Raw genomic sequence first — 72,089 nt, 5'->3', positions numbered from 1 at the left:
TCGTAACTGATTGTGCATAGCAGTGAACAAGTATATTCTAGAAATATTATTTTCTGTAATGTTAAGCACAGGTTATTTTCTAGGAAACCATTGCACATATCTTGTCCTCCATGGGATACATTCTGAGGAAAAACATTTTTTTCTTAGGAAGTGTTAGAGGTGTTGTAGGTTAGCTGCCTAGAGCATCTAGAGAAGCTGAATCACTGTCTTTTTTCCTGAGAGGTGGTAGTTATGTGTTCACACCAGTTTGATTTGGTTTTTAAATTGTTTTGTTTATTAAAGCTGCCTTGATAGTCCCTTAAATGGGACTAAAAGTCAGCAAATAAGCATTTTAAATAAACAAATAAATATGTCACTTTTGATAGTGGCTGAGAGCCAAGATATAGTTGCATTGCCAGGCACCGATGGCACCCAGGGCCAGGTAATGAAACAGAGAAGCATGGTACCCCCATTCCTGCACCATCACTCCGCCTCCCCAGCACATGTGTAGCCCTTACCTCTGAAAATGGCTCCCTTTGGAGCCGTATGGAGTCAAGGGCATGTGGGAGGGCTGGGTGAGCACTGTCAGTGGAGACAGTGGAAAAGCACCACTCTGCCAGAGGGGATCTATTTACCCCCACAGCCCCACCTTAGCTACGCCATTACCAAGAGAGACTGGATTATTGGAAGGAGAAAACGAAAATACAGAAGTGCAACAACATTTTTAAAATCTGTCCTTATGACAGCGGATTCTTTTTTGAGAGTTTCCGAATAGGAGAAGATAATAATTTAATATACAAAGCACCCCACTTTGACCTTTTGTGAAGGTCCACTAAATATTTATTTGAATCTAAACCTTAAAGGGCTGCAAACACTTTACATCTTTATCCCTCTTGTTGCTCAACACACTTCAGAAGATGTTTGACCTTGAAGTCTATACGGATAAAGAGAGCAATTGTACAGCTGACAGGTTGCTACAGACAAGAAGAAATAAAATAGGCAGCCTGAAAAACACTTTCTTACAATCTTTAACTGAACATTACAGTCTGGGAAAGCAGATGATGTTGAGCAACTGACAACCAGCCCCAGAATGCTGACATTCTCATCACCGTATAGCAGACAGAATTCCAGGTACACAAAGCCTCTTGCTTACATGACGGAAAGGGGGAAAAGAAATTACACCTTGTACTGAAGAAACCAATGAAAGTAAACTGTTTCCCTGGAATCATGAACTACCAAAGTTAGTTACTTCTAGTTTTTTTTTTCTCATGACAACTTTAACTCTTTCACATTTTTGGATTAGAGAAAGGGTACAGACCACATAAAAATGATGTTCACAAATTTAAGATACTACAAAAACACGCTGCTCAGGGAACGGGGTTGGGATCTGGCATAACAGCCAGGTCCCAGCCCTGCCTCCCACTCCCTGCCCACCTGCCTCCACTCTGCAACCCCTACCTCCTGCCTCCTCCCCACCTTCCCCAGACCCTGCGTCGGCTGAGCTTGGCCAACGCAACGCAACCTACCTGCTGCAAGCCACTACAGATGCAGCCTCCGTGCTCCAGCGCACCTCCATGCGCTGGCATAGCTTGCTCCTTTATGGCATGTTTGCGACCCTCCTAGGCTGGTGCAAGGGATTTGTGCTAGCCTAACATGAGATTAGGATTGCTCTCTTAGTGTATTTTGAACATTTGCTCTCCAGTTCAAAAACATTAGTCACCTGGAGAGGGCTTGCTCTAGGTCAGGGATGGTATCAGAGCAAAATCAGGTGGAGAAATGGCCAAAGGTCCATGCTTATCAGATGGCCCATTTGGTCCAATGACCCCTGAACTCTCTATACCAATGGCAGTATTAGCAGCAGTTCCAACGCACCATCAAGAGCAGGGCGACTGACCAATTCCATTTCTATATTATATTTCTAGGCTGAAGAATGCAGCAATGTAGAACATTTGTTTGGTCAATGCAATTAATTGTAAGCTATTGAGTTTGGAATTTCAGGGGTTTTTAGGCAGAGATCCTACAGGTGAAACAGAAGCAACTTGCACTGATTGCTAAGGCAGCTCTTTCTCTTACAAAACATACCCATGTGAAGAGAACCCAGGACCTTGTAGTTTTAAGAAAAAAGGCTCTTTGATTTTTTTTCTTGCATTTAAAAAGAGTTACCTTGTTGTTTGCCTCTTTATAACCTGCATATATTTTTAGTATTTTACTCCCTTTGAATTTTATTTTATTTTAGGTGACAAGATTTCATCTCACTTTGTTAAAGAGAACCAGCTGTTTGCTTCAAAGGTAATTTTCTGGAGCTGTTGTTTGCCATAATTACATTGCAATTACACAGTAATATCCATAAAAGCAAATGAGGATTTCTGTGTGTCCTTCTAACTCATTAGAAGTCACAAAAATGATAGATGTGGGTTGTCAGAGCTCAACTGTTGCCCTCCGTTGGCAAGGTATCAAATCTTTAAAAAAAAAGGGGGGGGGAGGGGATGAAGATGTAACTTTTTCAAAAAGACACAGACAGACAGACAGACAGACAGAAAATGGGACCGAGATGTTTCTAGCTGTGGTTAAGAAGATGAGTTTTGGAAGTATGTCTCTCCTTTGTGAGGACAAATTTTGAATTCCCCAAATTAAGTTATCAAGCCAAACCTAGATCACATCAACACCACCCCTAGTTCTATTTAACTCCCATGGCTAATCGCCATTGATAGCGATCCACTATAAATTTGACTAGTCATCTTTTAAAGCAACAAAAGGTCAAATGAGATGCGATGCTAAATGTGTCATTAAGTGTCACACTTGGGATTCCCAGCACGTTTAACATCACATCTGGTCTGACCCTAACTTAGTGGTCATCACATTTGGTACCACCGAGTCTCATAAATTAAGGGTTACAGGAAGGATTTTCATTCATCTGTCCTGAATTCGTTTGTGTTCTAATTTAAGGCAGGTGTGCCAAGTAAGAACCATTGATAAATGGCTGGGCAGGTGGTTTGAGAGTAAAACACAGGATTTCAGAGAGAACTGAGCACCAGTGGGCCACGTTTTGTGGAAGAAGAAGTATAAGTGCATGAATTTACTGACCACATTATCCATTTAAACTAGAGTTGGGAACTACATTTTCAAAAATATTTATGCTGGCAGGACAAGCAGGAAATATGCTGGCTTTGTAGACAGCTGGAATACCAATGGATAAAGTGCCTCAATCAATTGACCAGCTCTCAGCATGAGAAACCCATATAAACAGTGAGGAGATTAAATAAAAATGTGGTTTTAGTTTCAGTGCCTGAATGAATAGAAGGCCTGTGCACCTGTTCTAATTTTCCGTGATAATCTACCCAATTGCCGCTTGGACTATGAAACATGTTCCTAAATTGTGGTAACATTTAATGCCCTCTTCTTAAGGGCTTGTTTACATATGGCAGCCACCACATGCAAGCAGGTTTAAATTTGTTCCACAGGGCAGCTGACTGATGTACTGTTTGTGTGCTATGGTTCACCACATGAATCTTCCACCATGTCCCTCTACATTGCCAAAGGAAGATTACCCTAACCCTTAGGGAGTCCATACAAGCATAAGAAACAGGCTTTCATGTTTTTTTATATCTTGTGTTTTGCCAAATTCCCAGTCCAAGCTTTGCCTAGAGAACCTGTGCCCCCTTTTAACTAATTAGCTCCACTGTGTTCCTCAACAATGGCTCTAGTTCTGCACTGCTGGTCCCCACCTCCAGGGTGGCTCATCTGTTCAACCTGCAGAGGTCCTCCTTCTTCCCCTCTTTTGCTAGCAGCTTCTTCAGCCACCACAGCAAAGACATGGTCCTCAGCAGGTCTTGCAAGTGGCAGCCACACACCAGTGTCTCCAGCAGTCTCTGTTCCAGCAATCCTCAGAAGTCCGTTCACCCACCTGTCCATTAGTCAGTTAGTTCATGGGTCAGTTGGCAGGTCCAGTAGAACATCAACCAGTCCATTAGTTCCTCAGTCCATTAATCCATCAGTTTATTTCTCTCTCCTCCAAACTCCTTCCTTCTGCTCTCTCAATCTCTCCATGCACCTTCCTTCTACACCCACCAAACTCTCCCTTCTCCAGGTGCTGCCTTTTTCCCCCTTAACAACCTGGTTGCCTCTAAGTGGCTGTAATTGTGCAGCATACCCACTGCTAGTTAGAGCCCTGGGGTTAACCCTATGCTTGCCTGCCAGAGGAAAGGGCCAATGTTGACATCACACCCTGTCTCCTTGAGGGATCTTGCGCATTTCCATTACCCCCTGTTCCTAACCGAAGAGGACAGATACAAACCCAAACACATTGTTCTGATTAATATTCTGATATTATTCTGTTCTGATATAATGTTGGGATAGTATCAGCTTCACTACCTGATCTGTGATTGGTTGAGATTGCCCATGTGAGTAATTGATGGAGAGACAAGGCTGTACTACGAAGAAAAAATGGTGGTGCTTGCAGCATATAGAAAAAGAAAAACAACAGAACTAAACATAATTTTTAAAATGTGAACATTTTTACAGTTTGGGAGAAATATTTTCAGCAACCTCAAAAACAATAGTGGTTGACCTCAGAATGAAGACTGAAGAAAATCTGACCCAGTCCTAGAATGAACACACGTTTCCTCTAATGTCGATTCTGTATTGATGGCTCTTTGGGTTTATTTTGTTTTATGTTATATAGAACAATTGCCAGCTTTGGCATAAAGGCTGAGCTCTTATACACACTTACCTGGGAGTAAACTTTTTTAAATACAATGGAACTCACTCCTAAGTATGCATAGGCTTGTGCTATAAGTCAACTGAAATCTCTTCATTAACCGTACATTTCTTGTAACTGAAAGGCTACCTATCTTTCAACTTTTAAAGAAAGCATAGTCCTTAATTAACTGGTTTAGGTCACAACAAATGTGTTTAAATCCCCATTTAGACCTGCTGAATCCTGGGAGAGAGATGCCTGAAAAATCATGAAAATCTTCTACTCTCATTTTCAAAGTGTATTTGGGAATTTTCACCACACAGCATCTGCTCTAGTGCTAATTGACAATCATAATTAACTATTTTTGGATTTTTTTTTCTAAAGCAGGCTTTAACAGAAATGGCAAATGTAATTCTGCTGCGAAAGCTGTTTCCTGGGATGAACACTTTATTTATTATGGGATGCGTTTTTTGTTATCTTAGCCTCGATCAACACATTAAAATCAAGACCAACACTGCCCACAGCCAATATTGATGTCCAAGCAAAAAAACTAATCTCGCTTCCCAGGTCTGTAGTTTGAGGACCGGAAAACAAGAGGGGATCTGTTTGCCAGCAAAACAATTAAAGTCTTTAGAGGTATTTCTTTAAGGGCAAGAGCCATATGCCATAAACAAGGTTTTTCTTGTTATTCTAGGTCAACTGCTTTTTAAGAATCTATATTAGAATAATTGCCCTGTTACGTCAATCTGCTGTCCAAGTCAATGCTATGACATTTTCCCTTAAACACTTGATTGCTTTCCCAAGCTGTCCAGCAAGTGCTCTGTGTTTACTTCGGTAGCTAAAGATGGAAACTAGTCATGTTGAGATTACTAAATCATCTAATCATTTTTTACTTTCCTTTTCTGCAACCATACCAAGTAAATCAAAAAAATTATTTTATTGTCTGAGTATTTACCTCTAAATTCCAAGTGGGTAACTCTGCATCATTTTATCTCTAAATGCAGCCATCTCTTATTAAAGGTTCCATGCTAGGATTTTCCCCCCCTTTTGTGTAAATAAAGGAGATAGGGTCCAGCATTGCAATAAACTTTAGGACCTTAATGATCCAATTTCGACATCTACATCTGTTCCATTTAGAAAATCTAGCCCTTGCTATATTTTATTTTTAGAGACATATTGCAGTGACTCATCTTCTTCAGAACCCATTTCAGGAAAGGTAATGGTGTAAAAGATGTTACAATGAGGATGGAGGTCAACTGTTAAACATTTGGCCAGCATAGAGAGTAAGAAAAAGAAGACTCAGGGTTTAAATATATAGGAATAATGACACGATAGGGCAATTGTGCCTTAACCACGACATTCACTTCTTATAGTTAGAATAATTGTTTTAACGACTTTTAAGAACATAAGAACAGCCCCACTGGATCAGGCCATAGGCCCATCTAGTCCAGCTTCCTATATCTCACAGCGGCCCCACCAAATGCCCCAAATGTGCTCCAAATTAGGGAGCACACCTAATAACAAGAGACCTGCATCCTGGTGCCCTCCCTTGCATCTGGCATTCTGACATAGCCCATTTCTAAAATCAGGAGGTTGCACATACACATCATGGCTTGTAACCCGTAATGGATTTTTCCTCCAGAAACTTGTCCAATTCCCTTTTAAAGGCATCCAGGCCAGATATCATTACCACATCCTGCGGCAAGGAGTTCCACAGACAGACCACACGCTAATGTGTATTTTCTTTTGTCTGTCCTAACCCTCCCAACACTCAATTTTAGTGGATGTCCCCTGGTTCTGGTGTTAAGTGAGAGTGTAAAGAGCATCTCTCTATCCACTTTATCCTTCCCATGCATAATTTTGTACGTATCAATCATGTCCCCCCTCAGGCGTCTCTTTTCTAGGCTGAAGAGGCCCAAAGGCCGCAGCCTTTCCTCATGTGCTTTTATTATTCCTCAAAAGGAATTATTATTCCGTATGATTCCTTACACACGGAATTTATTATTCCTCATAAGGAAGGTGCTCATAAGAAAGACTTTTATTAAATAGGTCTTCTGAAAGGTAAGTCAATGTGATCCATCCAGTGGATTTGGTCCATACAGGTGGGGCCTCAGTATCCATGGGGGATCTGTTTTCAGACTCCCCCCCCCCCCCCACAGATGCCGAAATTCATGGATAATCAAATTTGTGATTTTTGGCCCCATAAGCCCTCCGAAGCACATCTCTGATCCCCTCCAGAGGGCTTTCTGAAGCCCACAGAAACAGTGCATGTGGGCCTCAGGAGGCCCTCCAGAGGGGACTGGAACACAGCTTCGGTTGCCTCCAGAGGACTTAGGTTCTGGCTCAATGCAGGTCCAGGCTCGAGACTGGCTCAATGCAGGTCCAGGGAACCTGTGTTGAGCCTGATCTGCAGATGCAAAATCCACGGATATGGAGGCCCCACCTTTATGCAAAACTTCATGTACCTGAAGGTGTTTCAGTTGTCTAATAGACTGAAAATCACCCAAGTGTGCACCATTCAGAATCCCCATTTGTTTGTGGAATCTGTCCATGCATGCATAGAAGCACTTTCGATACAGAAAATGCTATCATTAGATTCTGGTCTATATTGCACATGACAGGCTGCTAGAGTTTCCACACTCATGTATTGTTTCGAAAAGAGCTGTGGCTCAGTGGTAGTACACCCGCATTCCTTTTAGGGTGTCCCAGGTTCAATCTCTGACATCTACAGGTAGGGCTGAGAAAAATTCCTGTCTAAATACCTAGAGAGTAAATTGCTAGTTTATATTGACAGTACTGATGTATGCGGACCAAGTATCCAATAAGGCCACTTCCTACAAATGGTCCAGAATTGGGATCACATGTATTCTCAACTCCAAGGGCAACCAGGTGAGATGGGAAATTTGAATCCAATGGGTTTTTATCAGATAGCAAATGCAACCACAAGGATGAGGTGGGATTTGGATCAGGATCATAGCACAGGGCCAGGGGTTCTGATCTGAATTGCCCTCCATAGTTCTTCTTGCAATTTAAAACCCATAGGAGATCCAGTCATGGATCTCCCATCATCTCATTTTGTGATGCCTTCGATTGCCACTCATTGACAATGGGAGAGTGTTGTGGTGCACATCTCTGAAGAAGGCACAGAGCCAGATTCTGAAAAGCATAGACCTCTGTTCTGGTCTGGAATGACCCAGCACATCGATTTCAGGGTATTCACAAGTATTCTTCTTCTTCAACTCTAGGAACAAAAATGCCATACTCTGAGATGACATTTCATCACAAAAGCGAACATCAATCTGACCTTCTGTTAAACACACATAACATTTACTTTTCTGTTTCAAGGTAGAGTATATTGTGAAGCATTCAAGGAAAAATAATTAAGGCCATTTGATGACTCATTGGTTCAAGAGAAGTATATTTTCTCTAAGTATATATAATGAGGGACCAAGTCACAAATCAGTTTGATTAATTTCCTAGAATACTCATTCTATGTTTGGTACTGAGGCGCTCTATCCATGGGAAAACAGTTTCTTTAATATTTCAATAATTTCAGTATACATAACCATGATGGAAACTATGTCACATTTTAGAAATTTAACCATATGAATATTTGTGTGCAACTAAAATACTTGGAAAAAAAGAACTGAATCCCATAAAGTGGTTACATGGTTAGGTCAATTCTTAAAATTACTTAAGGTTGGCCACACTTTTCAACCAGATGGATCAATTCAGAATGATCATCCAAGTTGGCTCACCTACTGTGCAATTAGGGACATGCACAAATATATCCTAATCTCCATCCCGGTGCACCTTACTGATTCTCTTAGAGCCCAATCCTATTCAACTTTCCAGAACTGATGCCACTGCAGTGAGAACCCAAGGTAAGGGAACAAACATTCCCTTACCTTGAGGAGGCCTCCACAATGGCCCACCACTGCAGAATGCTGCTTGTGCCCTGTTAATGTGGCTGCATCTTTCCAAAGTTGGATAGGATTGTGTTTTGTCAGATTCCCAGTCCAAGTTTCATTTAGATAATTATGCCCACAAAGCTAATTAGCACTGCAGGGCCCCACCACCAGCATAGCTCACCTGTTCAACCTGCAGAGGTCCTCCTTCCTCCCCTTTCCTGCCAGCAGCTTCTCCAGCCACTACAGCAACACCTTGGTCCTCAGCAGGTCTTAGGCATGGCAGCCACATACCAGTCTCCAGTTTCTCCAGCAGTCTCTGTTCCAGAAATCCCCATTCCAGCAATCCTCAGAAGTCCATTAGCCAGTCAACAGGTCTAGTAGTCCATCCGCTGGTCCATTAGTTCCTTGATCCATTAATCCAACAGTTTAGCTCTCTCACCTCCAAGCTCCTTCCTTTTGCACTGTCAGTCTCTCCAAGCTCCTTCCTTCTACACCCATCAAACTCTGTTCAGGTGCTGCTTTTATCCCTTAATGACCTGGTGGCCTTTAGTGGCCACAGCTGTGCAGCATACTCACTACTAGTTAGAGCCCTGGGGTTAACCCTATGCTTGCCTGCCATTGGAGCCACTGTTGACACCACACCCTATCTCCTTGAGGGATCTTGTGCATTTCCATTGCAGATCGGGCCCTTAATGGCATTTGGTTGGGTGCCAGCTGAACCTTCCCCTCAAATGTGACTTAAATTCTAGTATTAGATTGTGTGTGAGGTGGACATTCACATTATTGCCCCCACCACAGGATCAAAAGAACTGGGAACTCATGTCAGGAGGACAGGGGTATTTTTGTGCAAATTCCTAACCCTGAAGCCAGAGGCCAACTCAGATGGAATCATCCCAATGATTTAGTGATGGGCTAACTCCATCACCTCAATTTGCAACGCCATTAGCAATGACAAGAATCAGTGACAAACATTTTAACTGAAGAATATTTGAAGAATTTCAGAACATTTAATTCAATAAGACCATTTAATTTAGTTTTTCACTTTTTAAAAAATAATTCTAAATTGACTTGCAATGTTCACTACATCATATTATATTGCTTTAATGTTTCCACTCCTTCCCTCCTCCTCCCCTCCCCCCCCCCCAAGTTCAGGACATTCATCACCACTCAGACAGAATTGGGCAACCATCCTCTAAAGGGGATTTTTCAGGCTCCAGAGAACCTTGGGCAAGCCCAGGAAGTTGTGGAGGCTTGTGGGGAAAGGAAATATACAGTCCAAATGAACTAAGAGCCCAAACTTATGCATGTCTAAGGGCCCAATCCTATCCAATTTTCCAGGGCCGGTACAGCTGTACCAACGAGGCATGTACAGCATCTTGTGGTGTGGGGGGGGGGGGGCAGTCACAGAGACCTCCTCAAGGTATAGGTACACTTTTTCCCTTACCTCGGGGCTGCATTGTGGCTGCACTAGTGCTGGAAAGTTGGATAGGATTGGGCCCTAAGTTCCCAAACTGTCCATGAACCACTCGCTCCATCACCTTACCGAGGTTGGCGGAGCATGCAGGTGATTCTGGAGTGCACACAGAGCAGCTGGCCATTTCTGCCAATGGGTCTGACGCACACAACAGCAGCTCAGTGGTGATTTGCACCATCACAGTGCCATTTACAATGGATCAATAGATAACTGTGTCTAACTATTTATATGGTTTTAATTGTTTTTATTAATGTTTTAGCATTGTTTTATCGTGCTGAAATGTTTTGTAACCCGCCTGGAGGGCCCCTAAGTGGGGTGGAAAGGTGGGAAATAAAAACAAACAAACAAACAAAAACGGCCCATAGGATTGGACGGTCAGTTTCATTCTGCTTTCCTGGGGTTGCTTTTGTTGTCCTTTGGCAGTGTTTTTTTTTTTTTTTTAATCTGCTGCTTTTGTGGTTTGTCATGGCTTACATTGATACTGTTGTTTTAATTTTTATTATTTTATTTTTCGCAGTTTTATACTGCCCTTCCTGCAAGGTGCTCAAGATGGGGCACATGGTTCCATTAGTCATCACAACAATCTTGTGAGGTAGATGCGGCTGAGAGTTAATGACTAGCCCAATGTCACCCTGGAAGTTTCATGGTTGAGTGGAAATTGGAACCTGGGTCTAAGTCCAACTCTCAAACTACTCAACCATTGTGGCTCTTGTAACTTCCATTGGGAGAGGAAAGTTGGGGTAAAAATATTTTGAGTCAATCAGTGGGGGGATGTGGGTGTCCAGCAGAAGACAGGTCCCTGAAGTTGGTACCACCATAGAAAAGACCCTGCTGTTCAAAACTGACCAGTTTAAAAAAACAAAACCCTAATGTTATTTTCCCTTTATTGATTCATAATGTAGACCTGATGTATAATGTAAAACAGATCCTGTTTATTGAATTACTATTGTTGCACAACTCAAATTAATTGACATTAAAAAAAAAATTCCAAGCACTTTTTTTTTTGTGCTAAATAATCATTCCCAGTTATTCTGCTTGTTTGTTGGAGTTTTGTTTTTTTTAAAAAAAAATTCCCTCTGCAAGTTGATGTCCTCCTTGCTCCACTCCTCTTGACACTGCTGCCTCTTCTCATTCCACCACCATCCCATCTCATTTCCATTAAAAACAAATCCTCCCAAACCATTTTAAGTCAGAGTAAAAGAGGTGGAACCGACTTCTTTAGCAACCTATCTTTCTTAGACACTTTCTTTGACATTTTAAGGAAGTCGGATCCTTTGCCAACACGTAACATTATGGCCCATTCTGCCAAATACAACCTTTCTGGGGGAAGTTTGTTTCTGTAAGCTGATCAGCTATAAGAGCAACAGAGCTTTAACTCCCCAACAGGGTATTGCATGGTCCAGTCCCACACAAAAATCTACAGGTGCTCATCTCACCAATCGCCTTAAGGCAGCAGGTTGTTAATGCAAAAATGAATTAGATCCTGCTTCTCACAGAGAAAAAGAATTCTCTTCCAAGTTGAGTTGGCATCCTTCAGTCTCAAAAGACTATGGTATCGCGCTCTGAATAGTGTTCTGGAACAGAGTGTCCTCTCCAGTGCGCGAAGCCTGGGTAAAGTAGATATGGAGGATAGACTGTTACCCATGCAGCAAATCCCCCTCTCCACGTTGCTGAAATGGTCCAATGGAAAGGCAGAAGCCAATACGGTTGGTTCCAGCGACGTTGCAGGAGTTGCATGACCGTGACTGTGTTCAGCCATGAACTGCCTCAGGGACTCCGGCTCCGGATTTTGCCTCGAGGTTGACTCCTGAAGCCTTTTCCATAACTGGATGTAGCCACAAGGCAGTGGAGGTTTGGGATCAGAGTTTTCCTTCTCTCAGATGAGTGGCCTTCCCAGGCTGACAAGTCCCATCTACCCGGTGGCTGTTTAGTCGCCTCTTACGACAAGTACAGCCAAACTTGTCTTCCAAGTGCTGACTTGCAAATTGCCTTCCTCTGCTTAAATTGTATTTGGTCCACTGATTACCGGCTTTGCCTAATAAGAACTCGGATCACATTTTTTTCTTTTTGCCCTTGATTTCTAGACTGGCTAGTGATGGGAGAACGTAGGCAGCAGCACATTGCCTCAATAATCACATCATATCCCTGTTCATTGTGCATCATGAGTTCAATGTCTGAGCCCCGTACTGGCTGCTGAAATGTTAAGAGGGCATCAGTGGTCAGGTTACCTGCAATACAGTAGGGACTTGCTACCTGAAGTAGTTGACTGTTACAGGGACATGGAACATGGACTTCTCCTCCTGTGGGCTGATGTTTGTGTGGTCACAACAAAGTCTGTGTGGATTCCTGGCAGAGCTAGAAGTTGAAGGAGTGGGCAGCAGGACTTGATAATTTTAAGGGGATTAAGAAGCCAGCAATGGCGATACTAAGGATCCAACTACACATTAAATGTGCAGTTTGAGATACCCACACTTGTTTTTAAATGAAAAAAGCACATGCAGTAGGTCCAGTCCAGACAGGACCACAGCAGGCAGTAAGGGGAACTTTAACCCTTCCTGCTATAGTCCTAATCCAAATCGGGTCTCCATACATGTGCTATATGTGTGTGCGCTAATGAAAATGTGAGCAAATGAAAATTTGCTCCTGAGGTCACTACCATCCAGACCAGTAACAAGTGAAAATAGCCCTTCTACATAAGCAGCAATCCTTTGCTGTCAGTTTCATTCTTAAAAAACGAAATTCACATTTTACTTGGCATAATAAAGTGAAACTGAGTAGTGGCTGCCATATTTGGCAAGCCCCACAACAAGGTGGAGAATGAAGAAAGTTGGAGAAATGCAACTTGAGGCCTAAATATGTGGATGATGTTCCTGCCCATATTTATGAATAAATAAATAAATATGTACAGATCACATAAATATGTAGAGGTACAGGTCATTTGACTGATATTGAGCATTATATTACAGTCTGCACTTTAGAGGAAGTACTGCCACTTATTAAAATGTATTCTTTGGTGTAGTCATAGCTTAGGAGTTAATAGTGAATTAATCATCCGTGCACCAGGGGAGAGTGTTGTGATCAATACCAAAAATCTATCCTCACGAACACATTTGATGGTTACTCTTTGAATGATAACTGCTTTATCCATCAAGTACTTTCTTTCTTTCCTTCTTTCGCAAGCCAATAAACATTAGACTTTTATATGATATAAGAGTAGCTTTAGCAAAGACCTTCGCTGGGCTAACCAAAATGTGCCCACCTCTTCCATTCACAGCTATACACTGTGCACTAATACATTATTAACAGAGCACACAAATAATAATGGATATAGAATTAATTTTTCATGAGCAGTTTGTGGCTCTGGAATTGTACCTACCACAAAGAAACATCTTCATTTATGTAAATTGGTAAAGGGACAGGGAGAGGATTCGTTTAGTAAAGCACACTCAAATGGGATACAAAGCAAAGTAGCCTCCCAAAATGTTTAAATGTGGACACTTCTTCTGTGGAGTTCTTTTGGTCTTCTGTGATCACACTGAGCATTAGCTCAGTGATAGAGCATATGCAGAAGGTCCCAGGTGTGAACACTGGCATCTCCAGGTAGGGCTTGGAAGGGACAGTCATATTTGAAATATTGCCAGTGAATGTTCATAATGCTGTATTAGGGCTGCAATCGTATGCACACTTACCTGAGAGTAAATCCCAAGCAGGGTATGCAATGGAACTTATGTCTGAGTCCCACATATATTGTACGACTGAACTGTAGATCCAGGGGACTCAAGACAAGGCAGCTTCATGTGTCCATATTGCAGAGGCAATAAAAACAGTCCTCATCTAGTGGTACCACTGTTGGTGGTTAGCAACTCTGTCACACTACCAACATGTCTGTGTTGAGTAGAGTTGGCACTGATATTTTAGAACAGGGAAATTTGAAGCAAATTTAAGGGTTCCTCCCCAAAACAAACATCTGGAAATGTTCAAGGGAAGCCATACAAGTTTCTGTGAGACCAGTGGGATTTAACTAGGTTGTGGAAACTACAGTTTGTCTAAAATGGCTCGGTGATTACCAACTCCAAAAAACTTTTAGAAGTTCTAGAGAACCTATCATGTGGAAAACAATATAAATGAAGACTGAGCCTTTTATAAAGTAAGGACACCTGGAGGGCTACAGTGGTATACTGCATCGTGCCCTTAAGGAGTCAGGCCACTGAATGTCAGAGCCACAGAGCAGTAGCATTCCCAGAGGGGGGAACATTAAATTGTGAAGGTGCCTGAATGTGCCATGTAAGCAGCCCTCCCTCTTGCCTCTGAAGCCATTCCAAACAGTGAGACGTCTCCTCTATGTTGCTGTCAACACCTGGAATGGCTTTGGAGGCAAGGGGGAGGAGCCACTTTCACAGTGCATTGAGGTACCTGCACAGTTTACTGTTGTTGTCCCCCCTTCCAGGAATGCCATCGCCACAGAGCAGGTTTTATCCTCATCACAGACAAAAACGTAAAAGTGCCATACATTTAAATAGATCATTTGTTCATCCACACTGACTAGCAGCAAGGTTCAGGGTTTCAAACGCCAGTCTTTCCCAGCCCTACCAGAAGATTGCACCTGGAACCTTCTACACGCAAAGTCATGTTCTCCTCTAATGAGCTACAGCAACAATGATTCCGAAGTGCATTATTTGATTTTTTCCCAGAAGAGTGACAACCATTCATTTTTATAGGAGACAAGAAAGGGTTGTATTCAAGGATGTCATTCAGACTGGGGATAAAACCCTCTTCCCTGTACTATGTGTATAGTGTCTGATTTCATCCCCCTGAGAATGCAGTCCCAGATTGTCACCTGTTTGCTGTGCCTCAGAGAGCTTAATGAGGGCACTGGAACTTTGGCTAGAGGCTGCATGATGGAGTGGGATGCAAATCCCACCAAGTTGATGAATGGCAAAAGTGGCACCGAGCCTGATGTGTCATCCATCCATTTGTTTGAGGGCCTTTGTACAAATAATTAAGTGTTGTTTTGCCAAAAACTGGATCCAAATGAGGCAATAATTGTAAACTTGTGAATCTCCGATTGTCAGAATTCTGTCAAATGTACGGCTAAAAATGATAATTCATCTTAGAATTTCAAATGCTAAGTTATCATTTAAGATGATGTAAATTAGCTTAACTTGTTAGGAGCTGTCAGTGCTGATCAGGGCCTGCGAAGGATTCAGAAAAGCAGTAAAGTTACCCTGTCCTGCTCCACCATTTTTGACATGTGCATTTGATTTCCCCCCCCCCCCATTATTGCTGGCTGTGCATTCTCTAATCATGCAAAGTTAGCGCTGTGGTGCTCAGCTTGTTCCATTTAACAGGAAAGAAAATGACATGAATGGCAACTATGCTGCTTCCAGAAGACTATCTTCCATGGCTACAGAAAGTCTACCTCCCATTCCACTATAGGGAAATAGGCTATTATGTTACCAAAGTATTATGTTACTACTGCTAGTAGTAGTAGTAGTAGTAGTAGTAGTAGTAGTAGTAGTAACATAATTCTTCAGTAACATAATACTAGTTATGTATTACAGTATACAGTAACATAAATAATAATAATAATAATATACAGTATTTATATACCGCCTTTCTTGGTCTTTATTCAAGACTTTATTCAAGGCGGTTTACACAGGCAGGCTTATTAAATCCACGCAGGGATTTTTACAAATTGAAAGAAGGTTCTCTCTTTCAAGAACCACCACATTCAAGCTGTTACACTCCGATCTGGTTTAACATTCTGGCCTCCATCCTCCCACGCTCCGAGCAGATGGAACAGCTCAGCTGCAGCTTGCCAGCTGCTTCAAGGTCGCACGGTGCCGGTGGCCTCGAACTGGCGACCTTGTGGATGTTAATCTTCAGGCAAATGGAGGCTCTACCCTCTAGACCAGACCTCCTGCCCATAAATAACATAAAACTACTACTAGTAGTAGTAATCCAGGTAGATAAAGAATTGGAACACAACATACTACAAATAACTGTGGTTCTGAAGAAACAAGTAGTGCTTATTGATGTGGCCATTCTAGGAAATCATTGAATCAAAGAGAAACCACTAGCAAAGATTTCAAAAAAAAAAAAGACCTGAAAATAAAAAAACAGTGCCTTTAAGGGGGAAAAAAACACAACTACCCCTATTGTCATTGGTGCACTTGGTACAATCCCCAGAAGTCTTAAGAAATATCTAGCCAGCAGAGGTATAGACAAGGTAACAGTCGAACAACAAGATGATTGTTTTTCTTACTTTTTCTGATCAGTTTGCAGATGCTACTGCAGTTGTGGTTACGGACCATTCTAAACCCCTACTTGTGTTAATAACAGGTTGAGGGCCCAATCCTATTCCGTGCACACTGGCTCACCAGTGGCGTGCACCGTTGCAAACGTGCCATAAGACATGTTTGTGGGCCCTAGTGCTGGTGGAGCACCGGTGCTAGTCTAGCGCTGGCTGGCACTGGGTTAGTGCTGGTGGAGAACTGGGTCTCCACCACTCAGTGGTCACATGGACCGCTGGGCAGTGGAGAGGTAGGGGGGGAGGTGGGGAGGAAGCGTTCTGGGAAGGTGGAGAAAGGGTGGGGAGAGGGCGGGGAGGAGGCATATCGGGGGGAGCGAATGGGGCGGGAGGGAGACAGGACCAGTGGAACTTTGCTCGACCAGTTCCTGAGCCTCTGTGTCAGGCCATCCGCCCAACATGGAGGCTCTAAATTCTACACCGACCCTTGCGTCATCATAGAATTGAGTTGCTCCATTGTGTGGCTACTTGCTTTACCAGGGGGAAGGGAATGGAAATCCCCTTCTCTTGAGGAGGCGGCGGCAGCTGCATGTTGGGCAGCTCAGGATTGGGCTGCCCATCCTTTCTCCTCCTGAAACACTGCTTTTTTCCCCTCAGTTTTTTTCATTATAACTCAAGAATCTTCCAGAAGAAGCACGTTGGTTGCTTTCTCTTATCATGCGTTTTAGAACCAGCAATCGCTGTGTTGAAGTCTCTCTGTTGCCTTCTTCCTTCATTTCTACCACCTCCTCCTCCTCCTGCTCAGGGAGAGAGAGATGTGCAACGGGCAATTCCTAGTAATTAAAAATGTCTTAGAAGCATAACATTTTCTCGCAGTTAACTTTCGGAGTTTGTACTTTGCGGAGCAGATAAATACCTCTTGGCATTCTGCCCACTTTTCAAATCGCGCCTCCTCATCATCACCCAGCCAATTTTGCACAAGCTGCTTGAACCTTGCCTACGAGGGAAGTTCTGCGTGTGTCTGTTTCAAGGCAAAGTCACCTGTCATTTCTTTGTGGCTGTGATAACCAATCTATAGAGTTCCATTACAGCCCCCCAAAAGGGGGGGGCAGAGAGTGCTGGGGGAGAATTTCTAGTATCACTTAGTAAAATACATCCAGCTTCATCCTCTGACATGGCTCTTTATCGGTAGGTAATAAGACAGATAATTTAACTGTACAAGCTCTAATTGGTCTAATTCACTAACTGACCTCTCACCACTTGATTCACTAGTACAATTGAGCTCTGATAAAGCCTTTAATTGTAAATTGCACACAGCTGTGAGCTGCTCCTCATGCTGGCACAAAAACACTATCATCGCCTGTTTCATCTCTGCGACCTGCTAATTTGGAGCATATGTAACTGTTTTTAATGCTGAAGGCTTGACATACCACAAACAGCAGATGTTGCAGCTGCCCCTGAGACGCTTTATTTAATTCAATTACGTCTTTTGGAGATATGTAAAGAAGCGAGGCGAGATGCGAGAGGGCACGAGAATGTTAAAAATGGAGCCCCTGGTTGAGGCCCAGGTGGCTCGATAGGCAAATGATTGGGTGAATGTCTAAATGATCTTTTTAATTGAGTAGACTGACGGCTAATCAGGGTCATGAAGTGTTATCACACTGATGAGCAGAGTGGAGCCCTGGGCTGCTCTGCAATTAATGCTGCTTTTGTGAAAGGGGGGGGGGGGAGAGGAAAGATAATGTTATACCATCTGGCAATTGTTTATGATAAAAGCAGCAGTTTGCTACAAATTCAAGTTAAATGCTATTCATAACACTGTTTCTGCTGCTCTTGCTACTACTGCGGCTTGGGGCAAGGCCTCTGAGCTCAGGCTTTTGTCTCGGTCACGTCGGGGTCCGCTTGGGTTCCAAATGACTTTGCTCATTGAGAAAAGAGATTGTCGGAGAGATCAACAAAAACATACTTTTCTTTTTTTGGCTGTAAACACAACTGCTGGATAATAAGAAAACCACATTAGGGGTTGTCAAGAAGCTGTCATCGACGAGGAGGCCCAAGGAAGTGTTTTATTAAACACACACACACACACCCAGTTGACATAATGCACGACTAACAAAGTGAATTTATTGAGAATCGCTCATAAAGATATAAGCAAGAATGCAGCTGCTGGAGTCTTCCAGGCATCCTCTCCTGATGAGTCAGCAAAGGAGGGGAGGGAACCAGGCTGGAAGTGTTCGTGGCTCCCAAAGCATCAGAACTGAGCGATACTTCTAGGTAGCTTCATGGAGGACAAGTCTATTCAACTTGATTGGCTCTTGGCTGGTGGGTTTTTTTCACCTACCCCAGACTCTTTGGTTGGATGGAATTTGTTAGGTTTTGTATTTTAATTGGTCACTTTCAATAGGAGTTGGGCAGGCCTGGTAAGCAGAAGTGAATATTTCTGTGTCCACTCTGAGATTGACAAGGTCTGGAGGTGACCCTGTACCACTCAGACGATGCTTGTTCAGGTCAGTGAGGCTCGTTGACAAACCCCCAAGTAGGAATGTGCAAAGTGCCTCAGGATTGGCCTTTGGATCTTGCACTTTCCAGCTGCCTCAACCCTACAGGTTTGGCCGTGATAGGCTCACCTGGCCTAAGACCAAGTGCTGCCTTGAATCAGATGGTTTGCCCATTTATGTCTGGGGGAGGGAAATGGCTAGTACTGTTTCCCCCATCTAGTGGCCCACTCACCTTCGGGGTTTTCGTTAGCTACCCTGCTGCAGTTTTCATTGTTAAAGTCAAAACTAAGTACCCCATTCAGCCCAAGTCTTTGTCTCGCATGTTTATTTGAAGGGTGTCTGGATAAAGAGTAATGGTGACAATTGGCATGTCACCAACCAAGGGAGGTGGCAACATTTGGTGGTCTAAGTGCCAGGAGGTATTGGATTAGACCTTCAATAAATAGAGGTGTTTGTTTCCAGTGAGTAAGATAGGATTATAGCCCAAGGTTTACTGAACACAATGAGCTTACTACTTTCTAGCACTGGCATAGATGTGCCTGTGGGGCATATGCTGCATCCTGCAGTTGGGGGGCAGTCACAGAGGCCTTCTCAAGGTAAGGCAATGTTTATTTCCTTACCTTGGAGTGGCACTACTCTTACCTCGGTGCTGGAAAATTGGTTAGGATTGTGTCCTCAGATAAATAACTTTGTTTTCAAACACCCCCATCAATGAGACTTGGAGGACAGGCTGGATTGTGCCCCACACATCTTTGTGGAGTGTTTAATTCTTGGCATAAGCTTACCTCGTGAACTTACCTCGTGAGCTTACCAGAGTTTCAGTGAACTCTGTTGCCAACCACTCTAGCTGTGTTAAGAGAAGTAAGAAAATCTTAAATAACTACACAATAGCGTACGGGAAATATAATAACTGCAGGTAGATAATGTACAACAAAACTTGAGGCATGAAGAAGTCTCCTGCCATTTTTGAATTGGTTGAACTCTGCAAATAAGAGACCTGGTGAGTCCCCTGATAATGGCAGGCAATCTTTCCACAAAACACAAAAGAAGGTACTGAACCAATTTTAACAGATATCCACAGCTGAAAAGAAGCAGGCATTGTCTGTTTCAGATATTAGACAGCAAAGGGCTTTCAAGTAATCTGAAAGCAGCTCGGCAAGAAGTGGCTCTGTCAAATCACGATACTTCCAAGCCACGTAGAGTGAGTTTGTATAATCTATTTTGGCTGGCAAGCACAGCCCTCAGGAGGCATTTCCCCGTTGTTCTCCAATGGTTACTCACGCTTTTAAATATGTGCCAAGTGCTAACCCATGAGCATACCACCTCTGATTGTGGTGTTAAATCTAGGACATTATTAAACAGACTTATTTAGTCGTAATAATGTTTCTGGTTTCTAAAGTCCCTAAAAATAATGATGCACCCGGTAAAATATTAGAACAAACACAGTCTGACTCACAAGCGCGCCACTGAATAATGGGGGAAAGAGACTGAAAAAACAAAAGGAGAAAAATGGAGAAGGGGACAATGTACAATCAAGCAGAAGCTACCAGAAGCCATTTTTTTAGAATGGTTCCTCTACAGCGATGTCGCCTGCTGCCATATGTTTTAGGGGTGGGGGGTGTTCTTGTCTTGCCCTACAGGCAAGGACGGGCTAATGCTGGCACTCCACTGAGTGTTTCTTTAGGGAGGAGGTGTGGCCTCTGGTTATGGCTCTGAGCCACCCAGGCTGGCTGGTTACCTTTAAGAGCAGGGTAGATAATACTTCAGTAGGTATTTAATCATAATTGATCTAAAAGATTTTAATATTTTTAAATAACTCCATAGGCCAGTGGTTCTCAAACTTTTTGTACCAGGACCCACTTCTGAGAATGACAATCTGTCAGGACCCACCTGAAATGATGTCATTAATCTGGAAGTGACGTCATGGCTGGAAGTGACATCAACTAGCAGGAAAACTGTTAACACCCCATAGGACAAAATCAAATCAAATTAATCAAGTAAATTAAAAGTTTACAATAAGTATATGTTTAAAAATTTATTTAAAGAAAAATAAATAAATAAATCCTCCTACTTCTCCCAAGCAGTTGCTGATCTGTTTTTTAAAAATCTCCCCAAACATCCCAAAGGCTGCAATCCAATCCACACTTACCCAGGAGTAAGCCCCATTGAATCTCATTGTTAAAAGCATATAGGACAGTTCTGTCACATTTCCCAAACACAGTAACGTACCATGGTAACATCAAGTCTAATATATTAAAAATAAAATACACATTGAAGTGAATGGGGACCCACCTGAAAATTGCTTATGACCCACCTGGTTGGTCCCGACCCACAGTTTGAGAGACATTGCCATATGTTTTATAACAGTACCTTTGATTTATCCCAGTGTAAGGCAGAAAAATACAACCTTTATATAAACATTAAACCTGTAAGTAATAAATAGGAGGGTTGGTTGAGGATTGACAGTGTAGGCAGCCAACCTATGATCAGGTATCAATACAGATATACCTTCTTGGGAAGACTTCAAAGTTAGAAAGAAGGCTCATGCCTAACACCTATGAATTATAAGATAACTCAGAATAATACTATGATAATCTTTAGTATCTTTCTAAAATCACTTCTGTAAGCTCAGGCTTGTGTGTGAAGGTAGATGGACTTTATTTTAATGAAATATGCCTCCCTTAGATACAAAACAAAATAATTTATTCAGGTCCTAATGTTATTTTATTTTTCTTTCAGGATTCGAAATATCGTCAAGAGGGGCTTTTCATGTGCCAATAAGCTTTGTATTCCTTAGTTGACCTTTGATAGTTAGGAAGCACATGGTGAAAAGTTTCAGATATTATTAGCTGCATTCAGGGCTGGCCCATCCATGAGGCCAACAGAAGCTGTTGCATAAGGCAGTAGATTGATGGGAGGCACTCTTCTCTGTTCATCTACTTGCCCCCACTGCTTCTTCTTCTTCCACTACCTGGATTGGAAAAAGAAGAGGGGGCAGAGAGGAAGAGGAAATATGGCAGGAAAGAGAGTTCTGAGCTAAATTGGCGAGTGGGAGGAGCAGAGGCTGCCACATTATCAGGCAAGGGTGGCAGCATTTGGCAAGCCACCTCAGGAAGTCTTGGGCCAGCCCTGATCCCATTTGTTCCCTGACGCTTTCTCCTAGGAGATCGAGGTAGTGCACACTGCTCTTCATCCCCCCCCAACTTATCCTCACAAGGACCCTGTAGGTTAGGGTGACTACTCAAGGTCATCCAGTGAATTTTACAACTTGATGGAAACGTGATCCTTGATCTCACAGCACCTAGTCCAGCCACAAACCACTACACCACACTAGCTCTCAGATGGAGGTTTAATATAAATCATATCAAGAGAACTGCTTTGCACCATATCAAAACTGGTCAACTTCTAAGACAAGTCAGAGCCCAGTCCTGAGCTGGGTCAGTGCCAACAAACATGCTGTAATACCCTGCACTAAGTCAGTGCTAGCATTGGCCCAGCACCACTCGACTCTGAGCCCAGTGCTGGCCAGATGCTGCCTGGAGCTGGATAAGAGCTCTGGGCAGTGGTGAGGGCTTTGGGGGCAGGGGAGAGGCATTCCAGGGTGGGGAAGGGTGGGATGGGGGGGGACAAACCAGGGTGGGAGGGGGTGAGGCCAGCAGAGCTCTGCTCCACCAGATTCTGAACTCCATGTAGGGCCTTCTGGCCCAATGCAGCAACTCTCAGATCCGTACCAGCAAAATAGCTGGCACAGAGCTGAGAAGCCCCATTACGGGACATGGGGCTTTCCCTGGGGGAAGTTCCCTTCCCCTGAGGAGAGCTCTGGTGGCTGCCACAGTGCTGTAGGATGCATCAACAGCTGCTTTGGCACCACTGCACCCGACAGCGGCACCATCTTTGGGATTGGGCTGCCCATTTACAATAGTTGTCTATGACTTCAGCAAGAGATCACTCCAAGCTCTTGTACTTGACATGCAAGCAGTTCCATTCGGGACCTTATACAGACCCCACAGCAGATCTTCTATCACTAAACCTGAACTACAGGAGACTGATTTGCTACTGGCTTCACCTTCAGATCAGAGGAGATGCGCAGAAACCACCTGCCCCCCATCCAAAATTTAACTGACCTTATACAGCATTGTTATACAGCATTGTTTTCCCAGTATTTTTTCTCCAAAATTCCCAGCTTTTTCTCCTTGGAGGGAGCCCTGAAATTAGCTCTGAATTTCCCTTGGTGTGAAATTCCAGTGCCAACTCTAGGAATGTGCACAAACCCCCCTCCCCTCCCCCCGATAAATTTAACTTTCCTTATAGGAATTAATTTGGCTTCCCTAAAAATGGAAAGAATCAGGAAGGCAATCTCAAATTGACTGTGGATTTCACTCTATGTGACATTTCAGTGCCTAGGGCTGCAGTCCTATACACACTTACCTGAAAGTAGGCTTCATTGAGCATACTGGGATTTATTTCTGACTTAACAGACGCAGGATTGTGCTGCAGGACTAGAAGAAATTAGAGCTTTGCTTACCAGAGATTGTCCCAAACTTCTGGGCAAGGATGTGGAAGCTGAGTAGCCACAAATTGACTTACAGTGTCTTATTTTGGGTAGCAGGAGCATCACCTTGGTTTCTTCAAATAACAAACACTTGCTCACTTTCAGCAGCTGCTCTCCCCTCACTTGTGATACAGGTGCTGCTATGCATAGATCAACAACTTACCTGGTGTACTGTGTCCAGTTCTGGGCTCCTCACATTAAGAAAGATGCAAACTGGAGCGGGTTCAGAGAAGCATGGCAAGGATGATCAGAGGGCTGGAGAACAAGCCCTATGAGAAGTTGGTTGGCAACCTTCAGTCTCGAAAGACTATGGTATAAGCCTACAGCACCCGGTATTCCCAGGCGGTCTCCCATCCAAGTACTAACCAGGCCTGACCCTGCTTAGCTTCCGAGATCAGACAAGATCAGGCATGTGCAGGGTAACAGTTGCAATGAGAAAAGGTCTGGAGAAGAGAAGACTGAGAGGGAATGTGTGATTGCACTTTTCAAATACCTGAAGGGCTGTCGTATGGAAGAAGGGAAAAATTTGTTTTCAACTGCCACTGAAAGTAGAACTAGATCCAACAAGTACAAATTGAAAGAGAAGAGATTCCGGCTGGACATCAAGAAGAAGTTCTTGACAGTCAGGGCAGTTTAGCAGTGGAACAGATTGCAGAGGGAGGAGGTGAAGTCCCTCACTGGAGACCTTCAAGCAGAGGATCCATCCTCTGCTTGCAGGAGATGCTCTAGGAGGATTTCCTGCTACAGACAGGGGGTTGGACTAGATAACCTTGTGGGCACCTTCCAACTCAATGGTTCTATGAACTTCCAGAAATACAACAAGCCCTGTTGTTCCCAAGGACTCCATGAAGGGCACAATCCTAACCAGGTCTACTCAGAAGTAAGTCCTATTTTGTTCAATGGGGCTTACTCTCAGGAAAGTGTAGTTAGGATTGTAGCCTAAGTACAGGCTGATGAGCCTCCCACAAAGACAGTCTAGGTTTCCAGTAACATACTCAGTAGTTGCCATGGTTAAGTTCTACTGCACAGGAAAGGGCATGGGAGTTCCTTGGTAAGTCAATCTGGTAGGTCTCCTACTTCCCAATCCGAGGCCTGTCTACTCAGAAGTAAGTCCCATCAGAATCAATGGAGCTTCCAGGAAAATGTGGATAGGACTGCAGCCTTAGAGGAAAGGACTGTAGCTCAATGGTACAGCACATGCTTTGTATCCAAGTTTCAGCTCTGGCAACTGGAAATTCCCTTCTGGAATCCTGAAGAGTTACTGCTTGATGAAGCTGGACCCCCAATGATCTGATTTTGGAATTACTATGCCTCAGGTCACACTAATTGTGAACCAGATCTCGTCTGATTGGAATCTGATTTGGGATTACAAAACAAGTGCAAGAAAACTCAAATACATTCATTTCTAATTAGAAGGGTAATGTGTGAATCATCCCTGGCAGGGATGAGATGTAATCATCACACAGCGAGTACAATGGTACTTTACCAGGCAGCTAAGGTTACTACAGCATCACCTTGTTTCTACACGGATAAAGAGTCTGACACCTTCCAAATGAAACCCCCCTCCATCATTTCAGCTACCCTCTTCTGAACCTTCCCCAGCTCAGTGACATCCTGGCGCCTAACCAAGAGAATCCAGGGTCCCTCTGACTTAACTATGTACAATGGGGAGCTTCCCCGCAGCTTGCTGCTCTGCTACTTTAACAGCACAATCTGAGCCACACTTTCTTCAGAAACAAGTCCCACGAATGTCATGGAATACATTGTCATACTTCCATATGTATGCTTAGGACATACTTCCTGTGTATGCTTAGGACTGCAGCCTTAATGGAGCCCTCCAGACATGCATTTAATTGATCAGCAATTGATCCTCATCAGGATCTTGTTGCTTCACAAGACCCCGGCTATTAGTCTTTAGCATGAGTAGTGCCTTAGTCTCTGTAAGCCGGAATAATCAGAGCTCCCTCCCCTTTGCCGCTTGTTCTGGTTGTGGGGTCCAGGGCTGGAGGACCACTGTCCTCAGATAAATGTTGTCGGATGGAGGCATCTCGCAAGGTAGTGACAAGCCTTCAGGGTCTCTGCCCCTCCATTCTGATATGCTGCCTTGGCCAGCGCCATGGCTGTTTGCTCCAGGTGGCAAGCCTCGCTGGCCCAGGATGCTGGTTGCCATTCCCCTTGGGTTCTCCAGGCTTCCCACAGGTTGTCAGGAGCCTGGCAGGAGATTCTCCAAGACGGCCTTCACAGGCCCAACATCTGGGGTCTTTAGCCTCTTTGGGGCCAGCTCTTCCCCCAGGATTACCCCAATTTGGGGCCTTTCCAAGCCAATCGAGGCCAGCTACAGGTCTAGGGCAAGTACTGGGGTTATTTTCCCCTCACCCTCCTTCCAAAGCCAGAGCGCAGAAAGGAGCGACCCCTTCCCATAGCTGCTGAGCTCCTTATGAGCAGTTGGCTCTCCCTACTCCACCCCTTCCAGCCATGTGACCCTTGGCCCTACTCCTTGTAGGGGGGCTGGATCCTGGCCGGACTTATTCAGCTCCCCTGCTCTTAAGGAAACCCTTGCTCCTGAGGAGGCCCCTGGTGCTTGGGCTGTGCCCGGTTGACAGCCCCCCACCAGCAGCATGGTGTGCCTTGTCAATTGTCAAAAAACCGATGGTGTGCCTTGACCATTTTAATACCTTGTCAGTGTGCCATGAGATGAAAAAGGTTGAAAATCACTGATCTAAGGTCTCCCAGAACCATCAGAACATCCTCCATAGGCGAGCACAGTTTCCCACACCTCCAGATGATTGCAGGGTCTCAAAACCCATGGATTTCATTATCTGCAGGTTTCCTTATCAGCTTTGACAACTGGAAGTCCCTATTTGGACTTCAGGAAAGCTGTAATGAGGGTGGCCCTGTACTCTTGCATAATCAGTCATATTACTGTTATAAAGCTACTTGGAACATTAAAAAACTATTCAGCTTTACTTGGGGCTACCTTGGGTACAGTACATGCATTTTTAACAGCATTGTTTACCCTTGGATGTGAATTTTTCAATACAAATTGCAGCCACGAGTAAGGAGGTCAGTGTTGCAACTGTGGCACATTTTGGGAAGGAGATTCAAGCCTTTCTTCTCGTGCTACAGTTCCAACAAAAATCCTGCCATCCTGCAAAGAAGGGGCTACTAAGTCCGGGAAGAAAGCTTCCATTGGCACCAATGTTCAAGGCTATTCAAGGTGAAAGGGCTCAGAACATGTGATCTCATAAGAACAGCCCTGCTGGAACAGGCCATAGGTCCATCTAGTCCAGCTTCCTGTATCTCACAGTGGCCCACCAGAAGAATTGCCCTTCAATGTAATATAGCAAAGCAGCTATTGTGAGCAATTTTTTCACGCCTGCACAAAAGTGAGCCACATCTAATAGAAGTAACATTTCTGAAAACTCAGAAGTAAACTCTGATCTTAATATTTTATGTATTTCTCTCAGTTCTGAGCACAATATAAGCCACTGTCAAATAAAAGAGAAGAAGCCTTATCCCACATGGCCATAGAAAGCACAGCTCTGAAAATAAATCTTAAGAGGAAAAAAAATATCCGGATGTAACTATAATAGCAAATGGATTTGTTCAATACTTTGTAATAATTTTTCATAGTTTTTGGAAACAAGTCTAAGATGTGTGTAAATTCTGTCACAGTGATAAGAAACACACACAGATCGAAGAATGTATTTACTGAAGTGGTATTTTAAATTCACATCAAAGCAAGTGATGGTGGAGAATTTCACAGCCCAAGCCGACCTGCTCCAGACATCTTTGTTGCACCTCTTCTGCCGGTGCTGACTGCTGTAAAGTAATCAGCACAAGTTGTAAATGTGGTCTGGCAGCGCCCTACGCAGCATGCTGCAGGGAACACTGGCAGGAAGACTGGAGTCTTGCTGCTGGCATCAACGGATCACCCACTGAATCAGGTAAGATGGTGGGAGAGGTTTGGGGAGGGTGGAACAGGATGACAACAGGGGTAGGTGATGGACAGATCATGTCCAGGAAGGGGTGGGTTTAGGTGGCAGCAGCCATAAATGTGATTCATACTTAGTAAATAGGAAAGTAATCATTCAACAAGTTCACCAGAGACTGATTTTTGCATGGGTCTATAACTGTGGGTGTTGCACAGTAGCTAAGGGATGGGTAGACCAATCCTAACTAGTGCAGGTGCAGCAGGGCTGCATGGCCTCTGCTGTATCCAGCACTAGTTGGGACCTGGCTGGAGGTCTTTTGGGGGTAAGGTGATATTTTTCCCTTTACCCTGAGTAATGCCTATGGGACTACTCAGATCTCCACCAGCTATTTAGCTGGCGGAAGTCTGAGCAGCCTAGAGTAATGCCAGGAAGCCTGAGACGAGGCTCAGGATATGGCAGAGGAGGCCTCCGCTGATTCCACCCCTGCCAGGCCTGATCCAACCCCGTTCCACCCTGCCAGCCTCCAAAACACTCCTCCCAGCCTCCAGAACTGGCAGGGAGGCCTGTTGTAAGAATGTGATCCAGATCACACACATAAGGTGTTTTGCAACTCAGAAAGCATTATACAGATGCTAAGTACTATGATTTAGCACACACCTGTTCAGGTAGGGCATGTGCAAATCCATTACTCTTAACTTGTGCTTTCTCTCTAGATCTGGGTGTTTCCTGTCTGTACTTCTGGACCGCTTGTTCCCAACTTCACGGCATTGTACCACTTCGGATGAAGCCACGAGGTTGAAAAGACAGCAAGTGCTTTTCATCTGTGCTAATCTGCTACTTGCCACACAGTGAAAGGTCACAGAGGAAACAGACCTCAGCTCTGTTGCAGGCATCACAGTTGACTTGGCAAAGAAGCTTGGCTGGGCCCCAGAAGCCTCCTTTACCCTTTGGGTGACATGTAAGTTGAAGAATGCATAGATCTACATTGGGGAGGGAACTCAGGCTAATAAGCCCAGCTCATCATGCTGATCTCAATGCCTAATTCATCAGGCACTTTCAAGTGTGATCAGCTCATCAACAGTCCCACACTGAATTTTTTAGCTCCAGGCTTGCACATGTTTTCTCCCCTGCCTGGCAGTGGCTAAAGGAGCTTGGTTGCCCAAGTATATTTAGCAAATAAAATTGAAAGCCTACACCAGGCATCTAGCCGTCTACCTGCTGTTTCCCCTTGTAAGAATTGTTTGACTTGCTTTCAAATAGGATACATCATATCCTTCAACACTTGGGAGAAGTAAATTTTAAGTCAATTCACTTTCTTTATCAAACAATGATGATGATGATAATATCACATCATCTACATGCATAGCAAAGAATAGGCAGACAGGTCCCTGCCCTGAGGGAGTTACAGTGCAGAAACGGACACAAGGGAAACAACAGAGAAAGGGAAATGGAGGCAGAAATAAGCAGGAAAAGAATGTGCAATTGTTTCAGTGACAGCTTAGTTGCAGTAGAGAATGGGGGGAGGTGGGGAGGGGGCGGGGAGAAGGAACGGGGCAGGGAGGGGGCAAAACTGGGCAGGGAGGCTGCAGGAGGGGGTGGATCCAGCAACAGTGGTGCACACTGGATACTATTCCCTCTGGTAGCAGCAGCAAGGATGGACTCTGCCCTTGAAACTCATGGATTCTGTTCAGTGGCTGAGTTTGCTCTGCTTTTGCAGTTCTCGCTACAAAGGGCTTTGTGCTTTTAGTACCAGTGAAATTCTCTTCAGGAGCAATTGTGTCCTTTCTCGGGGTGGGGGTGTGACCTTTATGTATATTATATACTCTTATTATGTTATTTCCACCATTGGCCTATCAACTGGGGGACTTTGCTTTGCACTCATTTCACATCAATGTGACCGCCACAGCATCACAAATGGGTTTTGGGAACAAGATGGCTGTGATAAGCAGGGATCAGACCAATAGCATTGCCAGGCCCTGGTGGCACCTGGGGCCAGGTGACATTGTGGAGGAGGGTTGCATCCCCCTGCACCTGCACTGTCACCCCCTCCCCTTCACATATTCAGCCCTTACCTTTGAAGCTGTACGGAGTCAAAGTCGGATAGGAGTACCAATTTTGTGGCACTTGCTATGCACCTGACGTGAGTACAGTCACCCCTCTTAGCAGAGAGAGTGGAAAACTGCCACTCTGCTGCTGGGGGGGGGGTCATGTACCCCCCCACACCCGCCTCAGCTACGTCACTGCATCATACTTTCATTGATTTGATGCTAGGGTGGGATTGCACTGATGGCAGAATTAAGTATTCTAGCTTTCTCCTTAGCATGATAACCTGCATGGGAGGGAGAAAGGTTGAGTAATAGAGTAGGTTATACCACTGCAGATCTTTGACTTAATAATGTTGTGGCCTTATGGAATCCCATTTATTGTGTTCTGTATCCTTACTGGGAATGTCAAACATTCTCTTACTCTTTTTGTTTAATGCTACCATCTTTGGAGGAAGCTGTTCTCTGGACACAATCCTCAGATATTGTGAGATATTTATATGTATATGTATTTTTTTTAACCCCTGGGGGATAAGAATAGGCCCTCAGTTTGGCTGTACTTGTCGTAAGAGGCGACTAAACAGCCACCGGGTGGATGGGACTCGATAGCCTGGGAAGGCAGCTCATCTGAGAGAAGGAAAACTCTGATCCCAAACCTCCACTGCCTTGTGGCTACATCCAGTTATGGAAAAGGCTTCAGGAGTCAACCTCAAGGCAAAATCCAGAGCTGGAGTCCCTGAGGCAGTTCATGCCTGAACACAGTTACGTTCTGGCAACTCCTTCAACGCTGCCGGAACCAAACGTATTGGCTTCTGCCTTTCCATTGGACCATTTCAGCGACGTGGAGAGGGGGGATTTGCTGCATGGGTAACAGTCTATCCTCCATATCTACTTTACCCAGGCTTCGCGCACTGGAGAGGACACTCTGTTCCAGAACCACTATTCAGAGCGCGATACCATAGTCTTCCGAGACTGAAGGATGCCAACAAAGTGTATATTTTTAATACTCCACAAAAGGTGCCAAAATGCTCCTGGCCAGCCCTAATTCTGGTAGCTATTCCCCATACATTACTATTGAAAAGGTCTCCTTAGACCCTCTATAGGCAAGATGAAATGCTCTCTCTTTCTATTTGCCTTCCATTATAAATGCCGAACTGCACTGCTGGCTCGCACAGTGAATAGGCTCTACCAGTTCAAGGTCTTCTAAATAGCCTGTAAATTTTGCAGCTAGCAAAACCATCATATTAAAGAAAAAAATGAACTGAATTATGAACTCTCCCATTTAAATCTAGCTTACAAAAATACATCAACTCCTAAGATAATGGAAAATTCTATAAATGTGATTTTCACAGGCCGGGTTCATGATTTTTCAATTATGCCTTTAACCATCAGTACATCTTAAGATCTCCTTATTTTAGTGAAGTGGAATCAAGCACAGCACAGACGGTAGGGCAATACCATTTCTCCTTAACCGGAGCTCTCAAAGGACAGTCTGGTGAAGAGTACAAGAGGCTAGACTTGCCTATCTTAATAGTTTTCCAGATCAGATGGAGGGTCAAACCTTTTGTCTCCTATTCTTTTGAATGTCTAATCCCACAAGAAAATCTATTTCTTTTTAGCACACAGTGGTTGGTCACTTTCTGAAACTTTGTATTCACACAACCAAGTAAATGAAACTGCCCATGTACCTGTCTATTGACATGGATGTTGGTTACTAATATTTTTTGGGTATTGATCATGAGGATATCTTCTAGAGCAGCAATTTTCAATCCCTGTGTCGTGGCATTTTGGTATGCTGCAAGTGGTCCACGGATATGTTACAGGAGTTTGGGAGAAGGTTATTTATTGGTAGGTTGGTTGTGGTTGGCAACCTTCAGTCTCGAAAGACTATGGTATAAGCCAACAGCACCCGGTATTCCCAGGTAGTCTCCCATCCAAGTACTAACCAGGCCTGACCCTGCTTAGCTTCTGAGATCAGATGAGATCGGGCATGTGCAGGGTAACAGTTATTGGTAGGGCCATTGAAGGAATGTGAGTCCTCCACCAGCAGCATGGTGTGCCTCGGCAATTGTAAAAAAAATGGATGGTGTGCCTTGTCAGTTTTAGCATCTTGTCAGTGTGCTGTAAGATGAAAAAGGTTGGAAATTGCTGTTCTAGGGCACCTAAAACAAATTGTTCCATGTAAAGGAACAGCACAATCCACCGTACCTCCCCACATGGTGATGTACCATAAGAGCTGCAGGTCTCAATGTCTCCTTCTCTACTTTCTGTAACTTTGGCTAATAAAGTGACCCATTCTCCCATATCTGTTGTCTCAAGTGTTCATTGGGTGGTGCACAAGCAAAATGTTATTGTTGTATATTGGGGTGGCCATTCTTTCACTATTAGGGCTCCTGGACCTTTAAGGATTGTGTAGAAAAGGGAATTGCAACAAGTGCAGCTGTTTTTGTGTTTTTTTTAAAGTGGTAGCACCAAAATCTTCCAGAATAGATTTTCTATTAGATATTCTATAGTTCACCCCTTAACATACAATGGCTCCCCAAGTTTTGGACATTCAAGTTACAGACAGCTGTGCTGATAGGGTTGGACAGATACAGTACATCAATCAGTACTGCATTCACATAGGCTTTCATGAGAGCCCCCTCCTCTGGGATAGAATCCGGAAATGACATCACAACCAGGGTGACCAGATGTCATAACCACAAAAGAAGACAAGGCACCCTGAAATGTAGGACATGACAAAATAAAAGCTAAAAACACTTGTATATTGATTTCATGCGGTTAATTTAAACACGATATTACTTATTATTAAATTTAAAACTATATTACATATAACTTATTACATATAATATTAATTACAAGAAGGCAATGTGCTGCCTTCAGGGGCCTTCTCACAGGGAAAAGGAAGACATTTAGATTTAGATTGTGAGCCCTTTTGGGACAGGGAGCCATTAGTTATTTGATTTTTTTTTTCTGTAAACCACTTTGGGAACTTTTTGTTAAAAAGCGGTATATAAATAGTTATTATTATTATGTCCAAAGTTCTTTTCCAGGACACAAGACTAAAAAAGAGGACATGTTCTGGAAAAAGAGGATGTCTGGTCACCCTGATCACAACATCACATGACATCACAGCCCTGGGGGCTTGGAGTCATTTATTGGCTCTGGTTAGACTCTTAGCTTAAAACTCTCTCTTGATCAATCACAAGCCTAACTCACAAAACAATCCTAATCATATTTACAAAGAAGTAAGCCCCACTGGATTCAAAGGGACTTATTCCCAAATAAGAGATTCAGGATGGTGTATTGGTTCTAGTGTAAGATCCCAATTCAAATCCCTGCTCAGGAATGAAACTTCCTGGTTGACCTTGGGCCAGTCACTGTCTCTCAGCCTAACCCACCTCACAGGGTTGTTGTGAAGACAAAAGGAAGGAAGGGAAATGTATATCATCCTGAGCCTTTTGGAGGAAGGGCAGTATAAAAATGTGCAAAATGAAAAAAAAAAGTGTGCCAAAGTTGCAATATTATGGGCTTTGACTGAGGCCTATTGCCTGACCCTAAACTGGAAAAAATGCACAAGCTATAAACATCCCAGGAAGGAAGTACTTATGTTGTTAAAAATAAAAAATAAATGCTCCTTTTTTGTCAGACCGTAAAATATTCTGAAGATCAGATTTCTGTTGAAAATTCTCCCTGTGTAGTATTTTTCCTGTTTACGGTTCTGAAGAAGAGCACAAAACTCTCTCTTTCTAAGTCTCCATCAAGTGCCACAAATGTTCCGCTTAGAACTGTCAAGCCACACATAAAATATTGATACCTCACATTGGCAGGGTTAACATAGTGCTATTTTAATTGCAAACACACTGTGGGTGATTAGTCAAACCTAGTGTGTCTTGAATTCTAAGATAAAAAATTCCTCCTGGCTGGACCACCTATGTAATTACTAGACTGACCCTTCTCTGTTAAGAAGATTGGTCTTGCTAGAATATTAGAGAGCGTCCATTAACCTGTTGTGAACCATTCTGCAAACCGTTGTTGATTAATAGTCTTCAGCATTTGAGAGCAGAAAGGGAAAAAGGTTGCTTCTGGTGGCAAACTGGAAGATATCTCCTGAGGACTTTAAAGATCTCTATGACCAACAGCTATAAAATAAGCCTTCTAAATATGTGGCCATATCATGGGCTGAGAATCAAATGACTCAGACTCAAGCTGCAAAAACACGTGTTTTTTGAGACTTGTACAGAGTCACGCATGTCAAAAACTTGGGCACTGACTCGGGACTCAGGGCTTTACCCTAAATATGAAGAGACTAGAATAGACTCAAGACTCTCTTTTGTGTGTGCTTGTGACTTTGTTTTTTATGTCTGCTTGCTTTTTTCATCGCTTTCAAAAAGACTTGGACTCGAGTCAAATTTACTCAAAAAATGGTTCTGAACAAGTCACAACAGCCAATGTTATGACTGAAGGGTGAGTCAAGTCAAGGAGGGTAGAGACTCGGGACTCAACTTGAGTCTCCGCGCTGTGGCTCTGGCACATCCCTGCATCATATTTTCTTCATAATAATGTCAATTTTAGGATGAATCAGGCTGTTTTCAAGATGGTTTTTTAGACTTGAGAAGAGGAGAGCTAATACCAAGCATAGGATCATGTTAACACATAGCTGGATACTCCAAGCAAGGAAGTGCTCGCTTTTATGAGTCATCTATTCTCCTCAGCTAGGGAGAGGGGAGCCAAGTGCTCTTGGTGCTTCAGCAAGTTTCAGTGTGAGCAAACCACATTCTAGATTTCTAGAATACTGCACATGAGCAGAGAACTATCTTTGTACTGCAACTGTACTGGGAGATTAATCATCTCAGGGGGACTTCACAAGGCACTATTGTGCCTTCAGTAGTCAGATAGCACCTTCAGAAACGCCTTCGGTAGTCAGACAGGATGATTAAAGGGTAGACTGTTTTTCTAAGAGAAATAAAAGATGGGGTGGTGGTGCTAATCAGTTGTTAATGATTGTGAGAACGCTTCAGGTAAATTAATCTGAAAAGCACATATATTAACACAGAAATATGTGAACACTTCCAAAGCAACCTACACCAAAAGCAAGAAAAAGACTTGTTTCCTTGCCATGCACCAACCCGTAAGAAAAGCCCTGGTAGATCTGACCAATGGTTTCTCTAGCCTAGCATCCTAGTTCCGACATTGGCCAACCAAATGCTTCTGGAAGTTCTCAAACATTGAATGATGACACTAATCTTTCCCACTATTATTGTTGTTCCCCAAACATATCTTCAGTGGCATATTGCCTCTGAATCAGGAGGTTCTATACCACTATCATGGCAAATAGTTATTGATGGACCTGTGCTCTATGAACTATGGGAAAGGCCACAGCTCAGTGGTAGAGTTCCGTTTCCATGCAGGAAATCTAAAGATCAAACCCGATATTGCTATACATTCAGCCCTGATATTCGTGAGGGTTCTGGGAACACTGATGCCAAAACCTGCTGATAACTGAATCTGCAGGTCAGGGCCCTCACCTGACCTCTGGATGAGAATGGAAGTGCTTTCTGATTGCATCTGAAGCTGTTCTGAAACCCAGAGAGGCTGTGTGCAGGTTTGGTCAAATCCATAGATTCTGAACATACAGGTAAAAAGGATCCACAAGTATACTTTTTTTTTCTTCAGTGGATGTAGCAATTAGCATTCTTGGGCTGCTATCCTATACACAAGTGTTTCTCAAACTGTGAGTCAGGACCCACTAGGTGGAACATGAGTCAATTTCAGGTGGGTCCCCATTGATTTCAATATTTCATATTTAATATAGTAGACTTGATGCTACCATGGTATGTGACTGCATTTGGGGAAACATTACAGACCTGTACTTTTAACAAGCTACTATGCATACTCTTTTAACAATGATAGTAAAAGGGACTTACACCTGGGTAAGTGTGGGTAGGATTGCTGCCTAGGATTGTTAAAATGTTCCTGCTTGATGATGTCACTTCCGGTCATCACTTCTTGTGGGTCCTGACAGATTCTCATTCTAAAAAGTGGGTCCCAGTGCTAAATGTGTGAAAACCACTGCTATACACACTTTCCCGTGAGTAAGACACATTAAATAAGACTTACTTCTGAGTAAACATGCCTAGGCTTCTGCTGCTATCTGACATCTCCCAAGTCTACATCCCTTTGTCTCCTCTCATTGAAGAATTGCTAAACAGCCAGAAACTTAGATGGCTGCTTTTCCTGGAAAATGTTCAGATGCTTATCCTTTGAGGAAATGGAAACTAATTTCAAATTAATTAATTTTGAAAAATTTTTCAAAATGTTGTAATTACTTTCTCTTCATCTGAGAGGCCAGACAATCAAGGCTTCACAGTCACTCTTGACCTTGCTGCTGACCCTTGCGACAACTCAACATTCTTGATACCAGGCTGGGAAGATGTTGGGATCCCCCTCCCTGCCAAATTTCGCTCCCTTCCCACTTCCATTGCCATCTTACCTGCCTTGGAGGATCCTTTTGGGTCCATTGATGCAGGCAGGGTGGTCCTCCTGCCAGCGCTCCAGAAGCACATTATTCGGTGCTCTGCCAGAGTGTGCTTTATGGACGTTTTGCAACAGTTCATATTGGGCAGTTAGCTTAGGATATACCCTGGGACCCCTTTTGGCCCTCCCAAAGAGGCAGAGGCTTTTGCAGCCTATAAAGAGGGATAGTTCTATGCTTAAAGGGCTGATCCATCAAAAAATAAGGGGCATAGACCCCTTTCTACTGAGGCCTATAGTTGCACTAATGTTATCGCTAAAATTATATGGAAACTTGGCCCCATGCTGAACTGACAACTCTGAATGAACCATGGCTCTCAGATAATATAGCACCAATTCCTGTATAAGCAAATCTGATGTATTTGTTTGCAAATGGCCGCTGACAGCAAAACACGATTCTCAACGTGAAGATTTACAGGCCCTACTTAATCCAAAAAAGATGTTCTGCTTCCTTCTTAAATAATACACTGTACCTTCTGTTACCTCCAGAGAGGTTGGTTAGTAAAGACGTAGAACAATTGTTAATCATCCACTAATACCCCTGAAGGGCAATTCAATTGTTAAGGATTCTCGAGACGCCATGATTACCATTGTCCTGAATTATTAACAGGCTCGTATCAAAGCAAAAGCTTATGTTGCTTTGGTCTTGTGTAAAAAAATCCTCTGATCTTTGGCAATCATCATTTATTTACAGCTTCCATACATTTCTATCCTTTGCAGAGAAACAGGGATGTCTTTTAACTATGGCCAGAAGGCATTGCATTTTCATACGCAGCACCATCTCAGCGCTGGGAAGCGCAGATAGCTTTCCGACGCGAAAGGCAGGTTATCTAAACATTTTCTTCCCCTGAGAGAGATGGATTCATAATATTTATTCTAGAATACAAATATTAGGGCTCTTTGCTGGTGCGAATTGTCCTTAGGTATAGTAAATAGAGTTCAGGTTCAAACGAAATCAGTGCCGAGCGCCAGCGACATGTTTACATTTGCGGCGAAGAGGACATGTGAGGATGACTTTGGGAATCTGTGATGGAATTAAATTGCGGCCTCTCTTTCATGGGGGGAAGAGCTCTTTGGCATTGGGGTTGCCACTAAAATTGGCTGTAAAGTGTTAGCATAAGCCCATATCAAACACATCGTTGTTTATTATGGACGTTTTCCCAAACGCTGAGATTGGTTCAGAAGGCAAATTAATACCAAATGTCTTTTTTTTTAAAAACATAAATTAAGCAGAATGGAATGTACTGCCCACTGATGGTTGATCAAACTGCTTCTGGTCCTTTTTCTTAGGGGGCAGGAGAGAAAATTTAGATGGGGTGGCTGAGAAGGAATAAATAATTGTATGCTACTTTTGACTTGCCAGACTGCAAGAGGCTCTTTGTTGGAAAACATTCTTTTTACTTCAGACAAACAGAAATACTGAAAAGAAATGGGAAGTGTATATTGGAGGGTGTTAACAGGTAAACAGTCAATTTCTCCACTGTGCCTGTTCACATACAGGAGCCTCTGTAGGCCACATTCTATGATTGACAGTCCGGCATTTTCAGGCTTGGGTTCATGTACCCTTTAAATGTCTCATCCTGTGCTTTCTCCAAGGACCACAGGGTAGAATATATGGATTTCCCTCCTCCCCACCCTATTATTTGCACAACAGCCCTGTGAAGTAGCTTAGGGCGAAAGTAACTGACTGATATGAGATTCCCCAGTGATCTTCATGGTTGAATGAGAATGTGGACCTAGGTCTCCCCTGAAGCAATGACGACTCGGAGTCACATTTTCAGGGTTCATGAAAGGAGCAAGGCAGGCTGGCAAGCTTCAGGGAGAGAGCGCACACACAAGCCAGCCTCCTTGCCTTCTCTTTTATTAACATCTCTCTCAGCCCAGTACAAAGGTCAGCAGGTAAACACTGTACGTTCCTTAGCTCCACTCTAGCCCAGTACAAAGATCAGTCGGGGAACAATGCAAGTTCCTCAAGGGATTTTTTCCCTTTGTTGATTCAGCCTGTTTACCCAGTCTGTTTCCTGACTCAGACTTCACCCAGTCTGCTTCGTGACCTGGGCGTCACCCTGGAGTGTGCTCCGAGGGGGTGAGGGTGCTCACTGGCCTTTGTCATGTAAGCAAAAGGGTAAGGTCCGGCTAAGGTCTGGGTAAGCAAAAGGGTAAGGTCCGGTATTCCCCTGATTATTTCCTTCACTCCCCAGTACTAGGATAACACATGTAGGGATGTTATAGACATGTGTTTGCGCAGGTGTATGGTGGGGGCAGAGGCATTACAACATAGTAAGAACCTTGCTGGATCAGGTCAAAGATCAGTATCTCAACTCCCTATGGTGGCCAACCCAGATACTTCTGAGAAGCTCAACCCAGATACCTCTGGGAGAGAAAATAAATGCATATTCTTCTCCTGTCATTATTTCCCTGCAATGGGTATTTAGAGATACACTGTCACTGAACCTGACTGAAATCATGTCAAATTGTACTCATGACTATAGGTCATGGCTATACGTCAGAATGCCAGATGCAAGGGAGGGCACCAGGATGAGGTCTCTATGCTCCCTGGGGCATTTGGTGGGCCACTGTGAGATACAGGAAGCTGGACTAGATGGGCCTTTGGCCTGATCCAGTGGGACTCTTCTTACGTTCTTATGTCATGTTTTTTGAACATCTCAATCCTACCACCTCTGTGCGGTGATGCAGCAGTGCCAACACATTGAGGCCTTCTCAGGGAAAGGGAACATTTGGGTGAACGTGGACCAGCACATGTGATAGTGCTGGTGCAAGTCCACACTGACTGGTGGTGAATTGGGCCTGGAAAGGGGTTGAAGATTCAGTGGGTGCTCCTGCAACGAACCCACCCTTTCCTGGGCCTGATTTGCCCTCCACCCCACCCCATCTCCTCCACATTCTGCTCACCCCTTGCCCCACTGCCCCCTCTCTGTCTCCCTCTCAACCACTGTATAATCTTACTGGCGGCAGTGGGTATCCACTCTCCATCATTGTGTAGACCATTTGACAGCAGCGGCCCCAGCTATGCTCACTGACACTGTCCTGTTTTCAACAGCCGTGAAGCTGTTTAAACTGTTGGAATAAGTGTTACAAATGGCTCATTGGATTGGGCTATAAGTTATTAAAATGGCCTTGCCTTCTCAAGCTAGGTCCAAGTTTGTACTGTCAAACACAGTGACAAGCAAAGAAGAAAAGGAGTGGGCTAGACCAGAGATCCATTATCTAACATCCCATTTCCCCATAGTGGCCAAGCAGATGCCTCTGACAAGTCCAGAAGCAAGATATAGCCTTCTCCTGCTGCAGCTGGTACCCAGTCCCTGGTAATCAGAGGCATATACACATGGAATTGCTAGGAGTTTATTTTTAAAGCTGAGTTCCAGTTGCTTAGCATACGATGCAAATTTAGCTGCAGTGGCACTCCTCTCTCTCTCTCCCTCAGTTTGCCTGTCTAGCTAAAGCAGCAGCCCAGCATCAAACTGTTAAGTCCCATTAATGTCCATGAGACTCCGCCAGCACAATTCCAGGTACTCGGGTTTCACTGTTTTGCATTTCAAGCTGTTATTGACTTAACAGAAAGTTCAAATGGTCTTTTAATGTAAAAATAATCAGCAGCGGCCGTGTAGCTCTGAAGTGCTGTTCCTCTGCTGATAACTTGTTAAAGATCACAGAAGGCACCTAAAGAGAACATATGCTTGCTGGAGATGGGAGCATGGCTCAGTTATGCTTCACCTTCTAGGCAAAATGTTGGTCTCATATTCACATTGGCTGCCTCACTTCTGATATTCCTCATTTAGAGCACAACCCTAAGTGCTCATTGGGTGGACACAAGCCTCTTGCGCTGGCCCGGGAGGGTTGCAAATGTGCCATAAAGGACATTTGAGCCCACTGGAGTCAGCTGGGCTGGTGCAAGGTTGTGCATCTGCCCACAGAGGCTGCATCCAGCCTCCACTGTGCCAAAGCCCTGTAAGTTTGCACTGGCCTTTCCAAGCTGACATGGGGGCCCAGGAGGGCGGGGAGGAGGTGTTTCAAGGTGGGGAGAGGGCAGGTGGTGGGCTGGCCTGTGAGTGGGTGGGAGGGGAAAGGGAGGTGGGGCCAGGATCTAGTACTTATGCTCCAGGCTGCTTGGATTTGCGCCACCTTTTTAGGTGATGAAGATCCAAGTAGTCCCATTGGGGCTGCTGTGGTTTTATCCTGGGTAAAGGATGTCCTTTGCCTCGGGCCAAGCCCCAGCCAGTCTGAAACTTGCTCTGGATACAGTGCAGGACCACCGGCCTGCCTGTTCCAGTGCACGTTAGGATTGCACTGCCCGTTAAACTAAAGCAATGACACTACCACAATTCTTCTGATGTTTGAGTTATCACCCATATTAAATTGTATCACTTCATGTCTCTTGCACCCTTCTATCATATGATCACTTGCTTACATAAAGTTTACCTTCTGTCACAACTAGATTTTCTACCCAGTTTTTAGCTGGGCCCCAATCTCAGTCTATATCAGTACCAAAAAACCCCCCCAAAAAACCTCTAAATCCCAAGTGTCAGGACTGTTGAGTCTTGACAATGAAATTCAAGCTCTGCATAGGTGTTTATGAGCATTTATTTACAGCTCCACAAACCTAAACAGAGTGAAATCTAGTCCAAGGAATGCCTGGAATCTGAGTTGGACAGTATATAGTTAATCCTCTGTCCTTGAATACAACACACCAAGTTTTCACCGCCTCCCAATTTTTTTATTTATGGAAAAAGTGCCATATCCCCCAATTTCTTCTCCCAAATGTCATAGTAATTCTTTTGAAACATGAAAATCAAAATGGACGTTGAGGAGAGGGTGGGTGGAGGACTGTTCCAGGGGCAATCAGGGAGCAGGAGGCGGGGCTGGGATCAGGCTGTTATGCTGGATCCCAACCCCATTTCCTGAGCAGCGAGGAGCGGCTGCAAGCCACTCCAGTTTCCTTGAACTTATGCCACTTCCTGATGTGGCACAAGTTCAGGAGACCCATTGGGGCTATGGTGGCTTACCCAGGGGTAAGGGGAAGAGCTTGCCTCTAGCTGAGCCACTTCTGACCCCAATCTTGCACTGGATACAGTGCAGGCCTCCTGGCCTGCCTGTTCCAACGCAGGATAGGATTGCACTGTACAAGTTTCAGTTTAAAGTTGGCCGGTCGTTCTCAAACATTCTAGCACTGGGACCCAATTTTTAGAATGACAATCTGTCAGGACACACTGGAAGTGATGTAACTAACCTGGAAGTGATGTCATGGCCAGAAGTGATATCATCAATTTAGGCTTCAAACTTAAGCCGTGATCAGCCAAAAGTCCCATTACAGAGCACTCTTATGCTGTTAGTTTGCATAGCTCGGAATTCAAACATTCCAGCTTGGAAGTCAAAGCAGAACATGAACTTAGATCCTTCTCCAGCCACACACACTTCTCCCCTTTCCAGTATCTATTTATCTATTCCTATCTCTTCTACTGGGAACCCGCCCTGCCCAGTAGCTCTGTTTCTTGTCTTTTCAGCTCTGTGTTTTCAATGGCGGCTGAGCTAGGTGCTATAATGACCCACCTGAAATTGGCTTGCAACCCACCTAGTTATTTAAGCACCTAGAGGAAGAAAAAAAATTTCCCAAAGATGTACACCAAAGCATATTGAAACCTCCTGGTTTGCTTAAAGGAAGATCTATTTCGATGTCCATTTTGTTCACCTACAGGAAGAAGGTGATCTAAGTGGAATGAATCTCCTTCAAAGTCTGAACTGGAATAATGGTATTTTGTTACAAAATCCAGATTTCTCTTCTGGTAATTAGCTATTGGACTTTATTTTTGTACTGAACCTTTGGAATGTTATTTAAGTTTTTATCAGTTCAAGTTCCCATGTTCCTAAGTAATGTGATTTTATCTGTGCTGACACATGGTTATGCAGAACAGTATCAATTTGGTTTTGTTTTATAAATATGTCTGTATTTATTTTAAACAGCTCTCAACTAATTTTGTGCTCTCATTGGTGCTTTAAAGAGTGATTATATTTTGTAGGCGTCCTCATCTTTCTTTGTTATGTCTGATTCCAAATCATTTTGCAAGCTTTTGGTGCAAAGAGATGAGATGAAGTCTTGAGGTCTTCTCATTCACTGCCGCGCAATGTAAAGGCTCATTCATTACACGGAAAGCTCACGCATACATTACACCTACAATGGACATATGAATAGTAATTGAGGTGGATCATTGCCTATGCGAGTCCTTTACTCTTAATGATACATGTGGTGTTTGGTAAAGGGAGAGGTTCTAAGGCTTTATTCAGATTTCAAATCTCAGTATAGACACATTCACCTCTCCTTGCAGTGGCTAACTGAGAAAGAGTGCAGCTAAGTTCATCCCTTTGCACTCACCCTCTCCCTCTGGAAAGGTGATCAAAGCAGGAGACACATCTACCGTATTACATCAGAACATTGGCATCAGAACATTAAAACAGGAATCGTAGGAATCTTCAACAACTTGTCAGGACTGAAAATAAAAGCAGGAAACCCACAATACTTCTTTATAGGAAGTGCAGTCAGAAGCACTGCTTCAAGCACCACTTCTTCCAGTTACAGCCAGTAGACTCAATGGTCTTCCCCTTGGGTGCAGTAAACAAGAGTGACATCCAGGGTTGGTCAGGTCAGGCTGCAACCAAAGGCCCCACATTGATCCTGGGATCCAATTGATTGGGCTGATTCCCTGAACTTGCCCAATACTGGACAGCCATCACAGATTACTTCCATTCATCAATGGAGAGGGTCGGAGGAGCTGTGAGCCACCCCTGGCAAAAGAGGGAAAGTTTTTGCCCCAGGAACTCCAGCAATTTGGTGCCATCACTGGTGGGAAAAGGAACGTCTGGCACAGACACAGGAATGGTTGTTGCTTCTGAGTGATTTTTTAAACCCCTTTTTAAATGCCTTTCAACATGAAAATAAAAGACTTGGTCCAAGACCAGACATGGTTGTGCAGTACAATTCTATGCATGTTTACTCTGAAGTATGTCCTTTTTGTGTTCTGTGGGGCCTACTCCCCAGGAAGAGTGCATAGGATTTCAGCCTACGTCTCTGCTGACAAGAACTGTTTTTCTATAATGGCAGCACTATAGACTTATGGTATTTCGGCGCCATAAGAAACAGAAGAAACAAGAGCCATAGGGAAGTTCTTCTGGAAGGTCTGGGATGCCTTGCTTATCCCAGCTCAGGTCCTTTGACTTTTATTTAAAATGGAAGTTTGGGAAAGAATCATTTATTAGTAGGGCCATCGGGGAATGTGAGCCCCCACCCCACCCCTAGCAGCATGGTACGCTTTGTCAATTGTCCAAAAACCAATGGTGTGCCTTGATAATTTTAGCACCTTGTCAATGTGCCTGGAGTTGAAAAAGGTTAAAAATCACTGACTTGGACAAATGCCTTTCTTTACTGCCTGACATGGTTGCTAGTACCAGGCTGGATTTAAATTCGACATGTTCCCAAAGTGTTTTTTGTTTGTTTGTTTCAGGTTATTTTGAAAAGTTCCAAATGGTTCTGACCATATACTAATGGCCCAATCCTATTTGGACCTTACAATGGCAGATCTTGCGATCTGCTAGCATAAGGCCCAGGCGGTTGGTGCAGCAGTCACTCCACCATTCTGTGGCCCCCTGGCACCAGTACAAAGCCCCAGAGGTCACACACAGCTGTCAGTGGTTTGCAGTTGCTAGTAAGGTGGATCAGGGGATAATCAGGAGTGGATTGGGGTGGGGAACAGGTCAGACCGGGGGCAGGAAGGGGGTGAATCTTGGTGCAGCTGCACATGCTAGATCCTATTCCCCCTGGGAGGAGACAGCTGTCCTGCCAAAGCCCTCCTTTGGGTGAACCATCCTAGCCCTGAACCCAGGATCTTCTAACAGCCGTCTCTGCCAACCCCTCGAACGTAGATATCCCAATTCAAGCCTGAAGATTTACCAGCCTGCATTCCAGAGCTGGGCAGTCACTGGAGACCAGAAGCATTTTTACCATAGTTAACTATCCACTATGTAATAATTTATGTACAGGCATGACCCCTTATCCATGGGGGTTCCATTCCAGAACCCCCCCCCCCATGGATAGCTGAAACCATGGATACTGTCCCTGCAGTACTGTCCCCACTGAAAACATCCCCACAGTCCAGGGAGCATCTTCCCTCTGGAGGTGAGGGAAACTCTGTTCTCCTTGCCTCCGGAGGGGGCACCCATGCGGGAGGTGAGTGGGGGAGCCTGGACCCGATCCTTGGATAACTGAATCAATGGATACAGGATTCACTGATATAAGTCTCCCCTGTATATCTTGCTCTTCCTCTTAAGCGCTCAAAGCATCTTATGTATCGTTCTCGGGCAGTTCTCCATCTCGCAGACCACGACCATAAATGGCTTAAATAGCAGGAAACTCTATATGACCAGATCATGCAGCTTCATTTAGTGTGCACAAAATTAATGTTATGTGATAGTAGCAGCAGTTATTTGGTGATATTTGCCTTTAGGATTCCATTCCTATGCTTTAGTTGACAGAAAGATGATAAAACAAAGGTTATATTTTTACATCAGAAGAATGTGCTCTTTTGACAAGGACAGCCAAAGAGAAATTAGCTTCCTCCAAGTTTAAAAAAAAAAATGAAAATTATGACATGAGTCCAGTTAGAAATTAAAAGTATATATACTTTGCACTCAGTCTGATTTCGATAGCACTTGGATTCAGTGTGAGATGGACAGAGAGACAGAGAAAGAATGATTTATTGGTACCTATAGTATTGTTGATTGTAATGAGATTATAAATTCTACTAATAAGATCACAATCTGAGGCAGTCCTCAGATGGCCCAGTAGTATTGTAAAGGAATAAATGTGGGTTTTATTTGAACTTCATTCATCTGATAATGAATCATTCATCTGATCAGTATCATTTATCAGAGTACTATGACCTGTGCGTTCATAGACCTCAGCTGAAGCCGGTTGATTTGGATGCCAACTCCCCATAACTATGTTAGGTAAAGCCAGACAAGACCAACTCCAGAAGGTGATAAGATCAAGCACTTGCAGGGGGCCCCAGCCCTTGGAAAAGGGCTCAATGCCCCAATAGTGCCACCATTCTCCTTTTGCGCAGGGTGCCCAAGAAGGTCAGAGACGGCAGGATCAGGTTTATGGTATCTGAATGTATAAAGTCACATAGATAAATTATAAGCACTCTCTGGTGATGTCATCCTGAGAAAGCTAAGATCCTTTCTACAGTTACCTCATGTGTACTCTCTGATCCAGCTCACAGCATTATGCATATGGAAGCAGTCTTTTGATTACATATCCTTAGCTCAAGAGGAGACTGATGAATGGGAAACCAAGTGATAATTGTGCAGTTCCCTGCTCTGATCCATTATCTGGTGATATGCACTAGAATCTTTTTATAATGGTGTGGAGAGCCAGGATGGTCTAGACCAGTGGTTCTCACACTTTCAGCACCAGAACCCACTTTTTAGAATGAGAATATGTCAGGACCCACCAGAAGTGATGTCATGGTCACAAGTGACATCATCAAGCAGGAAAATTTTTTAACAAGCCTAGGCTGTAATCCTGCCCACACTTACCCAGGAGTAAGTCCCATTGACTCTCTTTGTTAAAAGCATATACGTAGGAGCCTGCTCAAAGTACAGATCTGTCACATTTCCCCCAATGCAGTCACATACCATTGTAGCATCAAGTCTAATAAAAATAAAATATTGAAATGAATGGGGACCCACCTGAAATTGGCTCGAGAAACACTGGTCTAGACCCTAGTGGTTTGGGAGTTGAAGATCCAGGTTGAAATCCCCACTCAGCCATCCTGGGTGACCTTGGGTGACCTTCCTGGGTGACTTTGGGCCAGTTACTATCTCTCAGCCTAACCTACTTCAAGGAACTATGTACACCACTCTGAGCTCCTTGGAAAAAGACCAGTATAAAACATGAAAAATAAGTTAAATGTATTGGCAGTCTGGGAGAGGAAGCAGAGGATTTTCCTTTTTTCCTGCTACCTCTTCCCCATCAAACAACTTGTTAGTAGGACTTTGGGGGGGGGGGGGTTGTTTGTAAAAGACTGCACACTTGCAGTGCTCCATGTGTGCTCCAAAAAACCACAGTTGGGGTTTGGAGAACATGCCAGAATGTGAAGCTTTAATCTTTCAACTTAAAAAAAAAAAGTTTCGAATCTTCAAGGTAATAGAGGAAGACGTCGAATTCAAATCACACATGTAACTGCCCTTATACCTTCCCTCTGCAAAAATGTAGTTAAAAACAGTTGTGGACCTGGCCCCTGTGCCACTCTGGGGCATGCCGTCCCCTCCCACCCCGGAGAGGAGACTTACGTGCAGTATGGAGCCTCACATGATGTCCCCTCGTGCTCCAAAAACCTTCTAAGTTTTCCGGAACGCTGTTAAACAATATTAAATTGGAAATACTGTTTAACAGCACTCTGGAAGCCTTAGAAAGCTTTTGGGTCACCCATAGACACAGCACAGGGCTTCCCTGGCCCTCTGAAAGGTCCCGGAGGGCGAGCGGACGTGGCAGCGGGCACGATGATTCCACCCCACAGGCCCCACAGGTGTGGTGCCCCGGGGCTTTTGCCCCGACTGCCACTGTTTTAAAAGAAAATTAACAGCACAATCGTAGGCATGTCTATTCAGAAGTAAGCCCCACTGAGTTTAATGGAACCTATTCCTGGGGGAGTGTGCATAGTTTTGCAGCCCAATTGTGTTTATGTAAATGCACCTAATTGATTCTTATGATCAAAGTGGAATCTTCTAGATTTGTAATTGCATGTATTTTTTAGTTAATAAAAAAAAATCTGAGGTGGGGCAATCTATTTTATTCAATATACGCTAGCAGTTCAAATTGTTTAAAGTGATTAAAACCACATTTACGAATACATTCTGGTTGTATAGCTTACTCAGAGGGAATCATCAGCTTGTCTAGTGAGATTTTAATCATTTCATTTTTAACGTAAATATTTGGCTAATAGATATAAAAGGTATTTATTCTCTCTGCAGTTGGCTCTCATTCCTAGGATTAGTATAAGGTGACAGATGGCTGATGTCATCTTTGCTTGGAAGAACTCAGCTGGCAATAATAGCATGGTATATTTCTAGGGATTTGTGGTACTATGTGCATGAAGCAAGCTTTTTAGCAAAAAAACAATGCCCAAAAGGGAATTCCCAAAAGTAAATATCTGCTTATGCTAGCCTACTGTTCCTTGTTGGTATATTGCAAGCAGAAGGGTGCCGTGTTAGAGAAGCATGGAGTCAATATAAAGCTCCATCAATATTGACATTATTCTTGAAGAGGCATTGCAAATGCTACAGATTGCAAATACTGCGGGTCTTTTGGCTCAACATCTCTAATTTTTTGAGTGAGAATAACAAAAGCAAGTGTTTCTGAATTTTTAAAAGTCTGTTATGCATACCTTAGATGTTTAGTGGTTATTGTCATCTGTCATATTTAAGTAGAGTAAGGATATTGTGTGTGTTTCAACTAATACAGTACGATACTATAAAATGGATGTCAACCACACAACAGAAGGAGAACAAGTAGAGATATCCATCTCCTCTTAAGTTATACTGTCTTTCAGTTGGCTAAATGAGCTGATTACACAGGCTAGCACACATTTTGCTTCCTTAAACATTACACCAATTCCTGGGTATATTTGGGGTGCCGATTCCAAAAAATGGCATCCGTTTTGCCCTATCATGTCTAGTTTTGGAGACACGGCATAGCCTCTTTAGTGAATGGTTCAAGCAGCTTCCTCATGAGGAAGCCATGGTGCAGGCTTCCTCATGAGGAAGCTGTTTGAACCATTCACTAAAGAGGCTATGCCGTGTCTCCAAAACTAGACGTGATAGGGCAAAACGGATGCCATTTTTTGAATTGGCACCCCAAATTCATATCAAACCACCATAAAGTTTGGGAAAAACTTTTCTGACCCTCAATTTTGTAGGCCTATGTTATAAACGTTGTGTGGTTATAACCAGTAATCTCATAGTCATGACTAAGCATCTTTGAAATCCATGAGACCAGTTAGAACCCAATCCTATCCTCCCCACCCCCACTGGTGCAGTTGTGTAAAAAATGAATCCATTATATCCAGCGGGGGGCGGGGGTGTTCAGAGATGAAAGGGGATTTAAAACTCTTTACGCCTCCATAAACCTCCTGTTCCTCAATGGGTCTCTTCGGACCTGAGCCAGCGAAATCAGAAACATATCTTACGAAACATAAGTACAATATCGTACTTCCCATAGCCGGTTTTTGGGTTCTGCATGTTTTGGAAAGGCAGCGCACACACCTTGGGGGAGGCCACGTGACTTTGATCATTGTCTCATAAAAACATAATAACCCTGAACCCTGCTGGATCAGGCCAAAGGCCCATCTAGTCCAGCTTCCTGTATCTCACAGTGGCCCACCAAATGCTTCAGGGAGCACACAAGACAACAAGACACAACCTGCATCCTGGTGCCTTTCCCTGCATCTGGCATTCTGAGGTAGCCTACCTCTAAAACCAGGAGCTTGCAAATACCTACCATGACTTGTAACCAGTGATGAACTTTTCCTCCAGAAATTTGTCCAATCCCATCTTAAAGGCATCTAGGCAAGATGGCATTACTACCTCCTGTGGCAAGGAGTTCCACAGACTAATTACACGCTGGGTAAAGGAATATTTTCTTTTGTCTCTTCTAATTCTCCCAACACTCAATTTTAGTGGATATCCCCTGGTTCTGGTGTTAAGTGGGAGGGAAAAGAGCATCTCTCTATCCATCCCCTGCATAATTTTGTACGTCTCAATCATGTCTCGTCCTGTCCCGTCCCCCCGGTGCCTCTTTTCTAGACTGAAGAGCCTCAAATGCTATAGCCTTTCCTTGTAAGGGAGTGCCCCAGCCCAGTAATCATTTTGGTTGCTCTCTTCTGTACTTTTTCTGTTTCCACTATATCCTTTTTGAGATGTAGCAACCAGGACTGGACCCAATGTTCCAGGTGTGGCTTTACCATTGATTTGTACAATAGCGTTATAATATTAGCTGTCTTATTCCCAATACCTTTTCTAATGATCCTCCGCTCTCCCAAACTGGTTCCCAGTGCGCAATCTCTCTCTCTCTCTCTTTCTCTGATACACTTTGAACATGACATTTGGAGTACTGGAGCTGTGGTTTCTGCAATCATGAGAATCACATAGGGACAGACATGTTAATACAAATCACAGCAATCATGTGTAACTGGATAATCACAGGCTTTCACTTCCCATATTACTTCCTCCATATTAATTTGAGGTAGGGAAAGCTTACAATTTTTCACATGTGGGACATTCAACTGTCTACCGTATGGGTGCACTACTCCATCAGTCCAGAGGGAAACTCAGGAAATACAGGAATGCCTCTTCTGATCAAGAAGCTTCCTCAGGCACTGGTTAGTTGCCAGCCCAGTTTATTATCTTGGATATGCGGTTCCAAGTCGTGAGAGTCAAGTCAGGTCTTCCTGAGAATGAGCTGCAGAACAGGGCTACATGCTTTGCCTGATCTTTGGCATTAGCAGGTAGGACAGGGTACATTTCCTCCCTGAAACCATGGATGGCTGCTGCAAATCATTGCAAACAACCCTGAGCTAGATGAGCCAATGGCCTGACTCATGATAAGGCCGCTTCTTATGCCTTTTCATCATGTTTACTATTTAGGCCCCTTCTCTCCCACCATTCCAGCTACTTTCTCACAATCCCAATTTGTCAACTAGTTTTAGACTTCTGTGGACTTCCTGACTCCCATACTTGTCTATAAATAGCAGAGGTGGGATATTGCTCCAGGGGGGCCCTGCCTCAAAATCTAGGACCAAACCACACACACCAAGTACATGTCTCACGGAGTAGGAGTGCTAGAAAGGGTCTCTTCTACATTCTGATCTCCACTGACATCCACGATAGCAACTGTTACCCTGCACATGCCCGATCTTGTCTGATCTCAGAAGCTAAGCAGGGCCAGGCCTGGTTAGTACTTGGATGGGAGACCGCCTGGGAATACCGGGTGCTGTAGGCTTATACCATAGTCTTTCGAGACTGAAGGTTGCCAACCATTTGACATCCATGGAGCTATTCACAACCATAATGAAATTTAAACAAACAAACAAAAAGGGTCGAACTGGGGACAACTTCAAACCAAACTGGACAACAATTGTTCTGGGACATTTCTATTGCTCCCTCACCTGTTCAAGAACAAAGAGCTAACCTTGAAGGAAAAAATACCTTCAAAACATGAAAGCTTTCCAAAATATTGTCCTGCTAGATGGAGCACATGCCTTGTTTTTGCAATGCATTATCTCTGGTGGTTCAAAGTCTGTTTTGTTCCAAGAGGTATCGTATTACAATGATGTATGTGGCAGGCAGGGCGTGAAAGAGACTAATGCCTGAAGACAAATGCCTCTGCTTGTCCTATTAAGCTCTCTTTAAATACCTGAGAAATTCACAAATAAAATATGATCCTGACATTTTTATGGGACAATGTTTTTATTCCTTAACCGTTTTCTTTCTTTTTTTCTTTTTTTTTTTAAACCTAGGGCATAAAATGAAAAATCCTGCACGCGGTTTCATTAAGGAAAGCTTTATCTGAAAAACGTTATAAACTAATGAGCGATAACTGACCCGTTGCTGCCTTATTAGTCCCAGTCAAAGTTCTGGCTCTTACACCAGCAAATTTGAAACAGGTTGGCCTTATAATGTGCTGCATAAAACTGTCATCTTCTGCCAGTCGCACTCGGGGATGGCGCTTTGAAGAAGCCAACATGGAAAAGAGGATTCTGGTAGGCAGACATTTAAAAACTCCTTTAGTGGCACTGTGTCGTTCTTTTCTAAGTGTGATTAAATAATTATAAGAACGCCTCTGAGGGCTAATCTGCTTTATTTCCCAGATTTTCACCTTGGGGACATATTGTCCCTTGTCACTGAAACCTCAGGGACAGAAGGGGACGCCACAGGATGGCTCAGCAGGAAGCCACGATCCTGATGAAACAGTGTTCAGTTAATGAAGGCATGGCCCATGGCCTCTGCTGGCACGCCATATGTTTGAAGAAATGCTAATGACTCCAATTCAAATACCTTTTTCATCTTAACTATATGTAAATGTGTTTATAAATGCTTGCTTATAAATATACTATCACATTTTTTAAGAGCTAAGTGCTAATGTTGCTTTCAACATCTATAATACACAATAATTAAAACTTTAGCAATTCTCCTTAATTATACCTTATGGGAAACGGTACAGTAATTTATAGAAATTAAGCAGAAAAAAACAAAACAAAAGATCCACAGAATGAACACAGCAGAGGAGGCGCTGAATAATAAATCTCTGAGATCATTAATGTGCAAACACAAAACTGCAGAGAAAGAAGCAATGCCCAATTCTCAGAGCACTGAGATCAGAAGGGGAAAAGACTGGAGAGAGAACTTGGGTTGAGAGTAGTGTGAACTATGTCAGTAGTTACACTCCCTGTGTGTCAGGAGTACATTTGTCGGGAACAATAAAAGAATGAAAGAGCTCCAAAATCAAAGTAAAAACAAGTGTTTAGTAACTGGAGAACTTTAGCTTTATTTCAGCATGGGATGCTGCCTTGTCAGCCCTTCCCAAATCTTTATTTTTGTATCCTACACTACAGGTGATCATTAGGCACAAATGGTACTTTGTGATGAATCATCTCCTACAGAATTGGCCAGGAGTGACATCTCCATTGCAGCAGCAGAAATGTTGTTTCAGAGGAACGGTTGGTTACTATTTTGGCATGCACGGTACACTTTGCCCCCACCCCTCTGTTCATGAACAAGGCACCCTGCAGAAGTCATAACTGGCCTCAGAAAACACAAACTGCACTTGTTCAAAGTCTGTTTCAACTTGATTTGTTTCAACAAAGTCTGTTTCAAGTTGATTTGATATCAACTTTTTCTGATGTATTAACCTCTCTCTCTCTCTCTCTCTCTCTCTCCCCCCCCCCCCCATCGACAGCATTTCTCAAACTGTGGGTCATGAGCCAATTTTAGCTGGACCCCATTCGTATCAATGTGTATTTGGGGAAATGTGACAGTTCTGTTCTTTTAACAGGCTACGATGTATATGCTTTGAAAAATTAGAGTCAATGGGGCTTAATTTATACTTATTGTAAACTTTTAATTTACTTAGGCTGCAATCCTAACCAACTTTCCAGCACTGACATAAGGGCAATGCAACTCCAAGGTAAGGGTACAAACATTGCCTTACCTTGAGGAGGCCTCCATGACAGCCCCCGGCTGCAGTATGCAACACATACCCCACAGGCATAAATATTGCATAACTATTGCATAAGTTGATTGAGCCCTTAGGCTGCAATCCTATCCTCACTTTCCTGGGAGCAAGTCCCACAGAAAACACAGGACTTACTTCTGAGTGACCTGCTTAGGATTGGGCTCTTAATTTGATTTGATTTTGTTGTGTTACAAATTTTTCTGCTTAACGATGTCACTTCTGGCCATGACATCACTTCCAGGTTAAGGACATCACTTCCAGTGAGTCCTGACAGATTGTCATTCTAAAAAGTGGGTCCCGGCACTGAATCATTTGAGAACCACTGCTCATAGAAATAGTCAGGTACTATTTAAATAGTATACTTATTTCAGTCATTGGACACAGATAGACTTGCAGCTATCTTTGAAAATAATCTTTATAAGAAAATGGTATAACTAGAGTGCAACTTGGACCATGATTTAGAGAAGCATGATGCATAGGATATTCCAGAACAGTAGTGCAAAACTATTGACCCAAACAAAGAAGGAGCAATTTTAGGTGGAAAAAAAGAAGAAATTTGGAGCAGCAAACAAGCTGTAAGCAATTAGCAAACACTTAAGTAATCCACTTGCCAAATACAACCTCAAGAAGTATAGGAAAGCTCAATGCTTAACCAAGCTAGAAGTGCTCTGCTTGCACACAGCTGGCTCTTAATTATTTCTCTAGTTTCACAAACTGAAACAGAAACAGCTGACTGCCCCCAAGTTGAAAATGGGCAAGGCATGCATAAAATAGCTTGTCGAAAACAGCCTAATGGACTGTAAACATACTCCTGAGGGTGACTCAAGTCTGCAAGATAACTTCCTAATCGCCATCTTTTTATTTTACCAGCTGCAGGCTACTGAAGAGTGTACAACACTGCCTCACCAGCTTCTGCTTGCCATCTAGCCTGATGAAGAATCCTATAGGATTCAATAGTTTGCTGGTTGATACCTTGTTACCTTTCAGTTGGCCCTAATAAAGGCAATACCATACTTTGGACTGTGTACCCTTAAGAGCCCAATCCTGGGCTCAGCGCAGCAGCTTCCCACTAGCACACTGTCGGGCTACCACCCATGCTAGCACTGGCTGAGCTAGGCTAGCACCCGCCGAGCACCCAGCCTCCTCCGCTCAGCAGTCTCCCAGACTGCCGAGCTGTGCCATGGTAAGAGGGGATGGGGAGGGGGCAGGGAGGAGGCATGATGGGGAGGTGGAGGGCGGGGAGAGGGCGGGTGGGAGGCGTGCCAAGGGGAGGGAGCTGGGAAGCATAGAGGCAGGACTGGTGGAGCTCTGCTCCACCAGATCCTGTCCATTTGTGTAGGGCTTGGCACCCTACTAGATTGCATTTACCTAGATAGCATTTGCGGCACTACTTCCCTATCTGGGAGAAGGGGACTTCTCCCGAGGCACTGCCTGTGGCAGCCCAAGATGTGCACAAAGCGGCGGTGGCCGTTTGAGACACTGCCAGAGCTGTGCACCCCAGGCAGCTCAGGATTGGACTGTTAGCAATTGCTTAGTCAGCAACCCTTAGTCAGCAGAAACTACCATGATGCGTGTGGAGCCTCTTTGCCCAAAAGAGTTTTTCCATTTCCTTCAATAGAGGTGACATCTGAGTGTGAGCCAATAGATATGCATTTAGCTTGGTAGGCAGAGCTTCTCCTTATTTTGTAGTGAATGAGGAAGCCAGCCTGTACAGGACGCTCATGTTTAAAAGAGAAGAAAAGGCTAACCAAAATTGCTGGTCTCTGGCCAGCAATCAAGATAGACCAGTGATTTTTAACCTTTTTCATCTCATGTCACATTGACAAGGTACTAAAATTGTCAAGGCGCACCATCAGTTTTTTTACAATTGACAAGGCACAGCATGCTGCTGGTGGGGGCTCACATCCCCCAATTGCCCTACCAATAAATGATCCTGCCTGAAATTCCCACAGCACACATGCAGGCCATTTGCGGCACAGCCGTGAAAATGGTTGAGATAGACATAGAGAGTCTCACGCTCTCCTCTGACTGTGGAAATAACTCTTCGTTTGTGATAGTGCAACAGACGCAGGCAATCATGGACTCACTAGGTCTAAATCACTCTTTAGATTCTGCCTTTTTTAATGCAGGGTGTTCCTGAACTTTCCAGGACGCTCACATGCTACCATTCCTCACCATCACAACATACAACACTTGCCAACATGAAGCAGGAGTTCATTGCAGTGGAGGTACCCTGAAAGCTAATTATCTCCTGAGAACTTGCTAGAATTTGAAGGGTTATGCGCAAGATGTTAACTAATCACACAGCTCCCAGATATTTGTAACATGCAGTGTGACTGTGAGGTTGCATTTAAATGAGAGCCAGGCATGACTACTGATGTGTTGTTTGTTAGTGCTGCCGAGCAAGCAAAATGCTACATTACACAGTGCCAACTTCACAATACTCGCTAGTTTATGCTTCAGAGGGAAAAGAAAGCATACAACGATTAATCAGGGTTCAGTGTTCCACGGGTGGTATTCAATAATAAGAATAATAAACTAAGAAGTACTTGGGGAGAAAATAGACTACAAAATTAATTACAAATTGCAAATATCATGCAAATGAATGCAAGGCAAAGAGGTGAGATATGCATATTTTTTGTACAAAATATGATTCCAATTATCTTTTCTTTCTTCCTTTTTTTTAACACTCAAAGAGCATAAAGATTTATAGGACAGGACTTACATTAGTATACTAGTTATACAAGTTAGTACAATATTTGTACTTTAGGGAGGCCAGACATTCATTGGGAAGCTCATGTAGTGAGTGACTTACCAAAGAAGTACATTTTATGAGCAGAGGTGTCACTCGTTCCCTACAGAGGGCCAAAGTTAGCATTTTTGGTGCCAGCTGAGGGCCGGAAGTGACATCATTAAGCAGAAAAGTGACATTATTAAGCAGATGATGGCCAGAAATAAGCACTTTGTTTTCACATGGAAACTCATTAACTGCAAATGACAGAAGAGAAAATGTGCAAATCTTGTTCATCTTTTCAAAATATGAGAGCCCAATTATCAGGGTGGGAGATCCCAATTATAACAGGAGGGGAAAGATAAATTTCTTCCAGGGGCCTCATTTGGCCTGTGGGCCTTATTTTTGCCACCCCTGTTCTAGAGGAGTAGCCCTAGCATGAGCTCTTGCAAATGGCAGTCCACTTCATTGGATGCATGACATGTATCTTCTGTTGGCCAGAACATTTATACACATGGAGGTCAAACATTTATTGTAAATTTTATGAGCAAATTAACCCCATGCTGGTATCTTCATGTTACAGTTTTAAAAAAGATGTTTTACCTACATCTTGCATGCAAACTGTACATACTGTTTGCATAGATTTAAGACTGATCTCTGACTTATAGAAAGAATACAAGCAGAACAACTGCATTAAGTTACATCAACAATGATACATAATTTGCACTGAGTGCAATGCAGCCAAACATTAAGGCCTTTTTGAGTCCAATTGAAGCACAAAAGAGTTAAGGATATGAACTTGATGGTATTTTATATGTACGTAGCAGGTCTGTGTGTTTTATATACTGGAGGCTAGTGAGTAAATATTCACAGAGGCAGTAACTGTATATATGCTCCACCCAGGAACCAGCAGCACATAGAATGTAATACATGTTGGGCATCCCTTATCCGAAGTACTTGGAACCAGAAGTGTTTTGGATATCAGAGTTTTCCGTATTTCGGAATACTTGCATATACGTGATGCACTGTTCCAGTGCAAGATAGGATTGCGTTGTATGTTTCATATACCCTTATACACATAGCCTGAAAGTAATTTTATACAATATCTTTTTAATAATTTTGTGCATGAAACACAGTTTGTGCTTTTATTTCTTTAGGCAAAAAAGTTTTTTTTTTTTAAGTAATGTTGGTGCTCAAAAAAGTTCTGTATTTCAGAATTCCAGATAAGGGATGCCCAACCTGTAATAATAATAATAATAATACACAACGTTTGTACAGTGCTTCCTGAGTGTGCAAAGGGTGTCACATGCATACTTGTGATGCTGCACTAATAACTACCTTGAAAAGTTCATAGCTGTTATCATCCCCTATACAGTTGGACAGTTCAGGCTGAGAGGTAGTAGCTTGCCTACTATCACCTTTAAGTGAGTTTATGACAGAGATGAGATTCAAATGAGGTGTCCTGGATTTGCACCTCAGTATCAGGCTGCAATCCTATCTGATTTGCCAGGCAGTCAATCCCATTGAACAGACTTTAGGGTAGACATGCCTAGAATTGCTGTTAGCCACTATACTAAACTACCATAGATACTCGCATATAAGGCGAAAAATTTCTTCCCAGAAAAGCAGCCTGAATCATTGCCCCACCTTATCTCTGGGGCAGGCAAGCAGCAAGGGTGGGGGGGAGGCGAGTAAGCCAGCCAATCACTATTGTGGGAGCGAGGGAGGGAGCGAGTGATCTTCTGCTGAGAGGAGGCTGTGGTACGGGTGTGCTCCACGTGCTCCATCATGCTCCATCAGGCTGTTGCCCAGCTGCAGAAGCTCCAAGCACAGGGCAGGGCAATTGCCACCGCAGCCATCAGCAGCCCCTCTCGCTCAGCACCAGCACCCACGGAGGCATCTCTGGAGCAGCACCCAAGACAGAGCAGGAGACAATGAGCTGTGTGTGGGAGGGGGCGTCTGAGCGAGGGAGAAGCAGTCATTTGAAACAGCTGAGTCCATCTCCTCTTTCCTTCTTGTTCCCCCTTCCCCCTTCCTACTGTATTTAAACTTCAAGCACTCAGTTGGAAAGCCCAACTTGCTAACCCCCTTCCCATCTCCCCACAGATGAAGTTGGACAGGGTGGGCAAGGGGGGAGAGTGATCTTTTTAAAGAGAAAGAGAGGGGGGGGCAGCCTGTACCTTTGTTTCTCAAGCCATTGAAAAGGTTAAGTCCATCTCTTTCCTTCTTGTTTTTGCCCCCTCCCCCTTATTAAATCCAAGTTTTAAACTCTCTGTTGCGAAGCTGAGGCTTGCTAGCCCCTCTCCTCATAATCATTTACCACTGATGAAGTTGTACTGGGGGAGAGGAAGAGTTAACTTTTATAAAAGGAAAAGTTTGTGTGTGTGTGTGTGAGAGAGAGAGAGCACTTAAAACAGTTAAGGCTACAATCCTAGCCTCACTTTCATGGGAGTAAGCCCCACTTGATGCAAGGTGTTATCAGTAGAAGTTATGGTATAGAATGCTTATCTGAAATGTAAGCATAGCATGGTTTTTGATCTCTCTCTCTCTCTCTCTCTCTCTGAATGTCCAAGCAAGTTCAACTTGAGTCTCACAAGCATTTGGCTGGGATTGGGCAGCCTGCCACAATCTGTTCTCTTAGAACAATATTGATACATTTGAATGAAGTCTTTGTCTTCAGAGCACAGAAAAAAAAATCTAGCAGTTTGAAATTCAGCTTGAAGTTTTAACATTGCTTTAACGTTCAGTTTGAAGACTTTTAGAGCACTAAGCTGTGCACCCACATGCTAGAAAGCACATATTCACACCGGCTCTCATAGAAGAACACTAGTAAGCTTAGCTTTCTCATATTCCTTGTTTTTCATTTTGAGATCAGTTTTGGGGTACACATAAGTGTGACTAACAAATAGTAATGTTTTAACTGAGTTTTAGTGGACTAACTGCATTCTAGAGTTTAAAGAGACATGATATCAAAGCACTTCCGGATTAACACATTGCAAAGGTCAGATTCCCAGAGAAAATCATTTCACAGCAGTTTTTAGATGAACACACACACCATGACGTCAATAGCAAGTATGTTGCATTCACAGGTTGCCTTACGAAGGCCACAGAACATCATCCGATGGTTATGGATGAGGTCAGGTTTGTGTGCAGTGCCATTGGCTAACTGCTGGAGGTATATTGTATATGATGGATGTATAAGATGGCCTATTATAAAACAACGGATGTTTTGAACCCACCAATGAATTGTCTCCAAATGTGTTTCAAGGAGGGAACCCCAGATTGTAATAAAAGTCAGCTAAAGGAGGCGTTACACACTTCCCTTCTTCACACTTCCTATGCAAGCAGTCTCCTTTGAGGCTTCCCTTTTTCACACTTCCTATGCAAGCAGTCTCCTTACAGGCTTCTCTTCTCCCCACTTCTGGTGCAAGCAGTTTCCTTTGGGGCTTCTCTTCTTCACACTTCCTATGCTCACAGTCTCCTTTGGGGACGTGGATGGATTTACAATCTTTTGCTGATGGATTTACAATAAAAGCCTGGATCTGATCACTTTTGTCTACTGAGTTTGCTTTGGTACCTGGGATTACAGTGCAACATCTGAGATCTCTTGTAACATCTAGGATCCCTTGTAACATCTTGGTTTTTGCACCTTGCAACACACTGACTATTAAGGGACTTGCTTCTGAGTAGGCATGCCTAAGACTGGGCTCCCAGTCTATTCCCTCCTCTTGCTTTCCTCTCCACCTCTCCCCTTACTGTATACAGTCACACTTCAGTCTCTCCTTTGTAAAACTTTTTGCAAACCTCCTTGCTAACCTCATTTCCCCCTATCCTCACCAATGAAGTTGGACTGGAGGGGAAAAGTCCCTGCATTTGTGTATGTGGGGGGGGGGAGCATCTGTGGGAGAGAGAGAGAAGCCATCTCCCTGTGTGTGTGTGTCCTTTTCACTGGAAGAGTCCTGGAGACCTTGTAAAGATGCAAAACACAGGAAAAACAGAAAGTAGAATTATTCTGCAGCAACAGGTATTTTAGCCAGAGATCTTAGCTGCATGCTGGCAGGAGAGAGGAAGCACTTGCAACAGCTGCTTATGTAGTAAGCTTTTCAGAGAGCATGCTTGCTTCTGCAGTATCCCCAGGCAAGCAGGCATTCCTCCTCCTCCACCGCTGCTAGTCTTGGAAAGGGGAGCAGGAGCCTGGAGCATGTCCCATGCGTGTTGTCAATGTGGCTTACTCCCAGGAAAGTGCACATAGGATGGCAGCCTTTGAGCCCAAGCCTGTGCATGCCTATTCAGAAGTAAATTTGATTGTCAGTGGGGCTTACTCCCAAGAAAGTGCACATAGGATGGCAGCCTTTGAGCCCAAGCCAGTGCATGCCTACTCAGAAGAAAGTTCCATTATTGTCAATGGGGCTTACTCCCAGGAAAAGATGGCAGTGAAGCTAAGCGGGGGGGGGGGGTGAGAGGAAAAGGGCAGAATCACCCCACTTCTTTAAGAGTGAAACTCCCCTGACAGCCTTGATCCTGCTGTAAATCAAGAGGAGGAAACAGCCCTCAGACCAGGTGAGGATGGGCTTGTTGCAGCTGCAGGATGCACCTTCCCTGAAAGTGGAAACACTCCCATCAAATGTCTCACAAACTACAATTCAGAGTACCATTACTTAGGAATAACACCCAGGGAAAGCAGTGGGTTTGCTTCTGAGTAAATAGGGTTTCAGCTATGTGCAGCTGCACAAATGGTCACAGCCATTTGCTGTGGCTTGTCTCTGCTGTGAATTGAATTGCACACTCCCAGTTGTGTTCTAAGTTGTATGTTATATGTAGAGCTTCTGGCTTAAGAGCAGAAGACTCTGCCTTTGCACTGTTTTGCACCATATATGTTCTGAGAAATTCTGAGTGATAAACTAAAACATAAAAAGTGATCTTTTTCCTATCCTGGTCTTCAATCACTGGTTCAAACATGAATTGATCACCAAAAATTAGCTATTGATGGAGCTTTCACAGTCAACTAGCTACCTCCCTTCCTGCCTTGCTGGCCCTGCAAGGCATTCTGGAGCACTGCCATTATTCCATTCTCTTTCAAGTACCCCTAAAGGTCTTGTTGAGTGCCCCTGAGGGTACATGAACCCCAGGTTGGGAACCACTGTTCTATTAGTATATGGTTTACAGTGCACTTAATACTCTGACAGTGTTTACAAAAAGGTTGTGGAGACCAGAATTAAAAAAGCTACTGAATACAAATGTATTTTATGATCTTTTACTTTATTTTTAATAAATTAGATGGTACAGTTCTTAGATGAAAATTACAGGACATTTTTCAGGATCTGGCCTCTGGTAAAATCAGACAAAATTATAGTCAGACACATCCCTAATTTAAACCCCCGACTTATCCGAGGGTCATAGCAAATTCCATGATTTTGGGCTCAAAACCTGCCCTCGTCTTAACTGTGAGATTGACTTATAGATGAGTGTCTGCGGTAGTTTTCATTTTTGTCAACCCCAAGCTTCCTTATATATGTTTCTATGGGAGTCCACCTCACACACAGTTTCTGCCCATTCTTCTTTGCTGAAAGATAAATATCCCCAGGTCATACTTAACATAAATGCACATGCATAAGCATCAATTCACACAGAATGTTCTATATTCTGGGGATCATGTCACTGCTCCATTGTATATAGAGCTTATATACGGAGAACCTGTATATGGAGCCAGTTAGTCAGGACACACAGCCTATGCTGTATCCAGCATAGATAAGGAGTAAGCTGGAGGTCTCCTTGGGATAAGGGGATATTTTAACCCTTACCCCCAATTAATGCTCCAACCTGCCCAATGGGGCTACTTGGGTCTACACCAGCTAAGGCACTGGTGCAGATCTGAACAGCCCTGTGTAGGGCATTCAGGCCTGGGAGGGAGGATTGGATATAGTGGAGGCCTCCTCCATTGATCCCGCCCCCTCCTGGGGATCCACTCCCTGATCCACCCTCCCTTACCTTGAAAGGCTCCTGCCCCGCCTCTGATCCACCTCCCCCAACCCTCTGTTACTCAGAAGAGCACTCATCTCCACCAGACGAACAGGCCTTGCTGAGGGAGAGTCAGCATGGCTTCTGTAAGGGTAAGTCTTGCCTCACAAACCTTTTAGAATTCTTTGAAAAGGTCAACAGGCATGTGGATGCGGGAGAACCCGTGGACATTATATATCTGGACTTTCAGAAGGCGTTTGACATGGTCCCTCACCAAAGGCTACTGAAAAAACTCCACAGTCAGGGAATTAGAGGACAGGTCCTCTTGTGGATTGAGAACTGGTTGGAGGCCAGGAAGCAGAGAGTGGGTGTCAATGGGCAATTTTCACAATGGAGAGAGGTGAAAAGCGGTGTGCCCCAAGGATCTGTCCTGGGACCGGTGCTTTTCAACCTCTTCATAAATGACCTGGAGACAGGGTTGAGCAGTGAAGTGGCTAAGTTTGCAGACGACACCAAACTTTTCCGAGTGGTAAAGACCAGAAGTGATTGTGAGGAGCACCAGAAGGATCTCTCTAGACTGGCAGAATGGGCAGCAAAATGGCAGATGCGCTTCAATGTCAGTAAGTGTAAAGTCATGCACATTGGGGCAAAAAATCAAAACTTTAGATATAGGCTGATGGGTTCTGAGCTGTCTGTGACAGATCAGGAGAGAGATCTTGGGGTGGTGGTGGACAGGTCGATGAAAGTGTCGACCCAATGTGCGGTGGCAGTGAAGAAGGCCAATTCTATGCTTGGGATCATTAGGAAGGGTATTGAGAACAAAACGGTTAGTATTATAATGCCGTTGTACAAATCGATGGTAAGGCCACACCTGGAGTATTGTGTCCAGTTCTGGTCACCGCATCTCAAAAAAGACATAGTGGAAATGGAAAAGGTGCAAAAGAGAGCGACTAAGATGATTACGGGGCTGGGGCACCTTCCTTATGAGGAAAGGCTACGGCGTTTGGCCCTCTTCAGCCTAGAAAAGAGACGCTTGAGGGGGGACATGATTGAGACATACAAAATTATGCAGGGGATGGACAGAGTGGATAGGGAGATGCTCTTTACACTCTCACATAATACCAGAACCAGGGGACATCCACTAAAATTGAGTGTTGGGCGGGTTAAGACAGACAAAAGAAAATATTTCTTTACTCAGCGCGTGGTCGGTCTGTGGAACTCCTTGCCACAGGATGTGGTGCTGGCGTCTAGCCTAGACGCCTTTAAAAGGGGATTGGACGAGTTTCTGGAGGAAAAATCCATTATGGGGTACAAGCCATGATGTGTATGCGCAACCTCCTGATTTTAGGAATGGGTTAAGTCAGAATGCCAGATGTAGGGGAGAGCACCAGGATGAGGTCTCTTGTTATCTGGTGTGCTCCCTGGGGCATTTGGTGGGCCGCTGTGAGATACAGGAAGCTGGACTAGATGGGCCTATGGCCTGATCCAGTGGGGCTGTTCTTAGGTTCTTATGTTTAGTGATAGTAGTCACAGTGCTGATGAAAATTAAAAAAAGAAAGGTGAGAATGTGAACATTTCAAAAATATGTATTGAGTCAGCTGGGGTACTGAATACAAACATTATTTCTGAGTAGTGAACTAGAATGATCACGATTAGGAACATTTTTACTGAGATTCTATAGGGAGAGTATTATTACCTTATGCATGAACACTGATTTGTTGTACAGTGAAATTTTGTAAACAACTGTTTATCAGATGCATGACATGAACAAAAGATTTGATGAGCTGAATACCAATCTTAAAAGGCCAGAACTAAAGCTAATGCAACACATTTGGTTACACCCTAAAGTTGCCCTTCCTCTGTAGAAAGAGCCTTCCTCCCCTTGCTTCTACAAAGCAAAGACTCCACCCACAGAAGGAAACCTTAGGGAACAACCCATTCTGATTGTGAGCTAACCAAAAGACAAAACAGCAAACCTCCATGTTGAAGCTATTCAGTAATCCCATGAAGTGTCTCCAATAATTACCAGTATAAGATATGCTAAACAAAGATGTGTGTATATAATACAGTAATAAGACAGGATCAAAACATTTATACAAGGTATGAAACCTGCCAAAAAATTGTTGGATGACAGTCTGACCAACAGTTGGATGAATGGTATGAGTAACAGCCTTCAGCATTTGGGTAATGTGCAAATAACATGGGTCATCTTGGTGTTGTCCTTGCAACAAGCCTGGAAGATATGTAAGTTGCATCACCCCTATATTGCAGATGGGGCTTGCTTATGGACACCTACTGAGTTCGTGGCAGATGCAAGAGTCAAAGTGGGGAAGTCTTAATTCTTAATTCACTCTCTTTAAATGCAATCAAATGCATATCTACTCAGAAGTAAACCCTATAGATTCAATGGGACTTGCTTCCATATACAGTGGGCCTGCCTTATTCACAGATTTCATTATCACAGATGCCACGGTCCCCTTTTTAAAATGTTAAAATGTAAACATCGGTAAGGAAATAGCCTTCCCTACCCTTGTGCTTCAAAACTGTGCCATTTTCAGAGCTGCGGGGCAGTCTTCTGCATTCCTCTAGGCCATTTCCAGGCCGTGCAATGCATTCTAGGGTGAGCCAGGGCGGCGGTAGCAGGTTACATGACCTGGAAGTGGCTTACAGGAGAGAAGAAGGCTGCCCTGTAAATGGTGTAATTTTGCAAGGCAGGGAAGGCTATTACTGATTTTTAGTTTTTATTTTAAAAGGGACTCCAGTATTCACAGATATCAGTATCCATGGGGGGTGGGGAGTAGAACCCTGCAGTTTCCAAGGGACTACTGTGTGTGTAAGATTGCAGCTTCAGCCACTCTCAGAAAAATGTTTGATCACCACTTTGAGTGATCCAAATTCCATTTATCCTACGATACGAAACGTCCCATAAATTATCATTTTTTCACAGGCTCCGATTTTCTGAAGGTGGGAACCCTACAGAGAACAGTATACTTCCCCAGAAATACAACTCTAAATGGGACAGAAAGTCAAAGATGGCAGTTTTAAGCATTTAGGGAAGTGGTGACATTGGCACATACGGTTGTTGGCCTTGTCAAGCAACTGAATGGACTCTTCCAGTGAAGCTAAAGTATGGAACAGCTATCCATTGATCAGCAAAGCAACCTCTCTTCTGAACATATAGCTAATAAGATGGTGTCACTGTGACGGAACCAAACACTTTAAAAATCAAATCAATCAATAAGTGCAGTGCTTAGTGGCAAAGCAAAGAGCAGAAGAACAGAAACTCTGGGCTGATTTACCTTTACCCTAAAGTCAGCTTGTCAACCTTTTAATCCCAGAAGGGTAAATCAGACAGTGTATAAATTATCCTCAGCAGTGCTGACAGCTGCTGCCCTTCACCTCCTGATCTAGGCAAAATTCACAGATTCGGTTTCATTATTATTTAACGACAAACAGAGCTTGCACAATGCCGTTTGCAAGGAAGACCGAAGAAGCAGGTGCTCTCCATAGAAAAATAAAGCAGCCTGAATTTTTGGACCATCAAGTAAAATCTACCCTGCGGAGACTGATAATGGAAAAGTGCCTAGACTGAGCTGCATGAATCTAGCACATCCCAAAGGCCAATCCTGGAAACAAGAGTTCCTTGTCACAGATGAGCCCAGGGATAAGTCAATTGGGCCTTTATGCCATCCCTATAGTGTAACCTATATCCGAGTGGCTTCTGTAGTTTGCTGATGGCATCATTTGTTAAAAATAGTGTTAGCTGCTTTTCAATATGGGACCAAAGGGAATATCTTCTGAATCATCACAAAAGCTCAAAGTCTGCTTTTGTTTATGATTCTTGAGAATCATCTTATAAGTGAATGAATGACAATTTTCTGGGAAGCTGATGGTAACCTATGTACAGGTACATGGGGGGGATCCTATAGTGTAAATAAACACTATTATCATGTGGGTCTGCCACCTAATGCTTTCATCTTGAGGTAAGGAGATAAAATTTAATTCACTTAAGCTTAAGATATGCATATTTTTATTCTTAAAGCAGATGTGGACAGATCAAAAGCCGAGGCTCCAGGGTATTTCAAATGTAGCTCTTATTTTGATGTTTGTAGCTCTCTCAGAGGATGAACACAACAGTCCCTGTGGCTTGCAAAACACTGTCTTCAGGCCCTTTCAAAGTGGCTGTGGTTGTATATCTTGGGGCTCTGGAGCAATACCAGACCAGCCAAAATGCAATGCTGTTCTGCCAAATCCCAATCCACTGGGCCTTGTGCCTGCTTAATGCTGATTAGTTTCCCTTGTGAAACTCACCAGTGCAGCAAGCAAAAGCCAGAGTCCAGTTCCAGTCCACAGATTCCAAGTAAACAAGTCCAATCAATGAGAGTTGCCAAATCAGAGTCCAGAGCCAATACACCAAGTTACAGTCCAAGGTCAGGTTCCAGGTAAGTCAGTCAAATCAGTCAGGGTATCCAAGTCAAAGTCAATACGCCAAGTCACAGTCCAAGATCAGATTCCAAAGTCAGTAAGCCAAGTCAGCCTCCTCTCCAACCTGCACTCCTTCTACAACCCACAAGCCCTTCCTGCCTCAGGTGCTCTTTATATTCCTGAGGGCCCTATTGCCTTCAAGTGGCTGCAGCTGTACAGCACACTCTGCTGGAAGCCCAGGCCTTACCCTTAAAGGGGCCACTGCTGACACCACATCTGCCTCCTCGCCAGATCTTCCGCAATTCCAATACAAATGCCAGAAGGCAAGAGATGGGGTTTGAGAAATCCACTTTCATATAAAGATTATTATACTGTCACCTCCAGGATGAATGTAAGGCACTGTCATTGAGCCGCCACATTTCTGCCTAGTAACAAACTGATTTGCCTTTCAGATAATCACTACAGAAAGGAAGGCAGACTGACAAACTCCATAATCATAAGAACATAAGAACAGTCCTGCTATCAGGCCAAGGGCCCAACTAGTTCAGCTTCCTGTACCTCACAGGTGCCCACCAGATGCCTCGAGACTAATTGATACCTGTTATCACTCCCTTGTTATCTGACATTCAGAGGTAGGCTACCTCTGGGTTGCATATAGTCAACATGGCTTGTAACTTTTGATGGACTTTTCCTCCATAAATCTGTCCAACCCTCTTTTAAAGACTTCTAGGTCAGGTGCCATCACAATGTCCAGTGGCAAGGAGTTCCACAGATTAATTATACACATACAAGCATCCTCTATGTGTGTGTCTGTGTGTGTGGATTCAGGAATAAAAAAATCACCTCCAGTAAGACTGACTTCGCATGATCCTAAAAATGAATTGGGACACTTTTAAAAAATGAACGTACCTTTACCTTACATAGTAAGACCTAATGTCCTGCTGGCCAATGTAAGTCAGGTACCAGCATCAGCTCCAATATAATGGCATACCATTTGTCATTATGCCCGCCTTGCAATAAAATGCCGTGGTGCAAATGTTTAGGATGGGGTGGAAATAAAAGACTATTCACTGACATAAGGGGGGAGGAGTCTCAATCTCACCCTCTTACTTTTGCAACATTGTTTGTGCTAATCGGATACATGTAAAGTGCTGTTAAGTCTGCAGAAGTGAAAAAAGAGCAACACCAGCTAAAGTAACTGTGAAGCAGCCAACCTGTGAGCATGGATGAAGAGTGAGCATGGATATGCGAGATGCCACAGCAGGACTTTGACAAACTCTAAACAAATTGCTGGAGAAGATGCTACTCATTGCCAGGAGACCAAAAAGTAGTTTAAAAGCATCATCAGGATGGATCAAAAAGAAAGACTGATTGACAAACTACAAAGCATATTTTAAAGAAATAATACAAAGTGCTTCAAATATTCAGAAGAGACAAAGGGGAAAAGTGAGAGAGGGAGCCTTTTTACACAATAAAGGGATCTGAAGCGAGAATGCTTATTTCTCAGCTTCTGTCATTACAGGTGAAGAACGCAAATGTGGGGAACGAGACAGTTGGAGGAGCGAAATGAGGCCTTTGACTTAACATGAATGCTCAGCATTCCATTTGTAAGTTGATGTGGCCGTTTGCTTTCTAATGGAATAACTCTGTTGAACATTGAGATGTCACAATTAAACTTGGGGTGCAGGGCTATGGAAGAATTCTATATTTCCAGATCAAATGCAAGGTCAACTCTTGCACTCACTTTCAAAAAGGGGAGAGAAAATGCAATATACAATGGCCAGGTAGTATCTGAAACAGTGGAATTAAAACTAGCGGGCACATTCAGGGCAATGTTTTGCAGTTTATTTTAATTTATTTTATAACCTGCCTTCTTCTTGAAGAGACTCGTGGCACCTAACAATAAATTAAACAATGAAACAAGCTCTCTCTCTCTCTCTCTCTCTCTCTCTCTCTCTCTCTCAGAAAGCCAAAGGAGAGAGAGAAAAGCCAAATTAACCATATATTCAAAAAGGCCTGGCCAAACAAATACGAGCTTAAATAATGTTGAAAAGAAAACAAAGGGAGGAAGCACTGTGAACTTCCCAGGAGAGTGAATGTTTCAGAAAGGGAGCCACCACTGAGAAGGCACTCCTGGAAGTTCCTTCCAAGCATACTTCACACAGGAGGCCCTCCCTGAAAAGTCTTAGGGCATGGGTACACTCATGTGGGAGAAGCTATTCTGGCCTCAAGCCACTCAGAGCTTTGAAGTTCTTTCTCTTTAGCCTTCTCTGTCTCTCTCTGTCTAATGTACATTAGCAACAAAAACATTCCTGGCAAATGCAATTTTTGAGATTCAACAGTAAATATTATTTACTATGTCAACCATCAATACTGTACAACATTTTATTACCATACCACACCATAAATATTTCATGATGTTTTAAGATTGTAAAAATACAGAGATCCCTTACAAATTTGACACTTTTTCTTTTCCATCAAAATCTTAGCAGTTTCAGGATGGGCAGTTTTATATAAATGTGGAAGAAAACATTCTCCCTCTCTCACCCCTGCTTTGCCTCCCCCCCACCCCCGCAACTGCTGAAACCTTCATTTACACTGCACAAATTATCTGTAGCAGCAGGTAGGAAGCAATCAGCAAGGTGTAGCTGGCAATAGGTCTAATTTCATCAGTAGATGGAGGGAGCCAGGGGACCTGACATTTGTCCAGTATAGGATGGGAGGGCTCTATTAAGATAATCAACTCTGGAGAATTGTAGGCTTGCTGAGTTAAATGAAAAACAGGATTTGTGAGGACCGGAATGGTTTATAGTTCTCTTTGTTTGTTTTGGACTTTTTTGCTTAATGGTCTGGTCATAATGACAATATCCTTATCAGTGTAACCTGGAGGCATTAAAATGCTCCGTAATAAAATACATGCTCTTGTGATTTTCTTTCTAATGTTTTAAATTTCATCTAGAACAGTGGTTCTCAAACTTTTGGCACCGGGACCCACTTTTTAGAATGAGAATCTGTCAGGACCAACCAGAAGTGACATCATCAAGCAGGAAAATTGTTCACAATCCTAGGCTGCAATCCCACCCACACTTACCCAGGAGTAAGACCTATTAACTGTCATTGTTAAAAAGCATATACACAGTAACCTGTTAAAAGTACAGTTGTGTAACATTTTCCCATATGCAGTCACGTAACATAGAAACATCAAGTCTAATATATTAAAAATAAAATATTGAAATGAAAGCAGAAAATTAGCATCATCGTATTTAGGCTAACGCTAGAAGGGAAAGTTTCCTGTGTATACCAAAACTAACTTCTGGAGCAGCTGTGTCAACTGAGCTCCTATACATACCTTCATGGTAAGCAGATCCACAAGCCAAAGACCTACTGTAGCAGGCCAGTTTCCTCCCAGATGTGTTAAGGAGTGTCATGTATGCATTCTTTGGCCTGGTGCATACAGCTTGTGGTGGCAGAAACCACATGCCTGCGATAGCACCCACCGCATGCTATGCAGGCAGCGAGTTTGGGTGAGATAAGTAAATGTCAGATCCCAGGAAATTTCTGGGGCCCCTCCTTTGGCTCCTGGGTCCCTTTTTTTACCCTGGGCCCAGGTACAAATTACACCCTGTACCCCCTCCTCTCATGAGGGGGTTTCCTGGATGGAAACAAAGGCAACTATGAAGTGCGGAGTTCACACAGCCCATCCTCATCACTGCCCATCTGCCTGAGGCAATCTTCTCAATACACCTCATTAACAGGCCGGTACTGGAGCTGTTATACCCACACCATGAACATGGTATGGGGGCAAGTTGGCTCCAGCTCAAACTCAGTAATAAAGTTCTACATCAAAACAATTCAGACCAGTGGTGACAAATGCGGCTCCGCTGCTTGTCCTCCAGTGAGGTTTAGTGCTATATTGAAACAGCATACAAGAACAAATTTATCCACCCAAGCAAAGTAAAAGTTACTCCAGCATTATGGGCAGGTAAACCACCATAGCACGCTTTTTAAATTTAACCAGAAACTATGTGAAAAAGTTATTTTCACTGATGAAACAAGCTCTTTACATATAAATTATATTGTAATAACAGAGCTCCCTGGTGGAAAAGAGTTCCTTCTCCTGCTGGCAAAAATTAAAATAATCACAGATGGCTAATGATCAAAAATACTGACTGACAGCTCTGAAGTACAAGGCATGCAAAATATTCTCAGAGCTACAGTTTGCTTATGGCCTAGCTAGCTTTAGGCAATGACAAAAATCCGTGGATGTGTGCGATGGTCTGTTTTTTTAAAAAAAATTTGCCACCGTAGTGTGTTATGATACCGTAGCATGTTCTCATAATTACAGGGAATTATGCACAATTGTTCAATTGCACTGGTTAAAGAAGTCTATTTTTTGTGACGCTGAGAACAAAATGTTGATTTTTGGGCATCGAGCATGTTGCATTATGCATAAATATAAACTTGAGTCAAATGCCTAACAATATGCAAATACCATATGCTTTTTTCTGCTTGGTTCTTCCCAAATTCAGAATTGAGTCAGATTCCCAGTGACTGAGGCTGGAATCTAGCAGTGGTTTGGGTACTATAATGGGGCACTTGTTTACACAAATATGATGGCTGTCACATACTCCCAGGATTTGGGGCGCTCAGAGTTCCTGGTTCTCGAACCCTAGTGCCCTCAAGGACCCCTGTTCGGTAGTACTGCCACCACCCTGTATGTGCCAGTGTCTCAGTCCAGGGACACCGAGACCCTCTAGGCCTTAATTCTATACCTTGCAGGCACTGAGTACATTCTTTAATTAAAACCTCAGTCCTCAAGTTACTAGTCCTCAATGAGTATTGGGTAGCTTGCTGAACGGCTAGGCAGGATTCTGAACCTTTGTCCCCAACAGACAATGAAACAACTTGGTAAAAGGATTTTTACTTTATTAAATACATAGGGTTACATAAAGTTACAAAAGGCAGCAAATGCTAGAGGCATAAAACTTCTAGGAAACATATCAACATTAAAATAACAAAGCTAACTGGCTATCTCTATTATTCCCTAACTCTCACCTGGGTCAGCTTTCTTTTGTAGAACTTTCAGCTCCAGGTTACCTATGAGGCCACGTGGCCCTGGTGGACCAGGCTCTCAACCTGCAGGATGTTGCACCCACAACCTTTTCCACCAAAAAGACAACCCGACACCCCCTTAGGGCTTTGTTCTTATACTTCTCAGGCTAACAGGATGGAGGTGACTCTGTACTTATTTAAACTGTCCAATCAGAAAATCTTGGGGACAGAATCTTCCCGAAGTGGGGCTGGATGCTAGCCCTCTCAGCTCTCCCCTCCCCACTGGAGGTCCACAGCTGCATTATATCCCTGATGGGCATCTTTCTGTCTGTGTAGGTGCTACATTATCACCTTCCATTGAGTTGTTAATTCCATTGGCTGTTGTTACTCACATCCTTGCAGCTAGGAACTGCAAGCCACTTCTCTTTTACTGGTTTAGTTTGGTTCAGGCTCTACATGCTACTAGGCCTAAACTGTACATATTCATAACAATGGCCCAATCCTATCTGGGCCTTATAGTGGCAGATCTTGTAGTCCACCACCACTGGCTCAACCAGTGCTCTGCAGTTCTGTGTGCAAAACCCCAGAGCCACTCACGAGCAACAGCAGCCTGGAGAATAATTGATAAACTTGCACAGAATGGCAGAGGATCAAGGGTAGGAAGTGGACCATCTTGGTGGCAGCCATGCATGCCAAATTCTATCCTCCTTTCCAGCCTCAACAAATCCCCTAGGAGTCTCCTCAAATTTACACCAGCAAAAGACCTGGTGTAGGTCCAAGGGGACCCTCTGGGGTCCAGTCAGCCTATGGCGAGGTAAGTAAAAAAACTGCTGCCGCCTGATTTATAAGGGATATAGCTATAATGGTGATCAGGCAGCAGTGCCCCCCCCCCAAGTAGCAGCTTGTTTAACCTTGATGCACATAGCCTAATCTGCCCTGTCAGTTTCACAAACCACCCAAAATTGGGTCACAACCCACTGGTGGGTCCCAGGCCCACAGCTTGGGAACCGTTGGAGTAGGCAGGCCCTGCTGTATTTATCAATTGTTGTCAAGTAATTAACATGGCCCTAAATTTCTGCCAGTCTCCGCTGATGTGTGGATCGCTTGAGTGATCTTGTCTGATCTTGGAAGCTTAGCAGGGTCAGGCCTGGTTAGTACTTGGATGGGAGACCGCCTGGGAATACCGGGTGCTGTAGGTTTCTACCATAGTCTTTCGAGACTGAAGGTTGCCAACCAAATTTCTGCCAAAGAATGTTGTTGCTTGCGTTATGGGGGGGGGGGGGACCTGGGCAATGAGTCAAGTTCTTTGTAGGGTACATTTGTAGGGTAAGCTTCAAACATATATGTAATATTTCCCAGAACAGAGCGCACCTCTCAAAGAAGTAATTTTTAAGATATTCTTTCAGATAAGCATATTTAACAATCAACCCGACAAGAACAAATGCAGCTGTTTAAGGGGATACCGGCAGCTAGCTAAATAACACTTTTAAAAAGTGTATGTTCATTTACAAACGTATATCTCTACATAACATCACAAGTAAACCATTTCACTGAACTGCACAACAATAGACTAAATGGAGGGAAAGTATTTAAAGCGTGCCTACGGCAACAGAAAACTTTGGTGTTAATTTCCATTTCTTTCAAGTGCTTTTGATGAATGGTGTGGCAAAAGAATCCTAATTAAAGCCAAAATCCTGAATACTAAATAAATTAGAAGTGCCACTACATTCATCTTCCCTCAATGATAATGGC

At 43.6% G+C, this 72,089-nt stretch overlaps 3 pseudogenes; 1 reads left to right on the top strand and 2 right to left on the bottom strand.

The window, feature by feature from the left end:
* Positions 1 to 23,677: 23,677 nt before the first annotated feature.
* On the bottom strand, positions 23,678 to 23,797 carry LOC136655181 (5S ribosomal RNA; annotated as a pseudogene).
* Positions 23,798 to 31,234: 7,437 nt separating this feature from the next.
* On the bottom strand, positions 31,235 to 31,351 carry LOC136654773 (5S ribosomal RNA; annotated as a pseudogene).
* Positions 31,352 to 49,822: 18,471 nt separating this feature from the next.
* On the top strand, positions 49,823 to 49,939 carry LOC136654639 (5S ribosomal RNA; annotated as a pseudogene).
* The last annotated feature ends 22,150 nt before the right edge of the window (positions 49,940 to 72,089 follow it).

The sequence above is a fragment of the Tiliqua scincoides genome, chromosome 5 (genome assembly GCF_035046505.1).
Source record: "Tiliqua scincoides isolate rTilSci1 chromosome 5, rTilSci1.hap2, whole genome shotgun sequence".
In the NCBI taxonomy this organism is placed as follows: domain Eukaryota; kingdom Metazoa; phylum Chordata; class Lepidosauria; order Squamata; family Scincidae; genus Tiliqua; species Tiliqua scincoides.
Note: the sequence above shows the minus strand (reverse complement) of the source record. Positions and strands in the feature narration are given on the sequence as shown.